We start from the raw sequence: 72089 nt of genomic DNA, 5'->3' as shown, positions 1-72089 counted from the left end.
GTAACAAATATGTCCATTATCATATCTAGCTTTACTTATTTGTGACTATCAAGGCAGCACATCAGCGATGCACCGAACGCTATATTTTGTTACTTTTAAAATGTCTGCTTCATGTGACGTCTGCGTTATGGGAGTGCACAAAATGACCACGCTTCAAAATCGTAAAAATAAACAAGAGCGTGTTTGTCCAAACAACCAAGTCAACGAAAACATGAAATATAGTATCCATAAAATGCTCGAACTGTCAGCTAACATATCACCGACTAACCGCCTATATCACAAATCTCACGTTTTTTGATACAGTAGCCGTAGATAGCACGATTGATATTGCTGGGCGGGTACGCCACCTGACTGCACAGCTACTCATTCGTAGAGTACATGTAGGTCGCAGAAGACCCAACCCTGAACCCGTCAGTCCACTTGGCTGTAATTCAGGCGCTCGGTTACTAGGGTCCTCAATACGCTTATGTGTATTGAGGTATGTTGTGAGTGGATACGTTTCGCTCGGCCAAAATAAAAGCATGTTCAAATGTAGAGCAAGGACACCTATCGAGTGATTGGACTGCTGCGGTAACCAAGGCCCGGAACATTCAGTCGCGAGGTCAACCCTACGAGTTGTGGCCTGTGCGACATCTTGGAAATGTTTGAAAGAGTGCATTGCTGTCTGTCCCTCAAGCGTGACCGGTTTCATCCTACCACAGTAGGCTTATGCATTATCAAGATAGATTTACAATATGTTTAAAGGCGATTATTTAAATTAGTACCATGCGTGTCCGGACTCAACAGCTGTAATATAAACTACCCATAACGACACATTGTGTTTAGAAACAGATAGAACCGGTGTCAGTTTTCAAATGAGCGTATGGGTAATGACAGCTCTGCTGAAGTTACTGCCCGTTTCTAGGGACCATATACCAATTGCACATGACTCCAGAAACGGGCAGTAACTTGAGGTGACGCGCATTGATCTCTGGTCATAATCGACTACACATACCACAGAAATGTTCTAAACTAGAAATAAGCTACATGAACCTAAAGGGGATAGACTAGCGTTAGTGTCTGAAAACGATTAATTTCGATAGAAATAAGCAAATACATTTAATTGAAAAGGAGCCCCAGTGAAACCTGTGGAATATCTAGACTTGCTTAATTGATGGCTGTCGCATTACAGTTAGGGCTGGGCGGAAGGGACAATAACATGGTTCTGGGACAGAGACAGACAACTTTTGGGTACGTCTAGGCCAATACACTGTCTTGGTGTACGGATATCCTCAGTTAATCAATATGCAAAGAGGCAGGAAAAATAAAAAGTGAAAGGTGTTGAGGTAAAAAAAATGGGTACAATGTGTGAAGCCCATTTCTGGTGTCCCCCGCCGTGATATTGCTGGAATATTGCGGAAAAAGCGGCGTAAAACAATACTCACTCACTCAGTCGGTAAGTAACTATACGGCGTCATGACCCAAATAGCCGCGAAGGCAGATAAGTTACATCAACCAGTATAGATTTACATGCAGTTTGTCGACAGAACCTTCACACGTGCAGAATCAACACGGGAGGCAATCGATTGTTAAGTCCGTCATTATCACCTCAACTGGTGGGGCGGGAGTTGGTTCCAACACATGAAAGGGCAAGTTGAATCGCACTAATTAGAAACCACGGTCAATGGAACCGACTTACCCGATGCGCATCTACATCAACGAAGAGGAATCGAGTGACAATACAATTTAACCGCCAGGACAAAATTGGTACGATCGATGTGACATGTTTCTGTGGCGCGTCTGGCCATGAATGCACTTCCAGCACACATCTCAATGGGCAACAGCACAGGTGGATGGATGTAGGCAAGCTGGTCGAACTAAAACGGAGAATTGATGGAGGGTATGTTCGCTTAAAGGTCTTGCCCGCGAGAAAACACCTTGACAGCAGGGTCCATACTTTGAAGACTAACTGTTCATCAATAGGGAAAATTAACTTGCATGCTTTGAGCCAATGTATTACGGTTTTACAACCACAGATGCATTAGCTCCGATAATAGACGAATAGGTTTCTTGCATATATACAAGTTTAAGGGTTGTGGTAACGTGACATCAAAACTGCGAGGGCTATTCAGGTTTAATGGACGCGGACGAGAATATACGTCAAGTAAGGTTTCCAACATGAAATATAATGCCTGGACCGCGAAGATAATTTTAGAAATTACAGATTTACAATTCTCGTGACGACGGTAACGTGTTGAACTTAAAAACCGACCTCTGCAGCTATTTATTAGCTAGATACGGAGCCACACTGTATTGTTTGCCGGGACGCAGTGCCGTGCTTCGAAAATTTTCAAACTAGTGCCGAATCCAGAGGGAAGATGGTACCTCATTCTTTGATCGCGCATCTTGGTAAACGAAAAGCGACGTATACAGATAATTGGAATCCCTTGATTGGTCTTTGAGCGAAAACTGTGTGTCTGGAAACGATGCTTCCGACAAGGATAAATCTTTAATCATTACATAAGCTCAGCCAGCTTGTCACAACCAACAAAGTCACAATACATCCCGAGAGTACCTTGCACACACGACCTTAAGTCAAGACTTAGTCGGTCCGTTTATCAATACAATGTACTTGTCTGCTACAATACCCAAGCATTAAATTGGGGCAAAGATCAAATGAGGTGTCGCTGCTAAGGTGACGCCGACCCACCGAGTGTATGAACTACATAGGGATTACCCTCATTCTGTACTTATCGGTCCACTGGCCCAGTGACACAGTACTGATTAATATCGATGGTATATGGGTTGACGTACTTGCGATAAACGGATGGCCCCAAGTCACGTGGTGACGGGTAGGCGAGTGCCCTTAGTCGGACTGACCTTTGCCTAAGGATACCCCACCAAGATGACTGCAGACTGTTTGTCAGAGGAGATCGAAACGGCGGCAGAACGCGTGGGCGAAGCCAATATTGATTGTCTATCCTATACGGTTTATCCGACCGCACATGCATTTGATTTTAAAGTTAAATAATAAAGTCGGGATCGAAACAAACAGCCTGTGAAGCCTAAATGGATGTGTGGTTGGGGCTACTCCGCTTGTTCGGACAACTATACAGTATAAGCACTCATATATGCCGCCTTACCACGCTAACAGCTGTAACCAGGTGACAGGTCCAGACTATTCCTCATATTCGAACACTCAAGGACACGGGTGGAGTGCACTTAACATAGATGAAGTCAATCAGCTTGACATTTGCGTTTGGTGATCGTGTTGTTCGAGGTGTGTGTGTGTGTGTGTGTGTGTGTGTGTGTGTGTTAAGGGAGGGGGGGGGGGGGGGCACACCCACTAACACCACCCCTCTGGATCCGAGTAAACTTTGTTCCTACTCTCCCAATACATAACAAATTAAAAATAACTGGTAAACTACTTAAAATATAAATCATATATCTTAAAACAAAAACAACACTTCTTCACTTCAAAACATTCATAATTCATAGGTTTAACAACACACACGGGGTTTTTCTACGAGTCAGACAATCGACCTGTACAGTCTTCAGACGAAGCCAGCGCTGTAAAATATTTACCAAGTCTACAAGCGAAGCAATGAATCGTTTGGGGCATGGAGAAGTTGTTGACTAATAAATAAAGAATGATATCGTCAAGTCTGCCTTGTATCTTTAGGAACGTGGACCTAATTCGACTGTTGCTGTAAGCTTGTAGTTAAGTGATCATATTATCATTTTCAGCCGTTGCATGCATTTACATATAAAGCGTTATATCTTATGTAACTATGTTGTACATATCTAACGCAGTTAGAGGTAAGACATTATGCCTATCCCGTCGATGCATACGAATGTACATACAATCGACATGAGGACAGTATAATTACAGTGTTGCTAGGCATACACGACAGGTGCTTGTTACTATAAGGTGTGGATTTCGGAAATACACATAATACAGACGGAAACAATGTACATGGTTGTTGATTTCGTGATACCCAGAAGTCATACATCTACACGAATTGCAACGAACATAAATGCCACCTCAGTACATAGTACTGTTGATTGCAATACGACTTAAGTAAAGCTACCTTTAAAGACGAGTCCAATGGCGACGTTTGTGTTCTGTGAACTTCACTAGTCCAAATGAGATCTTTGTCAACACCCATTGCTATCTATACATGATCAGTATACACATTTGCAACTTACTGTGCACGAAGCCTAGTTTCCATGGAACAAATTGACATAGCAATTAAACGTATGTACACACTGGCATGTTGATTCAGAAAAAGAATGACGGATAAATTCAGACATTGCACATTAGGCCACCGGGTTTAGCTTCCCGGCATGGACGTTCATTACATGCTCGAGGTATATATACTGGCAAAACTCTCTGAGACGAGGCGAAGTCTACGTCAATATCTAATCGATAGCCCTCAGGCTTGCTTCCTTACAGAACATTGCAATAGCACTGCAGGGAATACATGCCATTCAGTGGTGCACTGGCATCAACAATTGTTTTGTTAAGACTAGTGCACTTCTATGGAAATCATTCGACTGGAATTCATGAAATCCGGATAATGGATTCCTAGTGCTTTTCTAAAAGAACAATGGAGCTAAATGGATATATGTACTGGTTGTCATTGATTGGAAATTTCAGAAATCAATATATGGATTGAAAGATTGCGCAAATTATACATGCAGCATTACTTGTATACAGGAATTGAAAGAAAAGATTCAGCTGTGAATGAGATGCAGTTTTCATTCATTGTAACATATTCCATGCTAAGTGTTTAACCATTAGTATATGCCAAAGCAGTGTGATTAGTACCCACACAATACGTTCAATACACTTTCTATCAATTTCTTGAAAAATTATTAACAGTTTATTATCACGAGCATATCGATCTTGTGTATCGATCTCGTATGTAATGATGGAACATTAGGAGACAGTGATTGGACGTGATTGCTGGATCCACCAGTGACAACTGTTATTTACCACGACTTCAAATGACACCTAGTACAAACTGTCAAAACAGACTATATCACGTTGGTGAGTTGTTGAAAAGAAGCCAACACCCTGCTTCCAATCTAACATGTTTGAAACAGGTACAAATGTCACAGACCTATTTCACCTTGTTCTTAGCAAATATGATTTTCTACACAGGGTCGTTATCTTAACTTGCCACTAATGAAGTTTGATACGAAATTATCATGTACTTTGGGTATTAACCAGAGCCTAAATTCTAAAATGAGTTGTTAAGCCCAGTTTAAATACTAAAATGAGTTGATCACCATTAATACATGCTTTTGGCTGAAGGAGACACTGCTGCAAAATGGACTAACAACCTCCTAGGGAACCATCTCTTGTAATACTGTGTATAACATTACTATTCACATCCAATAATAATACAGGAGTTAACATATTAACAAATATATCATGATGTTAACAGATAAATGAAAATCGTGATGCGAGAGATATTGTATGCGTCTTCCATGGATGTACTAAATGTGATACACATGTACTGTTACAACCGAAACATGTTTCTCCCTGTCACTAAAGTCAGAGCTTCAGATGACCACTTACATGGCTGCCTCACACATGAAAACATTTTTGAGAAACACGACCCATATAGTCTATAGGAGACCCATCGTTTTCACAGAAAAGGGTCAGGGATATAGGGTTACCTGACCGGCAAGTATCAACCAACCTGAAACTATAAATATAGGGTGACCCATAAGTGTCACAACCCTTGTGGTGTTACACCCCTACCTCGCACTTGGACTACTCTCTTTAACAGTAAAGTGTTAAACATCGGTCAGTAGCAACATCAGCTTGCACCGGGTATACACAACCACTACTAGGCTAACTTCATTTTTCAATGTTTTCATTTGTACATGTAAATTCCATTAAACATGTGCTATTAAATAACACAGCTTACAAATACCATGGAGTCTTAACAATTAACAGAATGGGATTCACTTAAACAAGGGGATAACAAAAAAAACGTCTAAACAATTCCAACGTATTGATCAAGATATTTCACATTCATTTAATGATCTAACCATTGTCAATATTCCGCTTACGTAATTCCGTTATTTACATAGTATATCTAGGAGATAGATATACAATTGTAATTGCAGAAAGAGGTATCCCAACAAAAACATGCTGATGTAAACACACACAAGACGTGTGTATTTACACTCAGCATACACAAGATGTTGCTAGCCCATGTTAAGATGGAAGGTCACCAGAAAAGACAATCTTATACAGGTTGGTGAATAACACTGACGAAATCTAATAACACATCTCGTATACCGTTTACCCTTGCTACTTTTCACTTAACGCTTTCGTTTGGAGACTTGGTCCTCCTGGTGGAATGTCGCTCAGGGTCGGAGGTCAGGGTCACTTCGGGTCACCCCAGATCGGAAGATTATCAGCAGTTGCGTAGATTTGTATCTTGGCCGAAGGGCTCGTGACTTGCAAACCACGTGGGCAGATGAAGCAATGTAGAATAGAAACTATTGCAGTCCTGAGGATTACGATGCATCACTTGTCAAAAGTTAATTGTTAATATTAAACAGTCCACATAAAACACGTGTCTTTTCATACAGCCTTTTTTCTTAAATTGCGCTTGTCTATATAAGCGTTGTAAAAGAAATTGGCGAATAACACAAAGTAACTAAAATACATCATTGACGAGTACCTCAAATTCTCGAAGGTCTGTTGACAGTACTGGCCGTCCAATTTGATGTAGTAAATCCAAATATTGATGATACACCCTACAATCATCTGCACCAGCTGTAGAGCGGTCACTACCATGCTGATTGATTTGGGTATTGCGAATCTCATAGCTCGAAGAGCGTAGTAAGAATACATCAAGGAATGAACGATATAATTCATCACCATGAACCAGCGTCCTGGGGCAGTGTGGTCGGTGTAACTGTACCAGACGTAGATAAGGACGGTTATATGATGATACCAGTGTAAGAAAATCAACTGCTGCTTTCGTAAAACGATAAATATAGTGTCGCCCAGTTCGTATACCTTCGATACGGTAAACATGAATGACCAAAACGCGGTCACGCCTTTGAAGTATGTCGGTACGCACACGGAATGCTGAAGACCATGGTTTTTCACAGCCGACAATAATTCGGGTAGGGTTCGAACCGCTCCAGCGATACTGAATATAGCGAGGATGCCGCTCCACATTGCTAAGAACGGACGTAGATCAAATCGCTGGCGTTGACTCATATACCACTGGCCGACGAATATAATAAGTACATAAATTGTCGAATAAGTGAAGCTATCGGTCCATCGGTCTATCATGTACTTCCAAAATGTCAGTTCGTTCCATTCTCGTTCGAAGTTGAACACGTAGGAATAATTGTGCTCTCCTGCTTCCAACATGGCTGGGTATTTTCACTTCACTTCCAAATACCGGTACTTTCGCTATACACCCGCCTTTGAACCGCTAGGACTACTCCTCTCAGTGGTAAGACAACATACACGCTACAGCAGCATGCACTACCGGCGAGTTCGTATGGAGATCAGATCAAACGGCTATTCTCATTGGTCAATACAATCAACTGAGAAAAATTAACCAATCAGCGACGAGAATACAACCGCGGAGGATAGAGGTGATATTACCGGTATGGGATATTAACAGCACAACTGCTTTTCTATCGATCAGACAGTTCAGAAACCGCTGTTGTTAAGACGCGTAAATAGAGAATAGTATCGTACGTGTTCACTATGGAACAGCTGTTGACTGTATGCAATTACGGCGTTAAGATAACTTTGAATCCCATTCATGCATCGTTTCACTTGAAAGACAGCTGGCTATAAATGTCAGTGTGAATGTACTTGGAAGCGTAACTATCACAGCCCAACTGGAGATCTAAATGCGGAAGCGTTGTTTTAAGTTTAGTATTTATCTATACAGTTCATGCTGAGCGCATCACGCGAATCTATTCTTTTGCATGTATGAATTTAAATGATTGTTGGCGAAAATAGCTCCCTACTTTTTAACAAAATCTACGCTTGTATTTGATTACCCTATTTTAAGTTATTGAAATATGCATGTGACAAGAACGTGAATTCCATGTTATATTTACATTTAGGTAACAAAATCATACATACTGACATATCTTTAAATTCAAGTCAATATAGGTATAGCAATAGACTAAAACTAAGTCCACGAAGGCATTTATTTTTTTTAAAAGAATCTTTCCTCTTCTGTTTTCAAGTGGAATCAAGGAAACTAGACTTGGTTTAGTTTGATATAAACTTGCCTAGGCTTTTAGAAAACACACACGCACGCACGCACGCACGAACGCACGCACGCACGCGCACGCACAAACGCGGTAAAAATATCGGAGTTGTAGAATAAACCCGTGAAACTCTGCAGATATTAAAAAAGTATATATAATCTTAATATAGTTCAAATATGATGAGGTTGTCTAACCACATTTCTCAATATGTGTAGGTGGCATTATATGAGCTGTAGTATCAAGGTAGACAGATTTGAGTTATTGACTTCAACTTCTTCATTCTTTCAGTGCAAAGTTTCGACACTGATGCTGGTACCGTTATAAAATTCGGGTTAGGATATAGGTCTTCAGCAACCCATGCCTGTTGTAAGAGGCGACTAACGGGATCAGGGCGTCAAACTCGCTGTTTTGGTCGATGCAAATATACAAACTTAGCACAATATGAGTGAATGGGGGAACAAATACCCAGGAATCCACACCAAAGGGATGCACTACTCTTTTATAATGGAAATATTGGGATATGTAAAACTACTTATATATGTAAAATAATCAAAACTACTTATATGTGTAAAATAATCAAAACTACTTATACATGTATATGTAAAATAATCAAAACTATTTATATATGTAAAGTAATCAAAACTACTTATATATGTAAAATAATCAAAACAACTTATATAAGTAAAATAATCAAAACTACTTACATATGTAAAATAAGTAAAACTACTTATATATGTAAAATAATCAAAACTACTTATACATGTATATGTAAAATAATCAAAACTATTTATATATGTAAAGTAATCAAAACTACTTATATATGTAAAATAATCAAAAGAACTTGTATAAGTAAAATAATCACAACTATTTACATATGTAAAATAAGTAAAACTACTTATATATATAAAATAAGCAAAGCTACTTATATATATAAAATAAGCAATCATTTTGGTGTATCATAAAGAAAGTATTCTTATCCAAAGATGATTGACATACGCATGGAGCTTAGTTGTCATGTGTACATACAGTGTCTTACACAACATTATATACTTCGATTATATGAATTATACACACTATTGTTACATTTTCAACGTTTAGCTTGTCCTATTGGGTTACGTCGCCCACTAACGTATGGCAATGAGCTTACATTCTGAATCATATTAACAGCCTTACAGTGGCAGCCAAAGAATTAATTCTAAATTGCTGTACTAATCTCGTATGATATAATATCGGGTGTTGGTTAGTTTACTAAACATCAGATCCTTTACTCAGTGAGGTACATCGTGACGACCTGACAAACGATAGGACGTCCGTTAAAGAGTTCACATGCAGGTCGTTCCCTATGGAAATACGAGAGACGATGTGTATGCATCACAACATAAAATGTTTACATACACAGGCATTAAAACCATATAGAGGGTGTTTCATGTGGCGAGTGAAATATCAAGTTTCTCTCATCTAGTGACGGGGGGAAAGGAGATATGTTCACGAGTGACGTAGCCACGAGTGAAGATAACTCCTTTTCCCCCATCACGAGATATGAGAAACTTGATATTTCACGAGGCACATCGGATATCCTATTTATAATATACTTTTGGTGTAGTCTACAGGAAAATTAAAATAATTTTATTCCAAATGTAAAATCTGGAAACGTAAATTCTCCCTACCTCCCGCACAGTGACGGTTCACCACCCTTGTAATTGCGACTTAAAAAGTAGTTTCGAGTTTGCAAAATTTTACAAAATATAAACAAAAAGTAACAACAAAAATTTAGGATCACGTAAATTCTTTATCATACAATTAGATATGATTATATACAAAATCACCTTCATCAAAAACTATTCTTGAAATCTTCGAGACCGCTGTTTGGAGCGAAAGAATACACGCTGGTCAAGTAACAAAAATGGAGCTAAGCGAAAGTGTGGATTGATGAGTTAGATGAGAAATTTACAGTTTATAACGGAGCATTTTCAAGAGAATAACAAACGGTAAGAAGCGATATTAACTCCATAAATGACCATCTGTCATTATTTTGCCTTGTCAATGTGGAACTAACGTAAAAAGGAAGTCAACAGTTTGTGATAGACACGATAAAGGGAGACAAAGTGAGGGGAGGTAACTCTTGTATGACAATAGTTCCGTCAAAGTGTTATGTCCACTGTAGTTAAATAATATCAAGTTTTCTGTTCACAGCAGTGAACGCTCAAGTGTCATGTTCACAGAAATGAAAATATCACTTTTCTCAACTTTAGAAAACTCAGTCATTCACACTGAAGTATATATAATTTAAAAAATGCTCGCCGTCGAGCTAACAATGATAAATGGTTGGGGCAGTATTTACGGTTATGTCACTATGGAATATTAAAAGATTAAATCGGATAAAAAACGATATTCGTCATTAAAATATTGTGCTAAACAGACTAAGTTAAAACGTAGGGCAGTTGAGTAAAACGTGAAGCACGCTGGCCACAATCCCTCGTCAAGTGGTGGGGCGGTCGGGTAGCCAAGTGGTTAAAGCGTTCGCTCGTCACGTCGAAGACCCGGGTTCGATTCCCGACATGGGTACAATGTGTGAAGCCTATTTCTGGTGTCCCCCGCCGTGACATTGCTGGAATATTGCTAAAAGCGGCGGAAAACAATACTCACTCACTCTCTTCAAGTGGTAGGTCCTCATAGCGCTCAAGTTTCTATGCCTGGGCATATTCTGGGTAGCTTAGTGTTCAACACCACATAATTATTTTAACATTCGGAAGGCGCGTAACTCTTGGATATTATGTACACTATTTTGAGACCAAGTAAATATGTTACAATAATTATATAACACACACAAAACATTAGAATAAGGCCTAAAGTAGATGTCAGCGGTCTTTCAAACGATTTCAATTTAAACCATTCGGAACTGCCCGATCAGATTTTTTAAGAGTCTGAATGACTGGAGAGCGGGGCGCCGGAACTCTCATGGCGAAGACGATAACAGGCCGAATTAGAAGGATATCTCGACATTAATGAGTCAACATGGGAGGCCGATTATCCTGCTAATACTTGAAACTGACATTGTGTTATAAGACAATGAGCATGGAAGGGAAGGCATTTTAATTGAAAGGGCACTGAAACCTAACCTCCGAGTGATTGTCCGTTGACACTGGTCACTTGGGTCCAGGGACCAATGCACTATCCGGGACAGTGATCCCGAGTGAACACATAGGAAGATGACAACGACGATACGGAGGCCCTAATGCTCCCCGGGTTAAGGGAAACACCTTGTGACATAAGGAAATCGCCAGTGCAGTGATATCGAAAAGTTGTTATTTGTATGAGAAATACAAGTAATTTCACACAGGGCGAGCGTGTCAATACTGGTGACAGATCTGTTCATGGAGCCGAAAGAAAATAGGGTTTAGGTCAAAATATAAGACCCCATAAACGACTAATCATGCACGATCATATATATATAATCGCGGGAGCGTCAATAGAGAAAATACGTCACATAAAATATTGTTTGAATATTTCCTTCATCCACGACAGTTGGACTGTCAGGGTGCATGTTTAACTTCTTTGACTGTATGCTGTATTGTTTTGTTGTAATTTGTTTGTTTGTGGTTGCAATTTTTTTTTAATAAATTTATTAATATTATTGGGTTTTTGGTTTTGATTTTGAATGTTGTTTAACCTCGGGCTCAGCAATGTTCCAGCGATATGGCGGTCATCTGCAAATAATCTTGACCAGACAATCCAGTGATTGACATGATAAGCATCTATCTTTGCAATTGGGATACGATGACATGCATCAACCAAGTCAGCGAGCCTGACCACCCGATCCCGTTAGTCGCCTCTTACGACAACTATATAGTTGCATTTTACGACAAACATGAGTTCTTCACGGGTTGTATGTGGTATTGAAAACTCACCTTTTGTATTGTTATGCTTGAAATAAGGGCACATAAACGTTTCATAGATATTTTAAAAAAATGATAAATAAGCATCGCCATGGCGCTTTGACGACCTTGAACTGCAGGATGCAAAATGAGAGTTATTTTCCCGTCTACCGCCTATACTTATATGTTGTGTCTATCGGGTACGCTAATATTTCAGAACATTCAGTAGTTGCGCCAATGAATAGAGTTAGTGCATGAGTGCGTTTTACCCTGCTTTTAGCAAAATTCCAGCAATATCACAGCCCAGAAATAAGAAATGAGACACACAGTACCCTTGCTGTTTAACCACAAATAAAAACAACAACATCCCCAACCCCGTGTAAATACAAACATAACACGGACTTATACTGCCTTCTCCACTCTAATCCTGAATCGTAAAATATAGCCTTGACCTACAATGCCAAGTTCACACTTTATCTACAGTCAGGTTTTTTTTAATCATGCTATTTATCCTCTTTGAATGCATCTGTATCACAGCTGGTTCATCATTGCTATATTTGAATAAATAGGAACAGTAATCGACGTTACACAGACATTTCTTGTACTCTCTGGTCTCTCTGTACAAATCACGCTCCAATCGCTGGGTATGTGTACCAGCCGGCCATGATAGTCCGAAGTCCTCCCGTGGGGACCCGGGTAAGAACAGGTCCCCAGCAACCAATGCCGCTGGAGGCAGCTGAGCTCTGGAAACGTTGCTGGGTGACGCGTTAGACAACACATTTTCAAGCGAGCCCTGTGTCGCTTGTCACATATACACGTAAGGTTAAAAAACATGTCACATACGGTACAATCTCATAAACTCAAGGGGCCGTCGGGTAGCCTAGTGGTTAAAGCGTTAGCTCGTCACGCCGAAGGCCCGGGTTCGATTCCCGACATGGGTACAATGTGTGAAGCCCATTTCTGTGTCCCCCGCCGTGATATTGCTGGAATATTGCTAAAAGCGGCGTAAAACCGAACTCACTTACTCATAAACTCGATGTTCTGGAGATCATTAATTATATCGAGTTATCCATTCTTCGACACAAATGGAGCGTCGATATTACACTATTGTGTCGATTACGAATCTACAGTGACCTTTACGTTACATGGCCCAGTCGTATAAGGCGCCCCAATAACTGGTAACCATGGGTTACAATCACGATTGGACCTGATAATGTTTCTTGGTTTGTCAGCACCATACCTGCCCATTGGGTTTCACCAAAGTTGTAAACGTCCAAGACCTGAATCACTTAAGGTTTTTCTCCCAAATCACACGCTCGATACTTTAAGAGTTCCGTTAAACGCACTCACTCACTCACTCACTCACTTAAAACAACAGCCATTCAAGGTGAGGTGGAATGGGGTCTAACATCATGTTCAAAATTGTTGCACGTATATAGCGACATGCATGTGTGTGTGTGTGTGTGTGTCTGTGTCTGTGTCTGTGTGTTCTAGTCGGGAATAATGTCGATTTATAGTGCTAGCTCACTGAGATACCATGCCGCAGTTTTACATGAATCCCCCGCTCAGACACAGTATACTGACTCCGAGCTGACAAGTCCTTGTTAAAGCCTCTGAATGCCGAGCGTCAGACAGGGTAACAAGAAGTACCATCTTTTACGTCTTTTGGTTTGACGAGGCGGGGGATCGAACCACCAACCTTCCGCTCTCCGGGCGGACGCTCTACAACTAGACCACGGAGGTTATCGCTCCCATCCTTTCAAGCAATATATATCTTGCTAATGAATTTGGAATTAACGTTGGTTGGTTGGTTAGTTGGTTTGTTGTTTAACGCCGCACTCAGCATTATTCCAGCTATATGACGGCGGTCTGTAAATAATCGAGTCTGGACCAGACAATCCAGTGATTGACATCATGCGCATCGATCCACGCAATTGGGACCAAGGACATGCATCAACCAAGTTAGCGAGCCTGACCACCCGATCCCGTTAGTCGCCTTTTACGACAAGCATAGTCGTCTTTTATGGCAAGCACTGGTTGGAATTAACGAGGTTCCAAAAGATGGAATACTTATAATTCGGTATAAATATAGGACAACGATGTTTTTACAACGGAATCTATCAGTAAACTGTAAACAAGTGTGATGTATATGAGTGAGGGGAAAGAACGGAGTAGACAAACGGACGGACGAACACATTAACAAAGATATATGTAACAAATTTTACACACAAGAAAATTAAGTATTTGTAGTTCATCTCGGTGCAACCGTCCACAATCGTTAACATCTGTAATGCCAGATGTTATCAAAGTATATGACGTGTCGAATGTTATATCTTCCAATGTATACAGCCATACTGACTTGCACAAGTCTATATGGAAATGATTATTATTTTAATTCCTTATTCCGAATTCCTAGATTACACAAATAATATGCCAACTGGTCATTATAAAAAAAAAAAAAACAACACTAGTATCCTTATACTGTCGGCTTACATAGACTCGCCGTTTATAAGTATAGAAATACTATCCATCCATGGACTTATCATTCGGTACAGCCTTGGAGCAAGTCTAACAGTCCTGTTATACCATTAAGTTACATATTAAACTGTGACGTACGGTTACTATCGTTTCTGCGCTCACCCGATGTTGCGTCACTTGAACTTTGATATCGCCTGACACTATGATCACATCCTTCGCACAAGTCGTGAGTGAACGGAAGAGGAAACATGGAAATCCCCATCTATAAAAAGCATAAATCGTCACACATACATTACTGGGACACATTGATGAATGTTATGCCCAAATACTCAGAAATTGTATTACCGAAAGTATGTCAATAGAGCAAGTTAAATTCCTTATTATGGGATAGTATTTAAGTGTTTAACTTCATATTTGAAAGCGTTGCGCATAAGGGACGTAACTCTGCATAGCTTATTGCCGCTCCCATAGCATAGAGGTTACATAAGACCAAATGCCTGAACAATTGGACATGTGCGAATAGCCTCACATTACAGCTGCTCTAAAATCACAAAATCACGAAAAGGAAAGGATCAATTGGGGGTGTCATGATAAAATATTACATGATTATGGGGTGAGAAAAGTTACATTAAATGGGAGGATGGGGGTTCAGCTAAATATGATACAAAATCTCCCACCGCCCCACCCCTAACGTAAATGAGAGGTTACATCTATAGCATTTATAAGTACACAAACCAGGATTTTAATGCATCTTCTTATATTTTACCTATCCAAATCAAACTCGACTAACAAAATCCTTAAAATTAGTTTTTCGACCTATCGACCAAATGTTACTCTTTCAAATCCGTAAGCCAAAAACAATGCCCCCCCCCCCCCCCCCCCACCCCCCTTTATTTCGAAAAAAATCTTTATTTCTGTATAAATTACCACCAAAGACAATATATAGATCTTAATTGTGCACCACCCCACCCCCCAACCCCCTTTTAAAAAAAGCTGTATCCGCCCATGCCAGCTCCTAGCGTCTTCAATTGGTATGACGACTATATGTACTTAGTATGTGATACATACCTGACGCAGCACGTGCAGGTATTCACAGGGTATAACAATAGATAATGTTTACCACACCGTTCTTCTTACTCTACATGGTGGCGATAAAACAGAGAGTCGCTTTGACGTCACGCACTGAGATGAGCGCATTCGGATCCACTCGGCCTATTCCGCTACCTTCGCGTAAGAAAATCTTTAGTCAGAAATCGAACAACAGTTATATAAAAGTCACATCTGCCGCCAGATAGTTTTGTGTTATGTGATAGTCATATGAACAGGTGCAGCTTCAGGTCCGTAGGTAAAAAAATAAGATTATAACAATTCCAATTTTTAAATATATATATATATTCAAGCACAAGACAATGTAACGGCATCTCCTACGAGTTTTTTAAAATTTGTTATTATTATTATTCTATTTATTATTATTATTATTTACATGATCCTACGATTCAAGATAAAAACAATTGTTCAAAAATAACGTATTGATAGTGATCTCGCCAATATCTTTTTTTATTATTTTAATTTTGCATACACTGCTTTTCGATTAAAGAAAATCACATTTCAAATTTTTAGAACCGGATTCGTTTAAAAAAAGGTCTAGACTGTGAAAATATCAAACAAAATAGGTATCTCATCATAACTATTTGAATGAATACGTATTCATTCCAAGAAGTCCGAGTTTGCTGAACTATGGGAAATATATGTGAAATCACTAAAACGTCGAGATGTAAATCATGAAATCAAAACAGGGAATTGAAAGTGTAGTTTCATCTAGAGAAGAGCCCTTGAGAATAAGTCGTTTTGAAAGTAGTATGTTACGACAATATATTCAAAATGGCGGCGCCCATGTTGTTGTCTGCTGTCATGTCGAGAAAATACTTCTGTGGAGTTATTTTAGGTTAGATTTCCAAATAGATCATTTCTGACAAAGGCAGTGTGATTGTGAAAGGATGTGATTAATGACACTTAAACACACACACTTGTATTGCTATATTTGATTAGATATGTCACGTAAATGTTCCCCAGTTACCTTATTTCGTGATGTAGATAAACTGGAATACTCCGAATAGTCATTGTCATAAATAAGTGAATCAACAATATTTAATAAGTACGAGGTTCGCCAATAGTTAGTGTAATGTTGGTTAAGGCACCCATCCACCACACTTTTATAATGGGTGCTAACAGTAGCATGTGGCAGTCAATAATTAATTGATAGTAGATACACTGTGCTGGTGATGTTATGTTATTTGTGAGCTAGATCTAAACATGGTAAAGACAAGTCGGTATAACCTACCTAATGCTACGTAATTAAAATCTATGGGTACCCCCTACTCCGCAAACACCTGCCCCAAAAATTGAAAAGAACCATAACCCCTGCCTAGAAGTATTATAAAGTCATGTATGTTCGCTTGGGTTGCCATTATTTTTAAGCCAGGGTTACCAGTGAAAATCTTTCCAATCATGAACGGCAAGCTTCACTAGATCACTATCATGGTCAGGCCGTTTTTATATATTTTTAAGTTTTGTTTTTTATTGTGAAAAAATCCAGGTCGATAGGATCGAAGAATATGAAAGACACAGATTCTAGGTTCCAAAAGTTATTTGAATATGTTTTCATGTAAGCAGTGTAATATAGGCCTACTGTGTTCTATACATGTTTTTTCCTCATATTTTGTGTTAAGGGGCTTACATTTATCTTCCACTATGTTCATTACCCTATCATGTTTAAAAAAATCCGTAAACAATTACAGAAAGCCTTGCCTTTAGTATCGGTGGATTTGGGCTGTAAATATGAGCAGTATAGATGCATCAAGATACTTGTGATGCAACTTGCAATTATTGTGAGGCCATGAAGCATATTTAATGATATGAACATGAACAGCAAAATGCTATTTGCTAACACATCCAAAATTTCACTTCTAGAGTCATTGTTAACACAAGCGTACTGACTACTGTATTGGACCTCATTCTTTTTTTATGAGACTATGGGGACCTAAAGGATCGGCTGGTCACACTCCATACTTGGTTGATTGCGTGTCATCGTACCCTCATGTTCAGTGCACACAATATTAATCACTGGATAGTCTGGTCCAGACTCAATCATTTACAGGCTGTGTGATATAGCTAGAATAATGCAAGTGTAGCATTAAATTAACATAAATAACAAACAACAGTTTGATAATAGAATACAGATTCTCATTTCATACTGTATTACAACCTAAATTAGTAATCATGCGGATAGTGATACTATCAAATATAGCTTATATCATATTGCTACGAAGAGTGTAAGGTTCCTTTAGTGTAATAATAATAAATAAATTACTCAATATAATTATGGACTTATCTATACCTGGAGGCTGATATTCAGCCCTAAATATGCACCAAATGTCAATAAACATTCCCAAATTGGAATTAAGTTTTTCCAAATTCATGCTGTTATGTTTATAATGTTTATAACTATTTGGCTTTGTAAGATGACTTGTATTTCACTGGTAACAGAACCAATATGAAGGAAAAGTCTTTTATGCTTAGTCTAACAATAATGCATTGAATGCAGTGTTAAAATACAATGAATTTAGGAAATTAAGAACTTGAACAAAAAAAACAAAATTCCAAATTATGCCTGCCAAGGGCACTTAGTTTGGAATCCTAGATAAATTCTTGCATTAATGATTGATTCATGTTGAATACTGTTTTTATAACATGCCCAGACATTTCATGCCCTGAGATCAATGGTAACCAATCAGTGTTCAGAAATGCATATAGATGCAGTTATATCACAGGCTACACTAGCTTAATCCTAAGATACATACCTCAACACAAATATTAATTTTTAAACTTATCCTATCTCACACTGTGCATTTCTTCCTTCTTCAATCCTTGTGTGGAAACATCCTATCACCATAGCCACCACCTTAAATGGGTCATGCACCACTGCAATCCCATGTGACCTGATCACCTGACATTCTCTACATCCTCATTCTCTTTTCTAATCACCTGTTGGATAGGACATACTTGAACAGAATATATTTTGTGTTGTTGTTTTTAGTCTCTCTCAATAACAACCACTGAAGAAATAATTACGACTAGAGTAAATGGAATCGGCATGCTCACTTTGTACGGACTGCAAGCCCCTTTTTTTTCACTTGACCCACACAATGTGTGTTGCGATTGTCGGGGCACATGTTCTATTAATAAATGCTGACAAATATGTTGCCAACTTTCCAAGACAGATTTTAAGACCCGCTAGCATTCAGTAGATCAACCCTCCACGGATTCGTTGAAGGATCCTGAGTACGGATCACAGTCAGCCGAGAAACTGAAGCGAATAGTTCTCTCCAACATGTCCAATGTGGTCGTACCTCCCTCCTATTCTCACAAGACCAAGTCATAAACCATCCCCAACAAAGTGGCAACTGCATCCAGAGATCTGTCAATGGATTTGCCAACTTCTTCGAATTCCAGTCCTCGACCTTCGCAACACATTTCATCGCACAGTTGCCAAAGGTCATCTCCCCCATACCGAGCCAACAGGCATGGGATCTCAATGCAAGGGTGATTTCATGGGAAGGTTCCAACACCTATTCATATCCTCCGTTAATGAGTCTTCTACATCAGGTTCTGCAGAAGGTAGTGGACACCAAACACCTTCAAATGATTTTGGGTGCACCCTTTTGGCCAGTGAAAAGTTGGTTCACCATCATCCTAAATGTTGCTGATCGAAAGCACCATCAACTACCCCTGTGCCAAGACTTTCTACTCCAGCCACACTCGAGCCAGCTACATCTATATCACCGGACATGCTTCATGTTCGTTTCTTGCGCATCTCCAGAAATCTCTCATGGTTCAGTGATGTTCCCGGAGAGAGGCTCGGCCTGTCACGACAGCGCATCACAGTTCCACTAAGGCTCTGTACAATCAAGGAAGGTTTTTTTAGGGTTATAGCACAGCTTGGGACATTAAACGCTGACTATTGCATCACTTCAACAAATAGCTGAGTGCCTTTTGCACACTACATGACAACTGAAGGGTTCAACTTGAACTACTTATTTGGCTGATATCAATTCAGTAATTGCCACAACCTCTGGCTCCAAGCTTTCCACAGTTGCTCAGCTATGGGCATTCAGTCTTCTCAGTTTAGGCCACCTGCATGGGATCTCAACATCATCCTCTGTCATCTGTCTTCTGAGGAGTATGAACCTTTGGAGGAAAACACTTTGAACATGTGATGTTCAAAACGATCTTCCTGCTTGCACTGACTACAGCAGCTCACATCAGTGAGATCCATGCCTTAGACAGTTTGAAAGACAACACCATGGAAAGCCTTTTGGAATTATGTTGGAATTTTATTGCAAATAAAAAACAACTCCCTGGGCAACCAGACCGACTGTTTACCATCCTGCCACTTTTCTCGATATTGGGACCTGAGGATATTAAAGGTCTCTCTCTATTTTCAGTGTGAGTCTTGAGTGTCTATCTAAAGGCATCTGAAGCCTTGCGATGCTCACACAAGTGTTAATTCATCCCGTTATCGACGGCTGCAACTTCAGAAGTATCTCAGACCACAGTTTTCTTTTGGTTGCGATCTGTTACGAGCCTACAACTTTGCGGGATTACCACCTCCAGTAGCTTCAAACCCACATGAGACAAGGGCAGTTGCATCAACCATGGTGTTACACTGCCACTGCACTTTATCGGCCATCATCAAGGGATGTTTCTGGAGATCGGACACAGTGTTTGCTCCCAACTACCTTTGAGACATCTTGGTCGCTGATGTCCAGGGACTTCATCAGTCACTCATCATCACCTCGTGTTGTCCTAGCAACTGACAGCAGCCCGTTCTAGTGCTGATGAAGGTGCCAGCATGATACAGTCCCGCCTCTTTTATCCTGTACATACAGCAATAAATACTTCACAGTATTTTATTGTTTATTATTCTTCCATCGAGCTCCCAGGCAAGTTCCCAGAGGGAGGGTATATATACTTGTCAGTAGAGACTTATGTGTATGTAATTGAAAGCCATCCGGTGTGCACATTTGCTTAATTTGTGTCCCGATCTTCTGTCTGATCACCTCTGTCTTTGTGCACATGATGTACCCATATGGTTATTGTCGATCGTTTCCTCATCTTGTTCTTAGCGTACTCATTCACTTCAGGTGTGGTTGATAGTTTTGGCGAAGCATCAAAAGAGATGCCAAGCTGGTCCACCTTACGTTCACTTGATCATATGTTTGAGGTCTTTCTTGTAGAACGTACTGGCCAGGGAAATAGTGTTTGTAAAAGAACACTGACTTTTATATGTGGTGAGGTTAAAGTGGTGGCTGAATAGAGTTTGCCTAGTTCAAAGTACGCGGTCTTTCATAAGATTGACGGTATTGTGACAAACAACAGAACCCATACACCAGTTCCTTATTCATCACTAAGTTTTGTGACAATCATTGGATTTAAGAGTAGTTTAGAACCAGATTCCTTGTGTACGTCTCACAGTTGAGGTCTTAATACAGGCTAGGGTATCTGCACCCACCATCCAACCGTGGGATAAATGCATAGAGAGAGATAGAATAAGTCTTAAAATTAGAAAATTTGACAATATATTGTATATGTTTATGCTTATCATATCCCACACGCTAAACACCCACTCAACCATCCCCACGTCACAGTTACACCAGACTGTATGTTCTTGAAAGAGGGTGAGGGTGCAGGGAATGTCAGGTGATCAGGTCGCACAGGGTCGTATGGCACGGGATTGCAGTGGTGCATGACGCATTGTTTAAGGTGGTGACTGGGAATGTGTGGGATGTGGGAGGTGTTTTTTGAAGCTGGGAACTTTGTTCTATGATGCTTCCACACCAAGAAAAGAAAATGCATTGTGTGAGACAGGATAAATATGTACACATACAATTCATTGTAACATTTTCAGTTTCACACTTGTCTATTTTTCGTTGCAGTCTTATTGTGTTTGAACGCAGTGAAATCACAAACAGAAGAATTAACAGACAGTACAAACACTGACAAAAAAGACAGTGAAGATCTCTCTGGTAAAGGAGAAGTCAAACTGGAAAGTGTATTTGAATCAGTAGTTAAAAAACCCCAAGACATACAGGATAGTACAGGCACTAATGATAATAGCCAATCAGAAACAAAGACACAAACTGATCAACCAATCGATGAAGAGGATTCAAGTGAAGATGGAGAAAGTAAGCTTTTCTCTTTAACTAGTGTAATCAAAACACTTCTTAACCCAGTCATCGGGGAGTTCCAGGTGGGGAGTGAGGAGGAGACAGAGAAGGAACCTCTGCCTGAGGTTGTGGAAACAGTCACTCCGAACGTCACGGTGGAAGCTACCAATGTGACTGCCAGTGATAACAGCTCAGCAAAGAATGAAACGGACGGCAGTAAAAAGTACAAGTTCCAGTGTATTGGGAGGAATGTAACGGAGAACACCACACTGGAAGTGAGACTTGTCAACAGTTCCACGTTACTGGAGGTGCTAAGTTTTGACAAAAATCGGACGACTGGTGACTGTGTTCTTGTCATGTTTTATGCCCCCTGGTGTCAGTTTTGTGCAAAGACAGCACCGCACTACAACGCACTGGCAAGAGCCTATCCTCAACTGGAGGTCCTAGCAGTGGATGCTGTCCACTTCAGCAAGTAGGTCATGGTGTAAAATTTGTTAAAGATGCTAATGTTTGTAATGCTGAAGCTATATGTGGTAAACTTTACTTCAACATGTTTTTTTGAGACTTCAATTAATACTTTACAGTAAGGATGGTAAGTGCAGCTGTGTACGTGATGTTTTAGCACTATTCAGATATTCCCTCATGGGGATTCTGGCTAAGAATAAACCCCAGCAGCCTGGTCAGAAAATGACTTGCTTGATTGGGTGTCATCGAACTTCGCTTATAATATCAATCACTGGTCTGTTCGGTCCAGACTCAAATATTTACCATCCACCGTCATATAGATGGAATATTGTTGAGTAGCATGCTAAACAACAAATAAAATGCTATAGCAGCATGCATCAAGGACCTAATACCCCCTATAATGTAGTACACCACACACAATATTCTTGCTATAGCAGCATGCATCAAGGACCCAATACCCCCTATAATGTAGTACACCACACACAATATTCTTGCTCAATGTTTAAGTTGTGTTTTTTTATTGTTGATATTGTGTGATAATTGCTATAACTTCCTCTGCAGCCTGAACGCCAGGTTTGGTACAGTAGCAGTGCCGAATGTGATGCTGTTCCACCAGTCGCGATCAGCTGTCCGATTCAACCACACAGAGAGAGTGTTCCATTCATTCATCCAGTTCATTAAAAATGTCACAGGTATGTTCTTTTATAAATCATGCTTACCTGTCAAAAGCTTATATATTTTTTTACATAATTAGTATTGAGGTCTAATAGCCATGATAACATGAATATTAAGCTTATAATTTTCAAAACCGCCTCCGTGGTCTAATGGTAGAGCGTCCGCCCGGAGAGAGGAAGGTCTCGGGTTCAATTTCCGGCCGTGTCATACCTAAAGACGTTAATAGATGGTACTTGTTGTTACCCTGTCTGGTGCTCAGCATTAAGGGTCTAAAACAAGGATTGGTCAGCTCGGAGTCAGTATACTGTGTCTGAATGGGGTATTCATGTTAAACTGCGGCAGGGTATCTCAGTGGGTTAGCACTATAAATCGGCATCAGTCCGGACTAGTACAAGCAGCCACACACACACACATGTGCATGCACATCGCTATATAAGTGCAATAATCTTGGACCCGACGTTAAACCCCATCTCACCTCACCTCACCTCACCTATAATTTTCAATGTTTTATCGTCCTAATGTATCTTATCTGAAACACCTAGGCCATGTCCCTCAAAGCGATTATAGCTCTACAGTCATAAGTGTACATTAAGATAGTCTTAACAGTCAAACTCTGTGGATCAAGGCCCTTGTTGCTTAGGGTCAGCGACTCATTATGTGTTGGTGCACAGCAGGAAACACTCTTTATCAAAGCATGGAATACAACGCTTGTTTTAGGAAAATCACAGTGTATTCCAATCCTATTTTGATGTGACACTTCTCACACTGTGCCAAGTTATGTCCCTTAGCTGAACCAGGATTCGATGGTTGTTGGTTCGAATCCCAGATTATTGGTAATGATGTTTGATCTGTCAGAGTCATGGGTTGCACCCTGGAACCAGCCTCAGCCTGCACATGTTTGGGCTTTTCTCCCACTTTTAGCTTACATGCTGTGATATGATTGAAATACTGCTGGAACCACCACTAGTTACATCCCTTGATGTTCTGTCACTACCTTCTCCCTGTCACCACAAGTTAACTGGGAACAAGTATGTGTGATACATTGCACCCGATAGATCTTTTGCCTAAATAAAAGCGATCTTGATCTCTCCGTTCTGTAAGTGAACACCTGCTTCAAGTTCCCGAAACCCGCTTGAAGAATTTGGGCCATAGATCTTTCAAATACTTAGGAGCAATGTTCCAACAGAACTTAACCTCCCACCATCACTCCCCATCATTTCAGGCACATTTAAGAACATTTTCAAACAACACTATCTGGTCTTAGTCGGACACCCTGCTCCAATCCTCTACTTTTTCATTGATGTAGCATAGCCTGCTACAACGTATGTAGTGCCATGAGCATGAACTTGGTTATGGAACCTGGTGCATTTACATGGATTTATTATTATTATTAGGCCTGGAGCCCAACACGACTGTGAATGTGACAGAGGGGGACTTCCAGGGCCCTCTACCAAGTGTCCCCACAGAGGACCCCGACTATCTGCTGTGGATGGCGTGGGTGTTTGTCCTCATCTGCAGCAGCTACATCTTCGTCAACAGTCAGTACGGCCAACAGTCCATCAACAGAGTGCGAGTGCTGTGGCAGGAACATCAGCACATAGAGTGATGGCTGCCGCAGAGCGGGGTACATCAGGGTTGGATGAGAGTGACAGCCTCTAGGGCATGTACATCAGTTGAATGAGTGTCAAAGTAACAAGTCTGTGTACAGGGGTTGAATGAGTGTGACAGCCTCCATGGTTGGTGCACATCGGCTGAATGAGAGTGACGGCCTCTAGGGGCATGTACATCGGTTGAATGAGAGTGACAGCCTCCATGGTTGGTGCACATCGGTTGAATGAGAGTGATAGCCTCCATGGGCATGTACATCGGTTGAATGAGAGTGACAGCCTCCATGGGCATGTACATCGGTTGAATGAGAGTGACGGCCTCTAGGGCGTGTACATCGGTTGAATGAGTGTGACAGCCTCCATGGTTGGTGCACATCGGTTGAATGAGAGTGACAGCCTCCATGGGCATGTACATCGGTTGAATGAGAGTGACGGCCTCTAGGGCGTGTACATCGGTTGAATGAGTGTGACAGCCTCCATGGGCGTGTACATTGGTTGAATGTGTGTGACAGCCTCCATGGGCATGTACATCGGTTGAATGAGAGTGACAGCCTCCATTGGCATGTACATCGGTTGAACGAGAGTGATTACTCACGTGTACATTGGGGTTGAAAGAGAGGGGCTTCATGCTTCAATGTTGAAAGAGTGACGACTTCCATGACTATGGTCAAATGCCGGCCTAGTTGGACGTATGTGAGGATCATCACTCCAGTTTGTATGTGACATCAATGTGGTGAATATGTCAACCTTATTGAAGTGGTTGAACGAGTGTGAGCGTCATCATCAGTCCATACAATACCATTTTACTTCTGACACCCAGATGGAATGTTCTTGGAATCAAAGCCAAATGTTATAGCTCACCTATATAGCTTATAGCATACTTGAGGAATGGCTCATCTATCTGTCAAATCTGTTTTCTTAAGAACCATTTACTAACTGATAAACAGCTTCATGATTTTAAGTCACTAAACATCGGTATCTGGAGTTATTATATTTATATTTTTAAGTTGGCCAGTGGGCAATATTTAATTAAGATTTTATTTAGCTGATTTAACATTGTTTTCTTTTGTTTGTTTTTCTTGTTATGAACATAATGATTAATGATGATGTAAATAATTCCTTGAACACAGGGTACATTGTGAATTGTGTCCTTTGTAAAGTACTTTCACTGCCAGCTGTACCTCCAATGATTGAAAGCCAGACACTGATATGTCCCAGATCCACAATACAATTGGTTGGTGCTACTAGATGGACAGGGGTGAGGAATGGGGCAGGTCCCTGTATGGCTGATCTGATTGGTCAGATAAAGGTAGTGTACATAATGTGTCACCTTTTCCACCCCTGGATCATGTTGAATGGATTCTTCCTATTTGCTTCTAATCAGTACAGTGGTAGGGGTACACATCAGTATAGCATGTTAGGCAGCAATGATAGCTTTTTGTTAGGATGGACCTTAGTTTCGTTTTTTGAGTCTGTGTGCTTGTTGTGATTTTTTTGTCAAGAGCTGTGCCCCTTTCCGCAAAACGATCTCAACGCTACAACAATTGTAAGCCAATGTTAATGTATAGGACTTAACGATCACCTTAGCGTTACTATCACTTTGGGGAACTGGGCCCTCCTTGGTAAATCCTGACAACATATTTTTATTTTCCTTCCTGAATCCCGACCTATCTTGCATATAGCTCATGAAATGGTGTAGAACCATGAAAGAATGGCCTTATGTTATACTGCCTCCATAGTGTAGTAGATAGAGTGTCAGCCTGGGGGCAGAAGGTCCTAAGAAGGGGTTCGTTCTAGTCACCTCATACCAAAAGACATTAAAAGAAGGTGCTTGTTAGTCTGCCTGTGCTTGGCATTAAGAGGCTCAAACAAGGATTGGGCATCTCGGCGTCAGTATACTGTGAATCAGTGGGGTATTCATGTTAAACTGTGGCATGGTATCTCAGTGGGCTAGCACTATAAAGCTGGCATTAAGTATTGGAGCATGCCCTGGGGAGAGGGAAAAACCAAAGGGGCAAAGCCCCCGCGGTTTTTCCCGACCCCCGGGGCATGCTCTGTCTACCAAAACCAAAGGAAAGTGTTTTTCCATGCTTATAAACCGAAAAAAGAACAACATTTATCAACATTTTTATGTTTCGAACATACTTTCCATGAACCTTAGGAAACGCGTGTAAAATAGCTGTTGCTGGCATACAGATCTTGAAAAGGACATTCTAAAAACCAGTGAGGCTTATCAACACCTCTGTAGCCTCGTGGTACACTCACTGGGCTACAGATATGAAGGTTGCGAGTTCGATCCTCGGGAATATAAAGAAAACATTTGTCATTTGATTTTACATTTCATTACATGTTACAATCTGAACTGAAGTTGTATTAATAAAATACCCAGGACATTATATAAAATTCCTGGGATATTATATAAAATCCCTGGGATATTATATTCGATCCTCGGGAATATAAAGAAAACATTTGTCATTTGATTTTACATTTCATTACATGTTACAATCTGAACTGAAGTTGTATTAATAAAATACCCAGGATATTATATAATATCCTAGGGACATTACAACGTCCCTGTTTATTAGATTGAACCCGACTGGAAAGTAAAACCTCACAATAGGTTTTAATGCCTATACTTAATGGCGATCCCAATGAATAGGTTTATAATATGGACTAGTACACGCAGCCACAAACCCATGTGTATGCATGTTGCTATATATGTGCAACAATCTTGAACACAGCATTACACAAATTCCTGTTTTATCTGTGACAATGCTAGAATATTAGATTGTAAGCAACGTTTTTGTTGTTGAACGATTAACTATCCTGGGCCCCGTTCCACAAAGTGATCATAGCGCTAAGTCGATCGTAACTCCCATTCTTTAACACTGACTTACGACAATCTTAGCGCTAAGATCGCTTTGTGGACCGGGCCCCTGCCTCCTCACACTGCAGCCTGTTGGCATTGAGACGCCTATGTTTGGAATCCGATTAATATTTTAGATCAGTCCATAGAGGTTCACCTTGTTCAGGGGACTGGGACATGTGTGGCCAACTCCCTGAACCCATATTCCTGAAATAAGACATCATAAGACTATGTTGAGGTATTGGAGTTACAATCATCTTAGTGCTAAGATCACTTTGTGGTCCTGGGCCCACTTGTACAAAGCGGTCTTTGCACTACTGCTATCACAAGGCTATGTTGAAGTATTGGAGTTACAATCATGTTAGCACTAAGTTTCTTTGTGGTCCTGTGCCCACTTGCACAAAGCGGTCTTTGCACTACTGCTATGTTGATGTATTGGAGTTACAATCATCTTAGCACTAAGATTACTTTGTGGTCCTGGGCCCACTTGCACAAAGCGGTCTTTGCACTACTGCTATCATAAGGCTATGTTTAGGTATTGGAGTTACAATCATCTTAGCACTAAGACTACTTTGTGGTCCTGGGCCCACTTGCACAAAGTGGTCTTTGCACTACAACTACCATAGTGAGTGAGTGAGTAAGTTGTGTTTAACACCGCTTTTAACAGTATTCCAGTTATATCGCGGCATGTCAGCTTAATGTGGGAGGAAAGCCCGAAGCGATACAGGTCTCAGATGTTTACCACTTCAGTGAAACCCACAAGCACGTGTATGGTGATGACAAACCTAGAAACATCTGAACCCGGGATTCCAACCCACAATCATAGGTTGTGACGTGACCAAGGGATGCAACTCTGCACAGCAAATTGCGGCGCCTTTGACGACTGGGCCACCCGTGCCCTCTTACAACTATCATAAGGCTATGTTCAAGTATGGGAGTTACGACCACCTTAGCGCTAAGATCACTTTGTGTCCCTGGACCCACTTGCACAAAACAATCTTTCCACTACAACCATCATAAAGATCTCTTGCAGTATAGGAGTTACGATCATCTTGGCAATAGGATTGCTTTGTGGAACCTGTAACTTAGCATTTATTCGTGGAAGTACGGCAGCCTTCAGTTAAAAAATATTCTTGCTGCAATTTACCACCTCATGTAATATGGGATATTGTCCTGGACCCATTCCACACCTCAATCTTAGAGCTAGAACTGTCATAAGCCAATGTTGAAGTTTGGGAATTACGATCACCTTAGCGCTAAGATCGCTTTGGGGAACGGGACTCTGGACCCATTCCACACAGCAATCTTAGCGCTACAACTGTCATAAGCCAATGTTGAAGTATGGGAATTATGATCACCTTAGCGCTAAGATCGCTTTGGGGAACGGGATCTGGACCCATTCCACACAGCGATCTTAGCTCTACGACTGTCATAAGCCAATGTTGAAGTATGGGAATTATGATCACCTTAGCGCTAAGATCGCTTTGTGGAACGGGGCCATGGATTAGTTGTGGGTGCTGGTCAATTAGCCACATTTTCAAATAAATTGTTTTACTTATTGTGTGCCCCTGTGGGGGTTCTGTGTTTCACTGGGTCCCCAGCAACCTGTCCTTGTCATACAATGTGACTTGATATATCCTGTGGCCAGGCTCCTTGTGTGATGTCTATTGCTGTGACAGCAGTTCAACTCCCACCCCGCGGTCAGATAGCACCTGACCCTGAACCCATCATGCACCTGGCACGTCATGTCAAAGGCAGCGGCGATGAGCACCAGCTGTTGGATGTAATCAGGACGATACTCACGGGGTCATTTTAACCAGTTACAAATTTTGAATGTTGTGCATGATTAATACACGACCGACTGCTGACATCATGGTGCATTTAGACTACTTCATTCAATTCTAAGTTGTGGTAAGGTATTTGTTCTCCAATACTGCTGGAAAATATCAGACCATCCTCAGGTTTTATTCCAAAATAATCCTCACAGGACATGCTTTGCTTGCTGTCCTGAAACAAAATTGGGTCTTCCCCCCCCAAGAAAAAATAAAAATATCTGACTCTTCCTCTCTGAGAAACTGTCGATGCCTTGAACATGTTGACTAAGAACACACAAATCTCAGAAATTGTGTTTTGATGACACCTGGTCTATGAAGTCATTGATATTCATTAATATTCCAGGGTTTTAGATCAGTTCATCTTCTAGGCCAGGGACTGATTGTTATCCAAAATGTTATAAAGATATTTTTAATTTTTGTTGATGGGATAAAAGTGTCCTTATGACATTTGTCTCTAGCACAATCACTGAATATATTTAATATTATAGACATCTGGAATCACTGTTATCATTTTTATGCTTATGATCATTAAGGAACTGCAAGCTCATTGAAGGCTATACACCTAGTGCTGGGCACTTTGGTCATCATCCTGGGTTATTCAGTGTACCATATCTCCATTCTATTACCAGAAATATCATCCTGGAACGGAGATGTAATAATACGCTGGATAATCGCCGTTAAATTGGCTAGAGAAAGTTGGCTTATATAGTGAACAAGAAAAAAAGAATTTAATGGTCATGAATATTTGGGGGAATAATTTGTTGTGAAGACTGAGCACAATTTAGTTAAAATATCCCCGAAATATTCATGATCCCTAACATGTTTTTTTCTGTATACATTAAACATGTCTATTCATATGTTATCCCAGGGGCGGTCGGGTAGCCTAGTGGTTAAAGCGTTCGCTCGTCACGCCGAAGACCCGGGTTCGATTCCAGACATGGGTACAATGTGTGAAGCCCATTTCTGGTGTCCCCCACCGTGATATTGCTGGAATATTGCTAAAAGCGGCGTAAAACTATACTCACTCACTCACTATAAGTTATCCCCTGTACACATCATACCATGGTGTTAGACGTGTTCAAGAAACAGTGCTGGTGAGATTGTAACAGGGAGTTCACGAGAGACAATTCTGTATTATTTTTAAGACTGATCGGTCTTAGGATATGAACCCACTTAAAACGCTTTGTTATGTAACAACCCACACGATCTATGTCATATTGGATACACATAAAGTCTGTTTGAGCAGAGCAAAATTAACCGAATTTCCTTTTGGGTTTTGGGGTATATAATGCCATTTTGTCAAAAAGGTATGCGTTAGGATTTATGATGAAATAATACTTTGCAAGGTGCTGAATGTGTCAAAATTATTATTTTGCAATTAATATTTTTGTGGTGAAACATAAAGGTGTATAAGGTGTTATTTTCCAATATCAGAAACTGGATTATTCTTTTAGATCTAATCAACCTGATCGTGCTGTTTGTCAAATAGCAAGTGTTATTAGGCAGATTGTATATGTTATGTATGATGTGATGTTTAAGTCCGTGGGGGTACAAAGTACACAATATGTTTATCTCATGTCAATGTCTAGCGGTAAGTGTTTTCTATGTGATTTTCCACAAGTATGAGTTTGATATGGATTTGGACATACAGTTATGTTATCCTCACCAGGTATTCATCATTCATGAGCAGTTACATTGTACACTTTTATACAACATCCAATCTTGTTATAATTAGAGGGATGGTGGGGTAGCTTATTGGTTAATAGTGGAATATTGCTAAAAGTGGCATCGAACCATACTCACTCACTTACTCACTATAATTTGATATTACTCCAATTTCATACCTCTCTGTTTGAATCAGAAAGGAATTGTATTTCATCACACATCAAACGCCAGTGTACTATTTAACATCACACATTATACATCACATGGTAGTCATGGTAGTGAGTGGGTGTGTTGGGTTTAAAGCTGCTTTAATCAGTATTCCAGTTATATCACGGCATGTCAGTTTGATGTGGGAGGAAAGCCCAAAGTGATGCAGGTCTCAGACATCACATGTTAAACATCATACAGTGTTATTGATGAACCCTAGTTGATGTGTTTACATAACAAGTCATGCACTCTATCATTCCCATGTGAAAGTGTTAATCTGGTAATCATTTGAAACATTTCTGTAAATATTCAAGAAGATATTTATCATGTGTAAGACCTTGAGAGGCGTTTGAATCAGTGCATGTAAGTATGTATGCGAATCATGGTTATGTGAATCAAGCATGCTGATATAAGAGTTCATGATCAAGACTGCCACAACAGGTCAAATTGTGATGGCATGTTTGATTGTATAAGTCATTGCTTATATTTATTTCATTAATTTTGAAAATAGTTTCATCGTGTTCTTCTTTGAATCATGTCCCCGGATGTTTGCCTTCATTTAAGAAATGTACCAGAATGTGATATTGTAAATAAAGACACATTGATATCAAGACATGTCATGTTTTTGGTTATTGATCACTCCTAAAAGATCGGTAAATAGGTTAACCAAAGACTATGTATGGACTTCATCATCAATAAAGCGTATACACTGCCTTGTCATGTTGACCATGTATGGACTTCATCATCAATAAAGCGTATACACTGCCTTGTCATGTTGACCATGTATGGACTTCATCATCAATAAAGCGTATACACTGCCTTGTCATGTTGACCATGTATGGACTTCATCATCAATAAAGTGAATACACTGCCTTGTCATGTTGACCATGTATGGACTTCATCATCAATAAAGTGTATATACTGCCTTGTCATGTTGACCATGTATGGACTTCATCATCAATAAAGCGTATACACTGCCTTGTCATGTTGACCATGTATGGACTTCATCGTCAATAAAGCGTATACACTGCCTTGTCATGTTGACCATGTATGGACTTCATCATCAATAAAGTGTATACACTGCCTTGTCATGTTGACCATTCATGGATTTCATTGTCAATAAAGTGTATACACTGCCTTGTCATGTTGACCATGTATGGATTTCATCATCAATAAAGCGTATACACTGCCTTGTCATGTTGACCATGTATGGACTTCATCGTCAATAAAGCGTATACACTGCCTTGTCATGTTGACCATGTATGGACTTCATCGTCAATAAAGTGTATACACTGCCTTGTCACGTTGACCATGTATGGACTTCATCGTCAGTAAAGCATATACACTGCCTTGTCATGTTGACCATGCAAGGATTTCATTGTCAATAAAGTGTATACATTGCCTTGTCATGTTGACCATGTATGGATTTCATCGTCAATAAAGTGTATACACTGCCTTGTCATGTTGACCATGTATGGATTTCATCATCAATAAAGCGTATACACTGCCTTGTCATGTTGACCATGTATGGACTTCATCATCAATAAAGCGTATACACTGCCTTGTCATGTTGACCATGTATGGACTTCATCGTCAATAAAGCGTATACACTGCCTTGTCATGTTGACCATGCATGGACTTCATCATCAATAAAGTGTATACACTGCCTTGTCATGTTGACCATGTATGGACTTCATCGTCAATAAAGCGTATACACTGCCTTGTCATGTTGACCATGTATGGACTTCATTGTCAATAAAGCGTATACACTGCCTTGTCATGTTGACCATGCATGGACTTCATCGTCAATAAAGCGTATACACTGCCTTGTCATGTTGACCATGTATGGACTTCATTGTCAATAAAGCGTATACACTGCCTTGTCATGTTGACCATGTATGGACTTCATCATCATTAAAGCGTATACACTGCCTTGTCATGTTGACCATGTATGGATTTCATCATCAATAAAGCGTATACACTGCCTTGTCATGTTGACCATGTATGGATTTCATCGTCAATAAAGCGTATACACTGCCTTGTCACGTTGACCATGCAAGGATTTCATCATCAATAAAGTGTATACACTGCCTTGTCACGTTGACCATGTATGGACTTCATCATCAATAAAGTGTATACACTGCCTTGTCACGTTGACCATGCATGGATTTCATCGTCAGTAAAGCGTATACATTGCCTTGTCATGTTGACCGTGCAAGGATTTCATCATCAATAAAGTGTATACACTGCCTTGTCACGTTGACCATGCATGGATTTCATCGTCAGTAAAGCGTATACACTGCCTTGTCATGTTGACATTCATGGACTTCGTCGTCAATAAAGTGTATACACTACCTTGTCATGTTGACCATGTATGGATTTCATCGTCAATAAAGTGTATACACTGCCTTGTCATGTTGACCATTCATGGACTTCATTGTCAATAAAGTGTATATACTGCCTTGTCATGTTGACCATGCAAGGATTTCATCGTCAATAAAGTGTATACACTGCCTTGTCATGTTGACCATGCAAGGATTTCATCATCAATAAAGTGTATACACTGCCTTGTCATGTTGACCATGTATGGACTTCATTGTCAATAAAGTGTATATACTGCCTTGTCATGTTGACCATGCAAGGATTTCATCATCAATAAAGTGTATACACTGCCTTGTCATGTTGACCATGGATGGATTTCATCGTCAATAAAGTGTATACACTGCCTTGTCATGTTGACCATGCAAGGATTTCATTGTCAGTAAAGCGTATACACTGCCTTGTCATGTTGACCATTCATGGACTTCATCGTCAGTAAAGCGTATACACTGCCTTGTCATGTTGACCATGCAAGGATTCCATTGTCAATAAAGTGTATACACTGCCTTGTGATGTTGACCATGTATGGATTTCATTGTCAATAAAGTGTATACACTGCCTTGTCATGTTGACCATGGATGGACTTCATCATCAATAAAGTGTATACACTGCCTTGTCACGTTGACCATGCAAGGATTTCATCGTCAATAAAGTGTATACACTGCCTTGTCATGTTGACCATGTATGGATTTCATTGTCAATGAAGCGCATGGATTTCATCGTCAATAAAGTGTATACACTGCCTTGTCATGTTGACCATTCATGGACTTCATTGTCAATAAAGTGTATACACTGCCTTGTCATGTTGACCATTCATGGACTTCATCATCAATAAAGCGTATACACTGCCTTGTCATGTTGACCATGTATGGATTTCATCATCAATAAAGCGTATACACTGCCTTGTCATGTTGACCATGTATGGATTTCATCATCAATAAAGCGTATACACTGCCTTGGCATGTTGACCATGTATGGATTTCATTGTCTATGAAGCGCATGGAGTTCATTGTCAATAAAGCGTATACACTGCCTTGTCATGTTGACCATCTATCTATCTGTGTGTAGTTGTCAGAGATCCAGATAACCAAGAATCAGAATAAAAGGGATGACATGATTAAATCAGCCTTGTCAGTGAAACGCGGTGAATCCCGATAGCATGGTCTCTATCCATTCTAATATCATCAAGATAAACAATACACAACAGAGTAAAGTATATACCTAAAAGCCACATTATGCACCCTGCTGCAATAAAAGCTGGTTAAAGCGTTCGCTAGTCACGGCGAAGACCAGGATTCGATTCCCGACATGGGTACAATAGGTGAAGCCCATTTCTGGTGTCCTTCGCCGTGATATTGCTGGAAAACCATACTAACTCACTATTATCGAAAACATTTCATCAACGTTTCTTTGAAACTTTAATAAGTGATCGCCTTTGTCAATTGTATAAGATCCCAGACGCTCATTACAATAAATACGGTATATAAAAACATTGCATTTATACAGAACCAAAAATGTTAAGGATCTTGAATATTTTGGGAGATATTTTTTGGCAACGTAGACTTAGCACACAATTTCATAGTAATATCCTGATCCCTATCTTTTTGTGCGGTATATATATCTTGGCGTTCCCTGGGATAATCATCCCGGAACGATGTATTGGGGATTACCGTGATTAAGGAAGTTTCACTGAAATGAAAAAGAAAACAATTTGTGAAGAAAAGTAATATGTCAATGACCTCGTTGCTACAGACTATAGAAAGTGTCCTAACTTGGCATCAGGTTATCTGCTGCTGTTATCGTTATACAATATGTATCTAGGTGCTAAAACCTACCAAATCAACTAAACCCGGTTGGTCCACATCTGCCTGGCATGATTGGGCGTACAGATCACGCCGCTTCAGCTCAAAGTGCATCGGCAGTGACAATCTCCTTCACAACTCTGCGTGTTCCGAATGACATACCCAAGGTCGCTGTTTATAGGCAACGATACGACATATTACTGTGAAACTACGTCACGACAATTGATAACTGACTTCTGTGTTTTTAGGACATATTAAGATGGCCGCGCAGGGTGGAAGGACCATACACCCAAGGGCATTCAAGGGTATCTTCCGATGAAGGCTTAATATATGCACACATGGCCTGGCACAGTTAATAAATATACCCATGTTATGAATATATTTTCAATACATCCATATGCTAGGTGTCACAGTATACTATTTTGTATAAACGTTTCTATAAATAAAACGTTTCTTTCAAAATGAACAGCATTTCAAAGGGGAATGTTTGAGACCGACAAGGAGATTCCGGAGTGTCGACTAAATGAGGATCGGGTGGTTGTAGTGTGTCACGTGGTTGCATGTGTATGAATGACGTGACAAACTCACTCGCTCACTTAGAGCTAACCTGACCTACTTGATAGGTCCCTAGTCATCTTCAGAGCCACCTGCATAAAGCTTGTTTGTTTGTCCGTTTGTTTGTTTGTTTGTTGTTTAACGCAGCACTCAGCAATATCCCAGCTAAATGACGGCGGTCTGTAAATAAACGAGTCTGGACCAGACAATCCATTGATTGATATCATGAGCATCGATCCACGCAATTATAAGATGATATGCATCAGCCAAGTCAGCGAGCCACCCAATCCCGTTAGTCGCCTCTTACGACAAGCATAGTCGCCCTTTACGGCAAGCATGGGTCGCTGAAGACCTATTCTACCCCGGATTTTCCGGGTCGACACACAAATATTCGAAATGTCAGTAATTAGGTAATTAGACACAATTTTATAGATAACGACTTCTTCAATACTGTAAAATACCTACTATATATATTCTGTACTTAGTCCCTCATTCAGTCTTGATTGACAACGGTATAAGGATCTATACCGAAACATTGCTTTTTACAGTATTAAAGAAGTTGTTGTCACCCGTCAACTTCTAAGAAATGCCTATCAAACAAGTAATGTCAGTTATTGTGTTTTCCCCCATATTACTGGAATAATGAAATGTGTGGCTTAAGGGGAGTAACTCTAAACATTTGGCAATTAGAAGTAAAATCCTTAGATGATTTTATTTCTTTATTTCAAGTGTTGCTACGTGCACTGTATTCCCATACTAACGTTTACAGGTAGATTGAATACTGATATTCATTGTCATTACACGAAAATATAGATAATGCCAATGGTTTTTGTTTCAATATTCGCATATTCTTTTTTCGAATACATGTATTCACGTATATTCAAGTGCTCACTCATGTGCCTTCACATTCTACTATTGAACGATCACTATTTTATAATGTCACGAGCGCATGCATTCAATCCATCAATTCGTCTTAATAGAACATCAAAACAGTATTTCAATATCCCGGAAGGGAAGTCCAAAATGAAAGAGACACAAGTCTTATGAACGTTTTCCAGTATGTTGGAGACCCGTGAAGATTCCGGGGTAGAATAGGTCTTCAGCAACCCATGCTTGCCGTAAAAGGCGACTATGCTTGTCGTAAAAGGCGACTAACGGGATCGGGTGGTCAGGCTCGCTGACTTGGTTGATACATGTCATCGGTCCCAATTGCGAGGATCGATGCTCATGATATTAATCACTGGATTGTCTGGTCCAGACTGGATTATTTACAGACCGCCGTCATATAGCTGGAATATTGCTGAGTGCGGCGTTAAACAACAAACCAACCAACCAACCAGTATGTTGGAGTGAGTTAGTATGGGTTTACGCCGCTTTTAGCAATATTCCAGCAATATCACGTCGGGGGACACCATAAATGGGCTTCACCCATTGATCCCATGTCGGGAATCGAACCCGGGCCTTCGGCGTAACGAGCGAACGCTTTAACCACTAGGCTACCCCACCCAAGTTTGATGGAACCCACGAGTATGACCATACTGCTGACGGGTTGGAGGTCACAACCAGGTTGTTGTTGTTTGTTGTTTAACGCCGCACTAAGCAATATTCAAGCTTTATAACGGCGGTCAGTAAATAATCGAGTCTGGACCAGACAATCCAGTGATTGACATCATGAGCATCGATCCACGCAATTAGGATACGATGACATGCAACAACCAAGTCAGCGAGCCTCATCACCCGATCCTGTTAGTCGCCTGTTACGGCAAGCATGGTTTGCTGAAGACCTATTTCAACCCCGATCTTAACGGGTCTCACAACCAAGTCGATCAGCGCTCACATGGGACGCAACTCCTCACAGCAAGATGCAGTGCATCTTCCAGAGGCAAGGACGTTAACTGACTATAAAAGTACAGTTTCTACCCTTGCTGGGTCAATGCCGAGTGAGTGAGTGAGTTGGGTTTAACGCTGCTTTTAACAGTATTCCTGCTATATCAAACCTAGCAACATAATCAGATGCAGACCGGGATTCGAACCCACGATCTTTGGTTTCTGGCAACCCGTGAATATCAGGATTAGTATAGGTCTTCAACAACCTATGCTTATCGTAAGAAGGAACTATCGGAATAGGTTGGTCAGGCTCGCAGACTTAATAGATAGATTTTATCGTATCCCATTTGCTTGGATCGAGGCTCATGTTATCAATCACTGTATTGTCTGGTCCAGATTCGATTATTTACAGAGCGCTGTCATATAGCTGGAATAGTGCTGAGTGAAGCGTTAAACAACCAACAAAACAAACAAAGGGTTCTGGCGTGCCCAAGGGACACAAACTTAGGACACACCTTAGATGACTTTGCCACCTGTGTCATTCCAAGTTTTATCCCATTACCGCCGATCGCCAGACAGGGAAACAACAAGTACTATGTATTTAGCGTCTTTCGGCATGACGCGAACGGGGATCGAACAGCCTACCTTCCGCTCTCTACTAAGTCATCTCTGTCAACTGAACCATGAAGGCGGTCAGCGCCAAAGGCCACTTCTCCACAAAACCTTCTCTAAATAAAACCCCAACCCCAACCCCCAACCACTGACACACACTAATCTTCGACACTCTTCCCGGCACTGATAGGTTTAATTTTCTAATTCTTATGCTTATTTTCTCTTTTTATTTGTTTTCAATAAATACCGATACCCGCACCAAGTGATGCGAGATTATAAATGTCCGACATTTGGCCTAAATACCAATACGTTTTGGGGCGCTGCGTATCACGTGACGTTATTGTCGAGGTCAAGAAAGGTCAACCGTGTCGATGACGTCGTCTGTGGCAACGTTATGCGCTTGAGCATTCGGGCGGTTGAAATAGGCTCTCGATGACTGCTGATGCTGGCGTGCATGAGGCTTGAGTCTGCCGGACGGCAAACAGAAGAGGAGATACAAGAATTTCCAAAGTCAGTCCGCAAGGATAGTCGCTTAAGGAAGTTCGCCAGGCGGGTTGTTCGCTTTTTCGGTCAGCCGCTGTCCCATCGGCTCATCTGGACAGTCAGGCAGCTTGATCGACCCGAAGAATCGTTTGATTTTCTGAAATACGAGTGGAATAATTTCACCGAGATGCCGAGGGCGGAGTCGCCCACGTCGAAACAATTCCTTCACATGTCGGAGGTTATAATGGAGAATGGTTACATGCTCGGGCCGAAGATTGGTTCGGGTAGTTACGCGAAGGTTCGACTGGTCGAGAGGATTACGGATGGGAAGATCCTGGCAGCGAAGGTAATTGATCGGGAGAAGGCCCCCGCGGATTATATTCAGGCCTTTATGCCAAGGGAACTGGAGATTGTCCAGAGCGTCAAACACGAGCACGTGGCTCACGTCCAGGAGATCATCCAGACTGACAAATCAGTGTTCATCATCATGGACTACGCTCAGAAGGGAGACTTGCTTGAGCACATCATGAACAATGGTGCGCCCAAAGAGAACACGACAAAGAAAATGTTTAAGCAGATTGTCAGCGCAGTAAACTACCTTCATGAAATAGGGGTCGTGCACAGGGACTTGAAATGCGAGAATATACTCATAAAGAAAAATATGGATATAATTATCAGCGATTTCGGCTTCTCTCGTAGGTTTGATCAGAACAATAAGCCCAGCAAGACCTTTTGTGGGAGCGCGGCCTATGCTTCTCCTCAGCTGATAAAAGGAACTCCTTATGATCCTCGTCAGAACGATGTATGGAGTTTAGGGTGCATCTTGTTCATATTGACCTGTGGATCTATGCCGTTTGATGACAGCAACATCAAGAAAATGGTACAGCGACAGAAGGATGGGGTTTGCTTTCCATCCAAGCTCAAGGATAAGATCAACCCGGATATCAAGGCTTTGATAAGGAGAATACTGGAGCCAGACCCTTCCAAGCGGTATACCACAACAGACATTTTGAACAATGTCTGGCTTCGCTCCCAAACTGAAAGTAACGAAGACGAAGAGCAGGCCTAACCATTTTCTTTGCGCTAGTGTGTTTTTTTCTGAGTTAATCTTCACCCTTATGCATATACACATCCTTGCATGATCTCAGTTTGCTTCGATTCACTACTAAATCAGACAAACATTTTATATCTATTAAATATTCTTTGGTATTGTTTTCAGGTTAACATTTCATGCAATGCCAGGATGAGCATTTAGCTACGTCACACAAGGTGTATATGTAAAATAGAAACGATTTCTTAAAAGATAATGTTATGTTCTGTTTGGACGCAGTACTTATTTTTTTAATTCATCAATGGATGTTTTGTTTGAACCTTTTTTCAAATTTCCTGGTTGATTGATTATTTGTATATATTCAAATGGGTTGTGACGTTTTTAAAATTTGTGTTTCATTCGGGACGCCTCAATTTCTTTATATATTATTTTTGTGGGATAACGAATTTTCTAAACAGGGTTTTATGTGTCAAGTTGAATTATTAATATGATAATTGTACATTCAATCCAGGACGCCTTTATTTCTGTACATTTTATTTCTGCGCAGACGACAGGACAATCACGAACACACAATGCCATTTAGAAAGTGGTCAAATGTAACAAATGTTATATTTTGGAAATCACTTTCTTGGTAAAGTACAGATTCTTGTACTTTGATAGGTTGAGTCCCGTCCGGAATTCGAACCAACACTGCCAGAATAATCCCCAGCACTCAGTCAGCGATCTAACCCACTCAGCCACCGAGACTTCCACAATAAATGGAAGTTCGACAACTGGTAGTCTAGATCACGTACTTTGTGTACCCCTGAGGGAGTGAGATCGCTGACTTTGTGTGCTGGTTTCATTTCAACGCCTGGTTGATTGAACATTGTTTCAACATGATCACACGTACTCACAAAATTTAACTGTATTTTGTTTTATCATGTTTCCTCCTATTCTCGATTCTCAATTCATGTTGATTTCTCAATATAACTTATCTTTTTATTTTGCATGCACTGTTTTTCCTTTTAGTGTTCTAATCTCAAGATGAAGGGGAATACAATATACACGTTCTTCCTTTTTGTATAATGTTTCCGTACATATGTTTGAATTAATTTAAGATAATATATATCCTGTATATTTTTAGAACACTTCTTTGTTTTATTTTTATCGTTTTTTACATACCTCGATGATCACGCATCGTATTAAATACAAATATGAATATTTTAAACATTCATGCCGTTCGAATAAACTGTTTTATATGTATTTGAATTATAAACGATCAAAATATAGAACCATACTTTAGTTGTCTTTTTTATGTGAGTGTGAGAGTTTTGAGAAGTATTTCAGTCGTATCATGACTCGTCGGTTAATTGGGTAGGGAGTGATTTAGGGTTTACGTCGATGTTAGCAATATTCCTGCTATATCACGGCGGAGGATACCAGACATGAACTTCACACACTTTGTACCCACGCGGGGAATCGAACCGGGTCTTCGGCGTGAGGAGCGAACGCTTTAACCAATTGGTACCACGTACAACTATACACTGGTCGTTTGTGAAACCTGCAAACACGGTTGCGGTACCGATAGACCAGCCATTATATATTCCTAATCACAGCAGGCTCTGGGAATCGTATCTGGCACAAGCTCCTTACAGCGATAGCCCTTTCGGAGCACTCTATACTTCCTAGTGAGAAACGAAGGTGTCATGCGCTGGGAAGGAGCTTGTGCCTGACACGTCCAGGGGACGTAACTCTGCAACAGCGAGTTTGGCGCCTTTGACACCCCAACCCCCTCTGCCCCAGTTTTGCCTAAAATATATATGTATTTGAAACCGAAAACAAAGACATGTGACAAATAAGTTTCTTTTCCATTTTGACTGAGGTTCCAAATAACGGCTGATTACCACAAGTTGATAACACGAGCAGTAATAAGCGCGTAAGAAAATATGTCATACAAGAAAAAATTAATAATCTTCACTGACTGTTTACAAATCCTGCTCTGAGACTAGTGATAAAAAGGGACCAACATTTAGATCTAGTCCCAGAAATAATCTTTAAAATAAATTTCTACAAAATTTAAATAAAATCCAAAGAGAGCCCAGAATAATGATTTATTCCACGCAATCAAGTCTTGCCGAAATATTCTGGACTTGAGTTGGATTCCTTTCTTAATGTATTCCCTGGCCTGGGCCTCGTTCCTCAAAGCGATCTTAACGCTACAATGATCTTAAGCCTATGTTTAAGTATGGGACTTACGATCACCTTAGCGCTAAAATTGCCTTGAGGAACGGGGCCCTGGAATCCGGAAGACAGACAATGGCGCAGCTTGTGGCTGAGGGGAGAGACTCTCCGTGGAAGGGAGGCAACTCTAAACAGTATTCTGCCAGATGTAACAGTGTACTGGCAAGACGCCCGTCCACTAACTCAAAACTCATTGCTTTTACATACAGGGTCGGGGCCCAGTCACCCACAGCTGAACATATAATTCGCATATTTAATTGGTATACCGAAGAGTGATATACAAAAGATACACAGCAGTGGGGCAGGTGTTTTTTTCTGTTTCTTGGTTTACGGAGCTCCAGGCCAACATTTCACAATTTTAGGATAATAAACTGCCGGGGAAAAGAAAATATACACATGAAAATTGAATTGAAAAATGAATTATGCAAATATTTCTCACTTCAAAAATAGCATTATCTAACACTGTCGGGATGAAAACCGGCACGTCTATTTACAACACCTTGGCGTTCCCTTTGGATAATCCGGGTCCTTTGATTTGAACCTGATTATTGATACGTGATCTGGATTCAGACGCCATGAAAGGGCGGTATATCGACTTACGGACCTTGCCGCTTCACTTGACTATTTTTTTGTTACTTAACTTTTCTATAGGGAGAGGTTTAAAAAGAAGCAGAAACAGAAATGGGTATTTCAATTTCCCTATCGATCCATCCATCAATCTCGAATGAGTCGAACACAGTGAACATAGGAACTCGTGCTATCCCTGATACCTAGGTTACCAGAATTCCTTGCTTCACACAGAAGGCGGGAAGCGAATCGTGTGTATCTATATGTCCAGGATGGTGTTGGGTTAAATACAAATTAGTGTTTGGAAGTATCTTATTGTAAAATGAGATTGATACCATTCGTGTTTTTATACACTGTGACTGAGTTTGGTTCAACAGCGCTTTGGAAGATGTTCCCGTTATGTCACGGCGTGTCGGTTCGATGTGTGAGGAAAACCCGAAGTGATGCCGGTCTATTTTAATAGTGAGTGAGTGAGTGAGTTGGGTTTAACGCCGCTTTTAACAGTATTCCAGTTATATCGCGGCGTGTCAGCTTGATGTGGGAGGAAAGCCCGAAGTGATGCAGGTCGCAGACGTTTACCCACGAAGCACGGGTATGGTGCTGACAAACCTAGAAACATAATCGGGGCGAACCGGGACTCGAACCCACAATCATTGGTTTCTGGCGCGCCAAAGGGACGCAACTCTGCACAGCGAATCGCGGCGCCTTGGACGACTGGGCCACCCGTGCCCCCTATTTTAATAGAGTTACCATGCACCTGACAACACTTCGCATATATTTACCTTATTTTGTAATGCACTTTACTGAGCATGCGCACAGTAATAAACTGCCTGACAAAAGAAAGTATACACTGCAAAATTAAATATGACCAAAATACAGTAAACTACGGTTATAACGAACTCGAGGGGACCACTCTTAGTTCGTAATAACCGTAGTTCGTTATAAGCATACATACATCATATAGACAACAAATGGTCGGGACTCAAAAATAAGTTCGCTATATCCGTCAGTTCGTTATAAACGTGTTCGTTATAAACGTAGTTTACTGTACTACAAACGTTATCAAAACGTCACTAGACTGACTTTGACACCCCAACCCCCTCTGCCCCAGTTTTGCCTAAAATATATATTTATTTGAGCTCGTGCCATCCCTGATACCTAGGTTACCAGAATTCCTTGCTTCACACAGAAGGCGGGAAGCGAATCGTGTGTATCTATATGTCCAGGATGGTGTTGGGTTAAATACAAATTAGTGTTTGGAAGTATCTTATTGTAAAATGAGATTGATACCATTCGTGTTTTTATACACTGTGACTGAGTTTGGTTCAACAACGCTTTGGAAGATGTTCCCGTTATGTCACGGCGTGTCGGCTGGATGTGTGAGGAAAACCCGAAGTGATGCCGGTCTATTTTAATAGTGAGTGAGTGAGTTGGGTTTAACGCCGCTTTTAACAGTATTCCAGTTATATCGCGGCGTGTCAGCTTGATGTGGGAGGAAAGCCCGAAGTGATGCAGGTCGCAGACGTTTATCACTTCGGTGAAACCCACGAGCACGGGTATGGTGCTGACAAACCTAGAAACATAATCGGGGCGAACCGGGATTCGAACCCACAATCATTGGTTTCTGGCGCGCCAAAGGGACGCAACTCTGCACAGCGAATCGCGGCGCCTTGGACGACTGGGCCACCCGTGCCCCCTATTTTAATAGAGTTACCATGCACCTGACAACACTTCGCATATATTTACCTTATTTTGTAATGCACTTTACTGAGCATGTGCACAGTAATAAACTGCCTGACAAAAGAAAGTATACACTGCAAAATTAAATATGACCAAAATACAGTAAACTACGGTTATAACGAATTCGAGGGGACCACTCTTAGTTCGTAATAACCGTAGTTCGTTATAAGCATACATACATCATATAGACAACAATTGGTCGGGACTCAAAAATAAGTTCGCTATATCCGTCAGTTCGTTATAAACGTGTTCGTTATAAACGTAGTTTACTGTACTACAAACGTTATCAAAACGTCACTAGACTGACTAAAGTCGCGGAAACTCTGCAAAGTAAAGGTCCAAAACACAACAGCTATGCCTGTATCAAATACACCGCCACCGAATAACCAATTCTTGTTTGTTTCACTTTTAGTCACCATCGAACATAGGTGTATAATTTCTTTTGCCCAGCAGTATATGTGATATGTATTATATTAACAGTATATTTGATTCTCATTAGAACATGCCATTATTGTTTAACACAAGTCCACATGCTGAGGGCATGTCCTCAAACACAGAAGTCATAAAAAGGATTAAGTGATACCACACAATAAGCCTCTTAAACAAACTCGGCTACTGAAAACAGCACAAGGAGTTAAGTTTACTGAACATACAATCAGGGTTTATGCTTGCGACAATAAAACGCCTTTCAAACATTCCTCACCCCGCCTGACCCCAAGCCTACAAGACAAAAGAAAAGAAAACAAACATCATCCACGCTAATCCATGATCGGCTCTGCGATTCCCCCATTCCTGATCTCTACTTCTCCCGCGCTTCTATACCTTGTTTGTTTTCAATCAATTATTTCAAACGATCGAGCGTTCCAACTGTTAAATGTAGAGGGCGATAAGCTAACATGACATGACTTTGCTTTAGCTCGGGAATCTGAAGGGATTACAATCATTTGGTATTCAAGAGCATGCTAAAAATTCGAGACGGATTTGCCTACAGGGACTGTTACCCACACAGACGGGGGCCGTGGGGTTAGTAAACGATTGACGTTTAAGAAAAAAAAAGCTTTGAAAATTTATGGAGCGACCATTTGGGAGATATTCAATAGCGCTATCGAGTGATCGATCGTTCGAACACGGGTCGCCAGGCGCGATTGTTAGAACGCAGCAAGTATTTGAGAGCCGTCGGGTCGGTATCGCGGTAAACGACGACATTAGGTTTGGAGACGTTGGTAGGAGTAGACGTGAGAGTGGATTTAACATGGCTTTAAAGGTAAGCGAAAGTGTTGACCGGTTGTATAACCATAATGTCTTTACGATAATATGTTTTTATATTGACTTGTGCACCTGTGATATTAAGCATGACTTCGGTCTTCGTTAATCCTGTCCTTGTCGCGTGCACGGCAGTTAAAGAGGCACAACGAGTTAGGGTTAAATGCCTATAGTTTGTATTGGAGTATGTAGAGCTTAAATGTCGCCTTGTTGCAAAGACCGTGATTAATATCTGACCGAATTACATTGCATGGACGTTTATATAATTATGGGCGTTTTTTCATCGCTGATTATTTCTGTTTCATATAACCGACATATACCGGGGGGGCAAAAGATAGTATACACCCATGACGGTGATAAATTAAACAAACAAGAAATGGTTATTCGATGGTGATGTATTTGATACAGGTATCATAGTTGCGTTTGGACCTGTTTTCTGTGTTTCGACGACTGTTTTCAGCTTTGTGACGTTTTGCTAACATTTGTTATGTTCGGTCACATCTAGTGTTCAAGGGTATACTTTATTTTGCCCGACAGTTAAGTGCAATAAGCCATAATTAACCACATATTCTCAGGGAGATTCGCACGTGTGTGTCATCTCTCTGTGCCTTGACAGACATACATGCCCCGGGTAGGCAGTTAAACAAAGTTCGCTGATTTGACAGTACTATATCGCCTAGAGTTATAATAGTAATTGTATATATTTCTTAAAAAGGAAGCTGTTACATGTACGTTGCCCCCAATAAGAGATGGATGTGTACGATAGGCTACAAGTCTGTCATACAGACCCTGAAACAAATAACATGTGTAAAATCAATGTCCGAATATATTTCATAAAATAGTGGGCAGTACTGTAGTATCTGAAAATGAAGAGAGTCTCTGGGCTCATTTCTATTATATCTTATTGAGATAATTAAACAACTGTTTTTCTGGAAGATATGCTCATTTCAAAGGCTAGATGTTAGCCGCTACGAACTATTATATTTAGAACGACAGCAATGCATTTCCACAAGTGTAACCATGTTGCATTAACTATCATAGTGTTCATTTCACGTGCGAATTCCCGTCTCAATATAGTGAATGCCATACCAGACGGGACCCCCCCCCCCCCCCCCCCCCCCGGATCCGCCCATGAGGCCCTAAACAGTGAAACTCGAGCTTCGTTATCTCGAAGATGCTGCAAATAATACGACACTACTTTTGTCTCGAACAGAGACAACTTGACTACGATTTTATTCCGTTTGTGTAATGAAAATTCACGTCATCTGTTTTTGGCAAGGGTGTTCCAGTCGTCTAAGGCGCCGCAAGTGTTGTGCAACTAATACGACACTACTTTTGTCTCGAACAGAGCACAACTTCACTACTATTTTATTCTGTTTGTTTAATGAAAAATCGCCCCAACTGTGTTTGGGACGGGGTGTCCCAGTCGTCTAAGGTGCCGCAAGTGTTATGCAGAGTTGCGTCCCTTTGGCACGCCAGGAACCAATGATTTGTTGTTTTGAATCCTTGTTCGCTCCGATAATGTTTCTAGGTTTCACCATACCATGTTCGTGGTTTTCCCGCCACGTAGCTGACACGCCGTGAAATATTGTTGAAAGCGGCGTAAAACCCAACTCAATCACTCACTCCATCTGTAACATTACCATAATATTTGAAGCGCAAAATGTGAGCTATTCAGCCAAATTGAAACTAACCTCATAACACAAGGTAGTTATACCAAAACATTAGGATATTTACCGAAGCTTTTTTTTCGATCTATGAAATAAATTTACATCATACGGATGTTAACGGCAGCTGCTCGTTCAGCTTTGAGGGTCTGGTTTATCACTGTATGTGTCGTGACTAGTAACGGCGCCATAAACCTCTGATGTATCAAGTGGCGCTGTGTTTTGTGCTGAAGTGTTTGTCTCCCGATCGAAAACCGATCAATTGCTTTGTGATGGAAACGGGCACCAACAAATCACGTGATCTTTGCTACGCAAGCCATCATTTTCACGCCGCCTGTCAAAACTGACAATGCCCGCTGTCAATGGATGGTTTGTTTATATCAGTGTATACCATCAACGTGAAATGGACACCACCTTAATGAAGAGATTCGTAAAAGCTTTTATGTAGGTAGCTGAAAACTGAATTAACGAAACGACTTTTGTTGTAGAGTAAGATTTAATGAGATTTTAAGGGGCAAAAGGTTTTAAATTGAAAGGTTAGTTGAATCAATTGAGACTGTTGAGTCGGTAGCGATAGGATTTAAGATTGTGTCTGCATGACATGCGCCCGCCTCCGTGGTCTAGTGGTAGAGCGTCCGCCCGTAGAGCTGAATGTCCGGGGTTCGATTCCCGGCCGCGTCATACCAAAATACGTTAAAAGATGGTACTTGTTGTTACCCTGCCTGGCGCTCATTTGCCGGGACAGGAAATAGTCACTGGGGGCTAAGTCAGGGCTGTGGGGTGGGTGATTTAATCTGCGGATTTCTATAAAAGTGGTATTGAAAGCTTGAAGGACAAATGGAAAAAGTGCATTGAGGTGAATGGAGATTAAATTGAAAAATAATAGTGCAAAAGATATACTTGGTCTACACACACACACACACACTCACATACACACTCACACACACACACACACACACACACACACACACACACACACACACACACACACACATGCGATGTATACAGGTACATATAAATATACATTCTACCATGAATTTGGAAATTACTCGATTCTGATTGGTCAATCAGAGATTGTCAAATCACAATAACCTCACTCTGATTGAAACTGATGGTAGGTCTATCGGCGGCCATTTTTAAATAATTATGTCTGCAACTATAGGTTACAAAATGCAAAGATGCAGTTACTACAATATTCAAAGGGTGTGTGGCAATACATTTCGTGCAGAAAACACTATAGAAATCTACAAAGAGAATGTATTTTAGTTTGGGGACAACAGAGAGCTTGGGTTTTGGCCCGTTTCTATATACGACTGTGACCTCATGACTATTATGACGTCATAATAGTGACACGCGGTGACGAACGAAAGCTTTGCAAATTTTGCTTATTTTTCTTAAGGGGTGCCCACCTCATGTTCGCTTACAAAGTTTCCGTGCTTATTTGCTTTCAATGCCTTTCATATGTTCGAGTGAAGTATTACGGTGTAAACAAACTGCTTGAAAATATACAGGGCCATATTTTGTTAAAGGCTTTTGTCGGTGAATCTGTAATTCAGATCGATAACCCACTCGAAACACTGGACTCAACCCATGCCGCTTTACTGATTATATTTGCTTACACCACAAAGTAGGCGTTTTATTTAGTTATGGTAGATTGGAGATAAACATACTGAGTTTTCAATGTAGAGCTAGTTTAACAGCTCTAAATTTAACATTTGAAACCTCATGCTGCGCTTTCGGTTCTAAATTTAATTTAGCGTGGTTAAATCTACAGGTAACCTAGCTCTATATTGAAAACACACTATGTTTATATCTCCGAAATAAATAAATTGCCGTCACACACACGTACGCACGCACGCACGCACGCACAGAAGCACGCACACACACTTAAATACTATAAAATGCAAATTCAGATTCAGACATGACATATCAGGCCCATTGTTCACCGGACTCAGTTCAGTCTGGTCTCAAGTCCAGGCCCCATGTAAACAGTTTGCCTGATTTGTTCATAATCATAAAGTTTGTTATTTTGTTTTTTTGCTGTCCAACGCCGCACTCAGCAATAATCCAGCTATATGACGGCGGTCTGTAAATAATCGAGTCTGGACCAGACAATCCAGTCATTGACATCATGAGCATCGATCTACGCAATAGGGATATGTTGACATGCATCAACCTGACCACCCGATCCCGTAAGTCGTCTCGTACGGCAAGCATAGTCGGCTTTCATTGCAAGTATGGGTTACTGAAGACCTTTTCTTCCCCGGATCTTCACGGATCAATAATCATAATGAATACTCAAGTATGTTTATGCGTTGTTTACCAATTCTAAGCTGCATTGTGAGAACACATATAAGACTCTTCTCACAGTGTTATTATATTTTATTAAACCAATCGTATGACCCTTACTTTAGGTAGTTCATTATCACCAGTGTCCAGTGTCGGGGAAACGGTCCGCCGTCAACGCGTTTGTATGCCTGCCCTATTGTTTGCAATTAATCAACATTAATGCACATTGAGAGGTGTATTTACCGAAGATAAGGCCCCCACCAACGTACCTACTACAATCAGTGTAAATAGTCTACAGCAGTGAAAGGCATAGCGAAAGCTACGTGCTCTCTGAATCTTGAGTTACTGTAGCAGTCGCGATTTACGACTTGCTTGTATAGATAAAGGGAGGTAACCGGAATCGGTTGTTATGACACGTGACGTCGGCTCGCAAGTAAATCTCATCGTCTCTTTCAAACATCTACAACAAGACATACGCACCCTGAAACCAGCAATGATATCGATAGCTATAAATCCCTTATATAAAGAACCGCAATGACCTCTCTTGGGTGCTGACAAAACGCCCCGACTAGCAGTGATTTGAGATCACAGGGACATATTACTTACATTGGTAGTGAAATGAATGTAAATATTAGAAGCAATGTACACATATTCAATAGTTTTGTGGGATTTAAATTAAAATAAGGACTTGCGTGATAACTTAGTTCATAGCAATTGAGGTAATAGTATACGGTGAGATTGAGGAATTTAATAACAAACACCACGGGACAGAATTTGTACCCGATCTTATCTGGTGGAATAGGTTTAGCTTTCGTGTTTAAGGGGCAATCCATATCAAGTTGGTGATAGGTGAATTTACTAACAGAATTGCTGTTTAACAACTTAGTTATTTCTATAATGGCTGTTCACGCAGAGTAGGTACTTGAGGCACTTATCTCAAGTATTCACATTAAAATGCTTGACCCTACGAATAACACTGGCGTGTGGAAGTGTCAAATTGTTATTTGAAAACTATTGGAGTGCTAACGTATAAAATGATGACGCTTTAACATCACTATACACTGGTGGACTTGTATGCAAACAATAGTCCCCGAAATTATGTTATGTATAAGATACATGGATACCTCATTCAGACAGTATACTAATTCCGAGCCCACCAGTCCTTGTTTTATCCCCTTAATGCCGAGCGCCAGGCAGGGAATTAACAAGTACCATCCTTTAACGTCATTTTGTGTAACGCGGCAAGAGATCGAACAACCGAACCACAAGACTACGGAGGCGGTCTACGGGCCTAAAAGAGAGACTGATGGATTTTGTTTCTAGTCCGTTTTGGGGTATTACGTTCCATTTATTGACACAATTACGGTAATTGGAAAGAAATTACCTGCATTGCGGACCCGTAAAGATCCGGGTTAGAATAGGTTTTCAGCAACCCATGTTTGCCACAATAGGCTACTATGCTTGTTGTATGAGGCGACTAACGGGATCGGGTGGTCAGGATCGCTGACTTGGTTGATGCATGTCATCGTATCCCAATTGCTTGGATCGATGCTCATGATGTCAATCACTGGATTGTCTGGTCCAGACTCGATTATTTACGGACCACCGTCATATAGCTGGAACATTGCTGAGTGCGGCGTTAAGCAAACAAACAAACAAGCAAACATTATTGTTTGTTTCAGTTTTTAGCCACCATCAAACATGGCAGAGTACTTTCATTTTCCCGCAGTTTATATCGCGACAGTCTTTTAATAATCCTGTCTCGCTCAGACAAACCAGTTGTCGACAGCATGAGCATCGGTTCACACTGCCACAGATCGAGGACGAGGCCTGGTTTCACATTCCAAGCCACCCAATCCTCTCTTAATCTACTCTCACCGACAAACATGGGTCACTAAGGGTCCCGAAATATTTCTAACAAGAACTCAATCAGAAGCACATCTAACCCACGAACCGCCATGTTGGATGCTTTCACTAACATCTTGTCTCTATGGAGAGTTCAGATAAGTTAACACCGTTCATCCAGCGTACCGTGATATAACGGCATTCGTCTCTAGGCCCTATTCAACCGGAACAAACAAGCAATTCAACCTTGTGTCCCGACAGAGCCACATTCAAGTCATGGTAGTTTATTCTCAGGGACAGACAACACCAGGACGTGTGTCTCACACAACTTGTCCCTAAAGACGACCTCGCCTGTCATTACGTTTCCCGGGTAGCGGGCGGCGACGGGCAGGCATGACAAGGAGAGACTTATCCCATAGTACGGAAGACACTCTGGGACGTCTGTCGCGCATGTTTAATACATTAGTAGTTGTGTACTGAATTAGGTTACCTTGATTTAGCATGACTATAGGAGAGTTGTTATATGCATGTTTACAGTATCCATTCTTGGTGGTGGGGGTGTGTGCACTCTATCGGAGGGACTTACACGGGTTAACAGTAAAGTGTCTTAAAATGGTATGTCTGTGTGCCCCACCCACCCCATAACACACAAACAAAAGAAACCATTATAATTTTTTTTTATAAAATACCTAAACAAAAAATTCAGCCCACGAGAAGATATGTTTCAAACAGCAGTTAAATTTTGTCATTGGAGAATATATTTGTTATTGGAAAATTGAATCATATGATTAAATATTAGTTCGCTGTCTTATAAGGCAACCTTCATGTGGCAAACTAGTGAACGAGTGAATGTTGTTTTGCGCCGCATTTAGCTATGTGTTACTGACCCGTAAATTATCGAGTCTGGTCAAGTCAAACCAGTTGGTTATGTAACGTAACGACCCACGCCGCCAATAATTCACACGTTGTACGACCCGTGAAGGTCCGGGTTAGAATAGGTCTTCAGCAACCCATGCTTGTCTCCCCCTGTGAAGGTCCGGGTTAGAATAGGTCTTCAGCAACCCATGCTTGTCTCCACCTGTGAAGGTCCGGGTTAGAATAGGTCTTCAGCAACCCATGCTTGTCTCCACCTGTGAAGGTCCGGGTTAGAATAGGTCTTCAGCAACCCATGCTTGTCTCCCCCTGCGAAGGTCCGGGTTAGAATAGGTCTTCAGCAACCCATGCTTGTCTCCCCCTGTGAAGGTCCGGGTTAGAATAGGTCTTCAGCAACCCATGCTTGTCTCCACCTGTGAAGGTCTGGGTTAGAATAGGTCTTCAGCAACCCATGCTTGTCTCCACCTGTGAAGGTCCGGGTTAGAATAGGTCTTCAGCAACCCATGCTTGTCTCCACCTGTGAAGGTCCGGTTAAGAATAGGTCTTCAGCAACCCATGCTTGTCACCACCTGTGAAGATCCGGGTTAGAATAGGTCTTCAGCAATTTTAAGCCATGTTTGTCTCCCCTTGTGAAGGTCTGGGATAGAATCATTCCTCGGCAACCCGTGCTTGTGAAGATCCGGGTTTGAATAGGTCTTCAGCAAGCCATGCTTGTCTCCCCTTGTGAAGATCCGGGTTAAAAAGGTCTTCAGCAACCCATGCTTGCTGTTAGAGGCGACTATGCTTGTCGTAACAGGCGACTCACAGGATCGGGTGATGAATATCGCTGACTTGGTTGATGCATGTCATCGTATCCCAATTGCGTGAGTCGATGCTCATTATATCAATCACTGGACTGTCTGAGCCAGACTCGATTATTTACAGACCGCCGTCATATAGCTGGAATATTGCTGAGTGCGACGTTAAACACAAACACAAACAAACAAACACACGTTGTACCCCCTAGGGGTGGCTCTTGTCTACCCAGGAATGCCAGGGGTGTTGCGCAACAACAGGTGAAAACCACATGATATCCGAGCTGTTGAATTTTCGCGGGTGGCCCAGTCGTCTAAGGCGCCGCGATTCGCTGTGCAGAGTTGCGTCCCTTGGGCACGCCAGAAACCTATGATTGTGTGTTCGAATCCCGGTTCGCCCCGATTATGTTTCTAGGTTTGTAAGTACCATACCCGTGCTCGTGGGTTTCACCGAAGTGGTAAACGGTTGAGACCTGCATCTCTTCGGGCTTTCCTCCCACATCAAGCTGACACACCGTGATATAACTGGAATACTGTTAAAAGCGGCGTTAAACACAACTCACTCACTCACTCACTCACTGGTCAAGGAATACCAATCCAACTCTACAAATACCCCTCCCTTCCAACTTTCCTGTGCTTGAGAGCATTTTCTGTCAGGTTTTGTAATCCTGTGGTCACTGCGTTCCCTTGCCAGATGTCAATGTCACAACTCACGCGGTAATTAATCAAACATGTGAAGTGCGTGCTGGAGTCACACATGTGGTGACGTGAAATCCATGCCATCGACCCCAAATCTGCATCCACACAATTAATGAGCGCAGTTAGTAGTCACGTGGTCTACTTCCTTACGTTTAACGACATGGTGAAATGTAATAGGTTTAATGTCGAGCTTCAAGATTGTACCACTGACATAGCAACGTGCATGCAAGTGTCTCTCTCTCCGCCAGACAGGGTAACACGTCTTCGACCGACCCGCCTTCCACTCTCTCGGGATCTCCACCCTTCGGGCACATGAAACAGAACAAAAAAGTCGTAAAATAGGCCTTTGCGTTCGACCGAATGTAACTTGTATTGTTAGCAGTTTCATGCATAATATTACTGCAGTAGAGTGAGTGAGTTGGGTTTAACGCCGCTTTTAACAGTATTCCAGTTATATCGCAGCGTGTCAGCTTAATGTGAGAGGAAAGCTCGAAGTGATGCAGGTCTCAGACGTTGAAATATTTTTACATGTGTGGGGACATTCTGCGAAGGATTTTATATCATGATGTAGCCTAGTGGTTAAAGCGTTCGCTCGTCACCTCGAAGCCACAGGTTCGATCCCTTACATATGTTCTAGTATATGATTTGTGAATTCCAATCTTGGTGTCGCCTGTGATATGACTGGAGTACTACTAAAACCAGCGAACCATATTCACTCTTTCAGGGGACCGCCTCCGTGGTCTAGTGGTAGAGCGTCCGCCCCGGTTCGATCCCCGGCCACGTCATACCAAAAGACGTTAAAAGATGGTACTTGTTGTTAACCTATCTGGCACTCGGCATTAAGGGGCTAAAACAAGGACTGGTCGATCAGTCAGTATACTGTGTCTGAGTGGGGTATTCATGTTAAACTGCGGCATGGTATCTCAGTGAGCTAGCACTATAAATCGGCATCAGTCCGGACTAGTACAAGCAGCCACACACACACACACATGTGCATGCACGTCGCTATATAAGTGCAATAATCTTGGACGCGACGTTAAACCCCATTTCACCTCACCCCCCACTCTTCCAGGTCGGCTATGCTTGTCGTAAGAGGCGACTAACAGGATCGGATGGTCAGACTCGGTGACTTGGTTGATTCATGTCATCTATCACTGGATTGTCTGGTCCATACTCGATTATTTACAGACTACCGTCATATCGCTGGAATATTGCTGAGTTCGGCGTTAAACAACAAACAAACGTAAATGTCACAATGGCGTCTTCCGTTAAAAGGAGTAGGGTCAGCAAAACCCGCAACAAGTTTGAATTATAGGTGTTTCAAACAAAACTTTCCGAGTATATCAATAAAAGATTTGTGAGTAGTCTGATTGTAGAAAACCATGGCTACCCTAAATGAAAAGACACAATGACACTCGTGTGCCCTGATAGCAATGACGAGATCCTGACTAAATAAGCATTAGGTCGAGGAAGTTCATTATATTGCAATTAGATTACTGGACTCAGTCGTTGTCAACAAATAAAAACGTTTGTTGTATTTTTATGGAGGTATGTTTTTGTTATAACTGTCACCGGAGGGTAACAACCTTAGCTAAAGTGGTTGTTTACAGCAAACCAATAAACAATATCGAATAGCGGTGGGTATGTTGATATCGAGTGTTGTCAATATCAGGTCATTAATCACGCTCCTGGGTGTCAGTCTGTCAATAACCGCGCTGAAATTAACACCAATCTTCCACGTATTGACAGCAACCTGTCAAAGCGGTATTGTGTTGGTTAGCATATTTCTGACGTCTTGTAAACGCAATGTATTTGGTGGACCTGAAGATGTATATATTTTGGCTTCAAGTAATAAGACGACAAGCTTTGTACACATTATTTAGATGTTGTAAATGTAAGAAACTTTACCACTTTAAAAATGAAAATGCAAAAAGTAAAAACACGAGTTCAAACTCAATCAACACAAAACACATCGTCCAAACACAAGAATGCTCCATGCAGAAAGTGATACACGTCCACAACACGTTCTGTTTTGTAAAACATTCTAAACAGTGAAAAACACGTGCGCTTGGGCAGCCGAAACTACACGTGTAAGGGTATATCAATGATACGGACTGCACGTCAGACACTCACGACGATAAAAAACAAAAACAACCACAGAAATGCCACGATTGACATCCGAACAACGCAGATGCTGTTTTTTAAATGTTGATTTCGTTGAGATTTTGAACTTTTCAATACATTTTACTTCATGCATCTATCTTTTTTCTGTTTATAAACTAGAGTGATTTAAAACTATAGTAAAGTCGGTATGAGTGTTTAGTTTTATTCCGCAGTTGGTAATATTCCGACCATACCAAGACGGTGGGACACCAGAAATTGGGTTAACATGTTACATGCACCAAGCTTGCAATAAAGTCAACTACAGTAAAGTACGGTTATAACGAACTCAAAGGGACTACTAATTTTAGTTCGTTATAACCGTAGTTCGTTGTAAGCATATATACAGCATAACTACAGCAAATAGGCGGGACCAAAAAGGTAAGTTCGTTTTATCCGTCAGTTCGTTATAAGCGTGTTCGTTATAACCGTAGTTTACTGTATTTATTTATTCACTGTACGAATGGCCAAATACCTTTTACTAAAATTCCACATGAAGACATAACATGATACAATCCTAAGACTAATTCTTGAACAGACGTGAACAGAAATCGGTCATATGCAATATGTTCCAATGTACCCGGATGTAGCCAGCTGTTACTGACGAGTGTGTGTGATGTACACTCATGAACACGGAAGTACTGGTCGTGATAGTTATAATGGGCGAAACGGGCCTCGGTCCACACACGGTCCTTAGACTGTTGAATCTTCATCAAAGCATCAGTTACATCCGGTCTCATTAGAGTCAGATCTAGGTTCTCGCTGCCGCTAAACGAAGATCTGAGGACATCCTACTATGGGTCACGTCAGAACGACCTTTCGCGAACTTTGACCGACCACTGATACACAACTGTTATACATTTCTCAATAAAATTTATATTAAATCCTGTTTACAGTAAATATGAAATCGTGTCCTACCTCCATTGACCATATATATTTTGTTGTATCTGTTAGACGAGGAGCATGAATAAATATCTGTTCTGTTCTGATGTTCTGTTATGACTAACAAGAAGTCGACATCAGCCAATTAGAAAGCAGCTTTCTCGAGCTTTTCGGCACTCGTTTCAACCTGGCGACTTCCTTTTCAGACTAGGCTGGAAAAATATGTTGACACAGTTCTCGATTAACATTTTGAAAAATGAACAAAGGAACACTCCGGAATGTCTAATATATTGTTGAGATCGTATGGCAGTGCTTCCCATGTACTGTGCAACGCCTCCTCCGTTCAAATGTTTATCCCACCGAAGGGAGAGAGAGAGACGATAATTTTGACGGAATCAGTCGTACGGGCCGTAACTGTCGTTCGGAATACCCCGTATTAACGTTTTCGAGGTTGCATGATAAGAAAACACATTCGCTTTGATTGGTCGGATGAAACGTCGTTCTGACGTGACCCATAATGGGATGTCCTCAGATATTTGCTTAGCGATAGCGAGAACTAAGATCCGATTTGAATGAGATTGTTAGACTGACGTATGTCCGTGTCACAACAATCAGGGGTTAAAGATGGCTGTGTGTACGTACATGTTGTAGGCCCTGGTTCCGTCTGATCTGCGTACCTTAGAGGAACAAATGTAGCCAGTTACAGTCAAGTCATGCACAGGTTAAGAACACACCTTTCATTATGTATATCAACCAAGCAGTTCACGATTTCCCTGTTTACACAGAGATAATGCTGAGTTTCATGTGCTCAGTGTAAATCCTGGAGCAAAGTGACCCTTTTCAACTGACCTGCAATATGGCACGAACTGGGATTTGACTAAAAGGAAAATTACGTACCCCAAAAACAGCTGATGATTGTTTATTAAGTCCTTTTGTAACATTATTACAACACAGTGGTTCTAATATCGATGAACAAGCAGATAAACTAAGTTTTAATTCTCATAGGAATTCTTTTCAGAATACATCACGAAATGTCATCGATTTAATATTGTAACTTGTATTTTCGTATTTACAATCTTTATCCATTAACGTGGATACATGGATACCCGTCTAAAAGCACGCCAGGTTTCAGATTAACAATAAAAGCGTATCGATCTGATCAGCGTCTGAAATCCCAAGATAACTTAAATAAACCGATATCCAAATGAAGCCATGCTATTGTTTGTTGCCTTGTAGATTCTGCCCCCTGTGGTCTCTACAGCCAGGGAGACGTGGCACGGGCGGGTAGCGTCTAGAATCCCAGTAACCAGTCCAGGAATCTCACGCTGGTTAGGCTGTAGTGAAAGGGATATTCGTTTGTGTAAATATCACCTAATTAAAACAGCAGATGTGTAGCACACCGAAATGACATGCTGCTTCTCAGGGTTTTGTTTTGTTTTGGGAATTGATCGAAAACTGGAACGAAATAAAATAAATCAAGTGACTTGTAAATAATTAAACTTTGTTTTATCAATCCCGAGGGAGCGTTTGTGACGGCTGTCGCTTTTGTCTGGGGAATGTGTTGAAGTGGTAGCTTGCCTCACCTGCCTCAAGAGTCTGGTACAATCAATGAGAAAACATTAACGTTGGATTATTAGCCAGCAAGTTCCTTCATACAGCCTTGTATCATTTTATTAAGGCTAAGTAATAGATAAAGGACCACTGACAGTGCATAAATGTTCTTCATCCGAAAACATTGAAGGATGAAGTCATGCATTACTTTCGTGATGCAGGACCTTTATATATGATAATACTTCCTCAATCTACTTAACGCGGCTAATTGTCCCAGTGCGCAGGGATCACACACTCAACACGCCGTCTGTAAAAACTACTGTAGACAATAGGTTATCAAACTACAAAGGTATGTATACCACATGATCAAATAGCGATCGTGTCACACAAAAGTGTAGTGCTAATGACATATACCTGTGTACACACACAGTGACTTCGTATTAGCGTCGAACCGTGAAGATCCGGGGTAGAATGGGTCTTCGGCAACTCATGCTTACGTAAGAGGCGACTAACGGGATCGGTTGGTCAGGCTCGCTGACTTGGTTGATGCATGTCGTATCAAAATTGTGTAGATCGATGCTCATGATGTCAAGCAGTGGATTGTCTGGTCCAAACTCGATTATTGACAGACCGCCGTCATAAAGCTGGACTATTGCTGAGTGCTGCGTTAAACAAATGAACAAACAAACAAACAAATCGTATTAGTGGCAAGCGTCAATGAACGAAGTTGTGATGCGAATCGAGAGTTCAGCTTAACAGATGTTAGAAATAAGGTTGATAAGTACCAAATTTAAATCGTTGTTGAAAAAAAGAGTATTCATTCAGTGTGAAGTATTTAGTTGTTATGTATACAAGCGATGTTGTGGTCATCTTAGTAGCATCTCATCATTTGTAATTCTGTTGTAGTTGCGGCCGGTGCTTGACCACCGAATGCCGACGTTGGCGACCAAAGCAGCGTTCATGATGCCCGTGGGGGACGTGTCAGCTCAACAGAAGAAGAGGAACGCGCTGCACCAACTCGAAACCTGTCCACCCAGGTGTCTTAAAGAGGTTCGGCAACTCCTCACAATGGAGATCAAACACATCCACAGATGCCTGTCCAGATTAGAGAGGTCATACTATGGCGGGAGACGGACAGTCCACCAGGAGGTTGAGAAGATTATATATCCCATCAAGACAGTCATGAAATCTGCCCTCATCTTCGAGTGCAATTCCTCCTCCAACGTGGAAGATGTCATCCGTCAGTCCAGTGTTCCCGAGTTCAAGGGCACGGCTGAAAACGTCCAGCTCTTCCGGGACGTGTACGCCAAGGTGAAGAGTTATCTTCCAGACAAGATCAGCGAAGTGACCAACTCGTGCCATAAGTTGTGTGAGTTGCTAAATAAGTACTGTGTGACCTTTTATGAGCCTAACTCCGAGAAGGATGGCTACCTGGAAACTGCAGCTCACTACCAGGAACAGATTGAATCCTGGACTACAAACATTGAATCAAGTTTGACAAGCGCCAAAGAGGTTTTCAGACGGTTCAAAGGGAGAGGGGTCACAACCTCCCATCTCACTCCACCCGTGGAAAATTTCGTTGCTAAGCATAATCTCCATAAAGTCCTTTTCCTTGTGATCTTCGCTGATGCCTGTACGAACATAAGAAACGCTTTGAGTCTCATGACATCATGGCTGAAAACTGATGAAACCTATTCAGGATTTCTCAAAATTGACTTAATTGATTTAGAGACTGTAAAGGAAGAAAAGATCAAAGCTTTGAGGGACTCAAGGTCCAGGTACCATTCACTCACCTTCAAACTCAGCCAGTCAGAACTAGAATATTCAAAAGCGGAAACGGAAGTGATCAACCTGCGCGAGCGGAGAGACAACTTGTTCCGAGACGAGGAGCATCTTGAGAAGCAAGTCAATGACACCGAGCTGGAGATTGAGTTTAAGCAGTACCGGAGGGAAAGTTTTAAGATTGTGTTAGATGACCATCACCCCGAGTTGTCGGCGGAGACCTGTGAGGCCCTGACAGAGGACCTGAAGAACCTGAAAGAGCGACTGCCAGGGCTACAACGACAACTGGCTACTGTCAGGTAGGAATAACTGATTTCTGACCATGAGCATAAACATGGCGGTTGGAGTTTTGAAAACAATTTGTGTTAGTCCACACATTCACTTACGTGTATCTGCGCATGTCGATGTCACTTGAGATAAAAGAAATGTCCAAAGCCTCGTTCCACTAAGCGATCGTAGCGCTGAAGTAACTCCCATACTTTAAAACAGACTAACGACTGTCGTAGCGCTATGGTGATCGTAACTGCCATACTTTAACATAGGCTTACGACTGTCGTAGCGCTCAGTTGATCGTAACTCCAATACTTTAACATAGACTTACGATTGTCTTAGCGCTACGACCGCTTGTGGAACAGTGCCCAGGGTGCCGTTGTACAAAGCGATCTTAGCTCTATGGTAATAGTAACTACCATACCTTAATATAGGCTTACGGCAGTCGTAGCGCTGAGGTTGTTCAGTACAACGGGCCCCAGGGGTTTAAGATCACGACATCGACATCTGTGTACAGTAATGTTTATAGGCCGGACAGGTTCAGTTTTATGTTTTTAGCTGGTCAGTACTATGGCTACTGGTTCTTCGGCTCGACCCTTTTAATTCTCCTGCACTCGGACATGGCTTATCTTTCCAGTTAGCCAAGGCCGACAACACTAATTAGTAATACCATACATTTCTCGAAATATAACGCCAAACGGACGGCTTTTAGGTCCAGTATCAAAAGACAGACTAATGCAACGAAACCCATTTTGAGAGGCAACTAATTCATATAGGTAGAAAACCGGCCAACACTCGAGTCTAGAGTGTTGGTGAATGAGTCTGGTTTAACGCCTCTTTGAACAGTTTCAGTTCTAGCAAGAATTAACCACTTTCATTAAACCCACGAGGACGTAAATAGGGCTGACAGAATAGGATCAGAAACGGGTCGAATCTGGGTTTTGTAGTACGACAAAGGGACATACGTTTACACCTTGAACAGCAACGTCGTAGACCACTGTACCATCATGTCCCTGCTGAACAACTGTTGACACAAAGAATTGATAAGCACCTTCCCAAAGCAAGGGAGTTAACTGACTATAACAATCCAATTTCCATCCTTGGCTGGAATTATGGAGTTATATTTTAGCTGGACTAACGAGGCTATGCATAGTCCAATCAAAATCGCGTAGCGAAATCGACATCCTGTTCGTAAACTGTCGTGCAGATTTCGGTCCATTGCAGGATTTGCGAAGCATGCGTCAACAGATCCTTTCATGTTTTAATCATGTTGCTCACAAGATTTGATGCACTTCGCGAAGTAAGACCCTTTTTATCAATATAGATTTCGACTATCGATCAGATCGTCTTGACTGTGCGCCGCCATTTTGTTTAAGTCAAAAGCTACGATCGAGCCCAGAAATTCCAGCCACGTTCGGAAAGGGTGGAAACTGAACTTTTACAGGTAACTCCCTTGCTTCGGGAAGATGGTAATAAGAGATTTACCCTCCACTTGCAGGTACAAGTTGACATGGGTGGAGGAGAAGACCCACCAACAGGAGAAGATAGGAGAAGAGATACAGCTGGTGCAGAAGGAGCTGCAGCAGGCGGGGGAAGAGAGGGGAAGAAAGGAGAAGGAGTACCTGGAGGTGGAGAAGAGTCTGAAGCTGGCCAGGCGGATCCTGCTGTGTAAGACGAGCAATGACGCCGTGGAGAAGATCTACTACAGTATTCCCGTACACGCCAGGAACAGCCGGCCCGTGGGGGTCCCAGCCAAGGCGGCCAGTGGGTGGCGTTACATCTGTTTGTTATTTTACGCCGCAGGCAGCAATATAACGGCCGTATCAGTGTGACCTGTAAATAACCGTGTCTGGATCCGACAAATTAGTAATCGATATTATGAGCAATTGGCAATGTCATGACAAGCATTCAACCAAGTCACTGATCCTGACCACATGATGTTCTTTGGTCGGCTCAGACAAACAGCATGTTACACTTTCGACCTCTGAAACATGTACTGTTATTGCAGGAGTGTCAGGCGGCTGGGTAACATGCAAGTCAGCATATAACAAAATTGTATACTGTATTTAAAACCCCGTTTAAATCTCCCGGATTAAAAAATCAGACTTGTATGTAATAATATACCTGAAGGCGGGGGTTAAACGGTTTAATGTGATCAAGGTCAATGTCTCATAAAAAATATTCCAAACTAGTTCGTCATATACTGAAGTCGCTATTTCGGGGGATGAGATATGGAGCCCGGTACTATTACTGCATAATCACCACAGGACACAAAAGTTTTCAGATGTTAGTCCTATTTTGGGAATCGAACCCGGGTCTTTAAGAACCCCAATGGAAGCTTTAGAAGGATTGACCAAATGTCATTATGATAAAAAACAAATATAATATTTTGTAAAAAATGTTCAGTTTGAGTAATGAGTGTTGACTTATCCTTCCAGCACCTCTCGACAAAGCCTGCAAGGTGATTTCAAGGACAATAGAGCGAGACTGGGTACACGTCTACAGGAATTTACCCTTCTTTCCCAAACGCGGCGCGGAGACAATAGAACGCGACATCGGCGAACTGAGCACGACAGGTGCAAGAGGTACTCTGATTGTTGTCGCCCGGCGAGCGCTGGACCGATGGCGGCGTTATCATACACGGGCCATGGTGGACGACCTCAAGATGGCGCTGAGGAAGGTCAGGAGGTTAGATGTCGTCAAGGCGATCGAGGACGAACTGAATCCGCCTGTGAAGGAGGAGGAGGAGGATGACATGGATGAAAAGGTGCCCCCTGTTCCTCCGGAACTGTTGCCGTTCTATGAACTTGGGGAGCGGTATGATCAACTCAGGGCTATGAACCGGATGTGAGGAGATAGACCTGTTGCCATACTATGAACTTGGCAGAGGTATGACCAACTCAGGACTATGGACATGTTGTAAACAGAGGGAAAGGTTACATAGTGGAGTGAGAAAGGAAATGAATTCCGTTGGTGCGTTAAGTATTATTCCAATAACATCAGGACATGTTTGTTTGTTTGTTTGTTTGTGATGTAAGGCCAAAATCAGCAAAAGTCCATCTATATGACGGCGGTCTGAAAATAATCGAATCTGGACAAGACAATCCAGTGATTAACATCATGAGCACCGATCCACGCAATTGTGATACGATGACATGCATCAACCAAGTCAGCGAGCCTGACCATCCTCTAACAGGCGACTGTACTACTCAAAAGAAGTTAAAGAACACCTTCTTTCATATCACCATAGTTAATCAGTCATGTCATGTCATGCTATAGTAAAAGGAAATAATCGGTTGTTCTTAAAATTCCTTTGAGTAGTACATATGCCCTCAAATGTCCGGGCGGTCGTGTATCCTAGTGGTAAAAGCGTTCGCTCGTCACGCCGAAGACCCGGGTTCGAATCCCGACATGTGTACAATGTGTGAAGCCCATTTCTGGTGTCCCCCGTCGTGATATTGCTGGAATATTGCTAAAAGCGGCGTAAAACCATAACTCACTCACTCACTCAAATGTTCAGTTTCGTCATGGTTGTCTCCTCCATGGAGTTCCCATATCCCCATTGTCCACAGTTCCATGCCATTCATGCAACGCAATGGAATTCCATGTTGGTACAAGTTCTGAGTTACAAAGGGGGAATATATAAATACGGTATTTCCTAGCGATACTTGGTCTATATACTCACACAGAGGCGTATTGTGTGGCGACAGCGAGTGAAAAGCTCGAGAACAAGGATCTAGCCACGACAAATACAACATCGGATAAAATTTCAAAGATATCAAAGATTCCTTCTGAGGTATATTTACCATCTTATTAAAAGAAAAGGTTCTTGTTCAGATATACTTTCCTGACTATTTTAGTCGGCCAAGTCGGCGAGCCTGACCACCCGATCCCGTTAATCGCCCCTTACGACACGCATAGTCGCCTTCTCCGGCAAGCAAGGGTTGCTGAAGACCTATTCTAAGCCGGATCTTCACGGGTGAAATGTTCACGTACCACCAAGTGCTGTGCTGCTTAGAAATAGATCAGTTGGTTCGTTATTGAGTGAGTGACTCCTTTAGCAGAATGCGGCTTCTCTCATTGTCCCCATGTGAAAATCGAACCTGAATTTTCGGCGTGATAAGCAAACAATTAAATCACTTGGCTACCGATACTGTAGAATCCTGCCTAGGTGATAAGCAAACAATTAAATCACTTGGCTACCGATACTGTAGAATCCTGCCTAGGTGATAAGCAAACAATTAAATCACTTGGCTACCGATACTGTAGAATCCTGCCTAGGTGATAAGCAAACAATTAAATCACTTGGCTACCGATGCTGTAGAATCCTGCCTAGGTGATAAGCAAACAATTAAATCACTTGGCTACCGATGCTGTAGAATCCTGCCTAGGTGATAAGCAAACAATTAAATCACTTGGCTACCGATGCTGTAGAATCCTGCCTAGGTGATAAGCAAACAATTAAATCACTTGGCTACCGATACTGTAGAATCCTGCCTAGGTGATAAGCAAACAATTAAATCACTTGGCTACCGATACTGAAGAATCCTGCCTAGGTGGTAAGCAAACAATTAAATCACTTGGCTACCGATACTGAAGAATCCTGCCTAGGTGGGTGCATATTGATATTTTTAATGAGAATATGTGAAGATCCGGGTTCAGCAACCCATTTTTACCGCAAAAGAACTAACAGATCGGGTGGTCTGGCGCGCTGACTTGGTGGAAGCATGTCATCGAACCTCATTTGCGTAGATGGATGTTCATGACATCAGTCTGGGTTGTCTGGTACAGACTGTGTCATATAACTGTAATATTGCTGGGTGTGACGTTAAACAACAAACAAACAAATCAAACCAATGTAAGGTTGTTTCTTGAAGGAGGATGTCAATCGGGTTAAATAACGATCAAAGGTTTGTGCTTTGTGCTGACGGCCCCAAGCCATTGACTTGAAGTATCGCAGTAAGGTGAATGAGAAGTTTTGACCTTAGAATATGCAAACTACCATGCAAGGGTCGTTATAGCAGAATTCACAGTTGTTGTTGTTGACGACAAAGGAGATAACAAAACATAGTCGAGATCATCCTCGAGTATTGAGTATTTTATATATCCATTCTGTTACCGTATTCGACGTAATAAGCGCCCCGCTCTATTAAGCGCCCACGGCGATATTTGCTAATATATTGGCTAATGAACAATCCCAATTAGCACCCTTTCCGATTGATCAATGTACAAATGACTTACTTATTCGCATACAATACGCACTCGTGTGTTATATGCACCCATAATTATGGGCAATTAAATTCTGGAAAAATATATCTGTCTATATACACATTTCAGGGTATCCTAATAAGGGCCCCCTATTTCTAATTTTGAGAGCGCCCTGGGCGCTTATTACGTCGAATACGGTAACATAAATACCCCGAACCGATTCGCAAGCCCAGCTTCGTGCGAATGACACGACGTTAAATATGATTATCACGTGCAGTTATAGAAATGACATTTCGATCGCTTCGGAACGAAAATATATTTTGTACCAATTTTTATCGAAAGTTAGCATGCATTTTCTTGGCATTCACAGTGAGCTTTTTTACGGTTGGTCTGCTTATAGAGTCTGTCCGTAATAACGAGGTGATACTTCACCGAACACGTTGCCAGTGATGTTGTTTACCTGTACCGGACGAAGCATCCAGCTGATTTTCTGCCCTTTCGTGTCTGAGCTGGTAGTACAAGGCGATCCCCATGATAATGCACAGTGGTAGACTCTGCTGCAGACTTGTGTCTTAGTCTTATTGACATCGATATTAATAATTGCAGTGTTTCGGGATAATTTAACATTGGTACCTTTTGGTTTAGATCGCCATATTTTTGACTTTGATATTCCCTTTTTCGTAGTTTTATTTGCCAAGCTTTGTCACAATCTCTGCGTTACAATCATTATAAGTACCTATCCATGTTCCGTATAGATTTTTACATTGTCTTTTGTAATACCATAAAAAATTGATCGATTTTAGATCATGATTGTTTCAAGTGTGTTTTCGGGAGGCACTCTATGAGCGGGTGAGATTTGTTTTATGCCGCTGTAACAATATTCACGTTATAACACGGCGTGATTGCTGAAAGGGGAAATCACGAAATTATACAGATCTAAGACACGTCTTAAAGTTTCTTTATGTGGTTCTTATTACGCTCGTCGTCGAATCCAAATTGCGTAGATGGATGCTCATGATGTTAATCACTGGATTGTCTGGTCCAGACTCCATTGTTTACAGACCGCCGTCATATAGCTGGAATATTGCTGAGTGCGGCGTTAAAAACAAACAAACAAACAAAACGTGTAGGCATCAATGGAATACTGTAAGAGATTTTGCATTAAACAGCTACAAAATACACTTTTTGTATGTTGACGTGTCTTTCAGTATTCAATACATATTAGCAGTTGTCTCTCTTTGAGATTAGTAGACGCAGCAGTGGATCTCCAGTATTGTTTGTTTACCTTGAAAATCAGCCTCCAGCGTGTAGCTGGAAGGCATTGTGATGAATGTTAAATTTTGTACATAAGATATTTATTTATTGATATGTATAAAAGTACTCTAACGCAGAAGGTATACTCTGCTTATATATATTGTTAACACCGTGTAATATCGTTGCATGAATAAATTGAACTGCTGAGATATTTCATTCACGACTGTGTAATGATTTTATTACCGCTTCTCTTGTTATGTGTTGGGGGTTGGTGTGATTTTACGGCGCTTATGTCGATATGTCATGAATGTCGCGGAAATCCCACACGGTCACATACATCAGTAATACATATGTTGGGGTTCGAATCCCAATGTTTTATGTGACGGACGAACACACCAACTACTGGACTACCGGTGGGGTCACAGAGAACCGACTTCATACACTGTACCGTGTGACGTATTCCGCGTGACGTGGAAACACAAGACTATCAAACCACACACAGGTTTGGTGGCCTTATCCTCATAGTGTCAAATGCTGAAATATTGCAGACTCGGCGTTACCAAAACGACCTACTCGCCCACTGGAGCTGTTGTCCTTCGTTCTTTTCTCTTATATTAACAGGTGGAAAACATAACCGCTCTCGCACAGGGCCCGTTCTACAATAAACACTACGTACCTTGGTGCTTAGACTAAGATCGCAATCTGGAACGGGTTCTTGAACCACGGGAAATTTATGCAATGATTACTTCTGTTTGCTGTTAACTTGGATACCCACGATAGAAGTTATTGGTGCCACAAACCCGTTTCTAGGGCCAAGAAAGGACATCGATTTCTCGCCTTCAATTGAGGCCGCGAGAATGCCATAAGACAAAACAAGACAACGATAAGACGAGACGAGGAAGCGATACCACGAGACATATCGCTTTCGCGCAAGTTGTTATCGCTTTCTCGTTTCTCGTGGTCGTAACTGAAGGCGAGAAAGCGAGGTCCCCTCGTGGCCACCATGCTGAATTTGGGAAACGGCAAGTCTGCCGCACTCAGCAATATTCCAGCTATATGACGGCGGTCTGTAAATAATCGAGTCTGGACCAGATAATCCAGTGATTGACATCATGAGCATCCATCTACGCGATTGGGATACGATGACATGCATCAACCATATCAGCGAGCCTGACCATTCTCTAGCAGGCGACTGTACTACTCAAAAGAAGTTAAAGATCACCCGATTCTTTCATATCACTATAGTTAATCAGTCATGTCATGTCATGCTATAGTAAAAGGAAAGAATGCATCAACCAAGTCAGTTAGCCTGACCACCCGATCCCGTTAGCCGCCTTTTATCACAAGCATGGGTCTACGCCGGATCTTCACGGGTCTGGGCACATCCGGTGACTACATCCTCTGAAGCGCTTCAATTATTCCGTGCCAAAACCAAAGAACTGGTTGGAGATTAAAAATAGATTGCTAACTATCATTAGATCACATTTAAACGAATGCTTACATAAGTATATAATAATGGAAAATTACAAACCAACAAAGGAAGAACTCGAAAAAGCTATCGGAGCATTTATGCTCAGGGACAAAATTATCAAATGGAGAGAATCACCCCAAGGTATATATTATATCAGTGATATCAAACCAACCAAATACGGTCATCAATTGTTTCTTTCCAATTACCAAGAAGAGTACATAGTCTGGTCTCCTAGTAAAATGAACGAAGAACTTAGTAAAAATGTTGAATATCACTTCGTTAGAAATAATGGTATACGTATTAGTAAAAATAATAGAGAATATTTTCATTACAATTTAGTTTAGTCTCATCATTGTTTTTGTACTAAAAAATCCCTCTATGGTCTTTGATTGGCTCCAGGTTGCGGTGAGCTAGAGCCAATTCTCATGACTATCGTTGAATCGCATAGTCATTTACGCATAAAAAAATTCCCTCTGTTGTGGTGGAGTAGGTATATAAATCTGGCTCCAATGGAAGTGGTCCAGAATCACCTTTACCTATACTACTACCATACATTCAATACAGATTAGTTGCCTTTTAGTCACAGCATAACATTTCACAATAACATTTGTGCTAAAACACCAGCTTGGCAATCAGTATGTAGAGAGATAGTTATTTTAGTTACGTGTTACAAAAGATAGATATATATATATATATAGATGTTTCTTGGCATTTTAGAAAGTAACACCCAGCCATTGGGCTTTTGATACGCAATAAAATATAATATACTATAAAATACATTGACAATAAAATTTACATACACTGAATGCTAAATACCCGGGTCTCTGTGGTAATCCTATGTACTCCAGCTAGGACTGGTCCATTACTCAGTAGGTGTTGTTAGGACTGGTCCATTACTCAGTAGGTGTTGTCTTAATTAATCCCCTCCTGGCCTCGTGTGACAACTGGGAATATGGAGGTGTGTGACAACTGGGAATATGGAGGTGTGTGACAACTGGGAATATGGAGGTGTGTGACAACTGGGAATATGGAGGTGTGTGACAACTGGGAATATGGAGGTGTGTGACAACTGGGATTATAGAGGTGTGTGACAACTGGGAATATGGAGGTGTGTGACAACTGGGAATATGGAGGTGTGTGACAACTGGGAATATGGAGGTGTGTGACAACTGGGAATATAGAAGTGTGTGACAACTGGGAATATGGAGGTGTGTGACAACTGGGAATATAGAGGTGTGTGACAACTGGGAATATGGAGGTGTGTGACAACTGGGAATATTGAGGTGTGTGACAACTGGGAATATGGAGGTGTGTGACAACTGGGAGTATTGAGGTGTGTGACAACTGGGAATATTGAGGTGTGTGACAACTGGGAATATGGAGGTGTGTGACAACTGGGAATATGGAGGTGTGTGACAATTGGGAATATGGAGGTGTGTGACAACTGGGAATGTGGAGGTGTGTGACAACTGGGAATATGGAGGTGTGTGACAACTGGGAATATAGAAGTGTGTGACAACTGGGAATATGGAGGTGTGTGACAACTGGGAATATTGAGGTGTGTGACAACTTGGAATATAGAAGTGTGTGACAACTGGGAATATGGAGGTGTGTGACAACTGGGAATATGGAGCTGTGTGACAAATGGGACGTGTAACTAAAGGGAGATAACCCTACAAGTGTATACTCACACACATATATAAATATTTGACAGACAGCGCCAAATTGTTTTCCTTATGATGTACAATAATGGACAGTATTACTGCGAAGGATACTTAACGACATCTTTAAGATATCTATTGCGTTTCTTAAGTTCTAAGAAAATATATTTACCTAGACTGTTAATTAACGACGGATTTGAGCTGGAGAATAGCATTTTAAGATTTTGCTGGTTTGGATGGGAACAATAATACTCTGGTAACATGCTGTCTCTTAAATCTGCATAGAATGGACATTGGAGGCAGAAATTGTATTATGATTATCTGCTGTTAATACTATACAAAATAGACAGAATCTAAAAATTCTGATATATTATTCTGTCGATCTATTTCTATCATATAATAGTGGAAATGTTGAAGTTGTAGTTGAAACAGAGTAAAAAACAACAGCTGAATGATGAATAAAGAAACAAGTAAACAAATGTTGGACGAATTCATTCGTATTCAATCGATTATAGTTATCGATCTGTATATGAGCTTGTTAGCTTCAAACCCTCCATTGTCAGGCGCCCCCTAGGCTATACACACGCCAGTCAATCACCGCTCACCAATTAAGCACCTATTGTTAATTACAACATGAAACAGATGGTGGCAGCACACCCCCTTGTCTAAGACCAGCATTGATGAAATCTACATCGGAAACGGACCCAGACTTAGTGATAGGTTCGTTGTGCGATATATCAACAACATAAATAATCTCGCGTAACAGCAACGTGTCACAGATTTGCAGCGGAATTTGAACTCAGTGTGACATATAACTATTTCTCTTCAGATGTATATGGAGCCGCATTTCAGAAATTTGAGTGCAAATTTACAAACGGCCCTACACGGAATGGGGACAAACACATGCTTCGAGTCAACAAACACTTAGGAAGGAAAAAGTGTATGTCTGGAAGCATCATATAGAAACCAGGCCAACCAGCTTACGCTCATACCACATCACAAACACGTGGGTTCACTTTTGCAATTAGCTCGGATTTAGCTGGGTGGCACTCTGCTGGTAAACAGGTTTACAGTGCCTGTGCTTTGGAGTAAGGTGGAGATTAGGGTACTATTACATGTGGAGAAGTAATATTTGGGGTGACATTTTTCTCCCAAATTCTGTTTCCCACTGTGTGTCTATACGGACTGAGCAGATGAATTACAGCAGTTCAGTAAACTACGGCTATAGCGAACTCAAAGGGACCACTGATTTTAGTTCGTAGTAACAGTAGTTCGTTATAAGCATATACAGCAAATGACGGGACCGGAAAGAAACTGTTCATTATATCCGTCAGTTCGTTAAAAGCGTGTTCGTTATAAACGTAGTTTACTGTATTTGGTACCTCTGTTGTAATACCACAGTGATAATATGATGAGCACACTTTATTTCCCACATCACACATTAGTTGGCTTTAGCCGAAATGATGTCAAAGTATACACGTCCGCGGATACCCGGCTTCGGTTGAAATTGTTTTGTTGGATAGGAAGTAGCTCTGGTGTTTTGATGAAATAAAGTTCTAAACGTGCCCTGAATAGATGTTGGGGCACAGGTGGCCAGATAGCTTTAACCACTCGGCTAACCCAGCGCCCCCATATTGCTTGTAAATAATCGCATCTTGACCAGACAATCCAGTGATCGATATTGTGAGCAATAATCCACGCCGTCGGGGTACGATCACACGCAATCTGCCAAGTCACCGATCCCGACCACGCGATCCATTTGGTCGCCTTTGTCGACCGGTATAGGTTGCTGAGGATCAATTCTAACCCGGAATCCCCTTCGGATCTGCTAAAATGAATGTGGTGAGCTGAAATCGGGTTTAAGATTATTATACTAACATAGCGACGTGCATGCACGTGCGTGTGGCTGCTTGTACTAGTCCGGACTAATGCCGATTTATAGTGCTAGCTCACTGAGATACCATGCCGCAGTTTAACATGAACAGCCCGCTCAGACACAGTAGCTGACTCCAGTCCTTTTTTAGCCCCT

General features: G+C 41.3%; 4 protein-coding genes across 4 annotated transcripts in view; 3 read left to right on the top strand and 1 right to left on the bottom strand.

Moving 5' to 3' along the window:
- The window catches only part of LOC139468432 (very long chain fatty acid elongase 6-like), a 10070-nt gene extending 2590 nt beyond the window's left edge, over window positions 1-7480 (bottom strand). The window contains exon 1 of the mRNA XM_071250392.1: window positions 1-7480. This exon is cut by the window's left edge and continues 2590 nt beyond it. Within this exon, the coding sequence (XP_071106493.1) occupies window positions 6587-7390 (804 nt within the window). The 5' untranslated portion in view covers window positions 7391-7480 and the 3' untranslated portion in view covers window positions 1-6586.
- A 9007-nt stretch (window positions 7481-16487) lies between these two features.
- On the top strand, window positions 16488-26561 carry LOC139468431 (thioredoxin domain-containing protein 15-like). The gene is made up of 4 exons (XM_071250391.1): window positions 16488-16551; window positions 21602-22304; window positions 22859-22989; window positions 24367-26561. The coding sequence occupies exons 1-4, from the start codon at window positions 16488-16490 to the stop codon at window positions 24576-24578; spliced, it is 1110 nt and encodes a 369-aa protein (XP_071106492.1). The 3' UTR covers window positions 24579-26561.
- A 12208-nt stretch (window positions 26562-38769) lies between these two features.
- On the top strand, window positions 38770-39879 carry LOC139469538 (testis-specific serine/threonine-protein kinase 3-like). Its single transcript, XM_071251729.1, has one exon. The coding sequence runs from the start codon at window positions 38770-38772 to the stop codon at window positions 39877-39879; it is 1110 nt and encodes a 369-aa protein (XP_071107830.1).
- Window positions 39880-45610: 5731 nt separating this feature from the next.
- LOC139469536 (uncharacterized) lies at window positions 45611-63596 on the top strand. The gene is made up of 4 exons (XM_071251728.1): window positions 45611-45655; window positions 59321-60495; window positions 61965-62230; window positions 62905-63596. Exons 1-4 carry the CDS (start codon window positions 45644-45646, stop codon window positions 63315-63317), a joined length of 1866 nt encoding a protein of 621 aa, XP_071107829.1. The 5' UTR covers window positions 45611-45643; the 3' UTR covers window positions 63318-63596.
- Window positions 63597-72089: the final 8493 nt, after the last annotated feature.

Source organism: Haliotis cracherodii, unplaced genomic scaffold (genome assembly GCF_022045235.1).
Source record: "Haliotis cracherodii isolate W230 unplaced genomic scaffold, xgHalCrac1.p SCAF_2, whole genome shotgun sequence".
Lineage (NCBI taxonomy): Eukaryota > Metazoa > Mollusca > Gastropoda > Lepetellida > Haliotidae > Haliotis > Haliotis cracherodii.
Note: the sequence above shows the minus strand (reverse complement) of the source record. Positions and strands in the feature narration are given on the sequence as shown.

Bases quoted from the DNA above. Each gene is read 5' to 3' on its own strand.
- LOC139468431 (XM_071250391.1), top strand. From the start codon at position 16,488: ATGGCGGCGCCCATGTTGTTGTCTGCTGTCATGTCGAGAAAATACTTC. The intron at 16,552-21,601 runs GTTAGATTTCCA...TTTTCGTTGCAG, and splicing joins CTTCTGTGGAGTTATTTTAG to TCTTATTGTGTTTGAACGCA. The intron at 22,990-24,366 runs GTATGTTCTTTT...TATTATTATTAG, and splicing joins GTTCATTAAAAATGTCACAG to GCCTGGAGCCCAACACGACT.
- LOC139469538 (XM_071251729.1), top strand. From the start codon at position 38,770: ATGCTGGCGTGCATGAGGCTTGAGTCTGCCGGACGGCAAACAGAAGAG.
- LOC139469536 (XM_071251728.1), top strand. The intron at 60,496-61,964 runs GTAGGAATAACT...CTCCACTTGCAG, and splicing joins CGACAACTGGCTACTGTCAG to GTACAAGTTGACATGGGTGG. The intron at 62,231-62,904 runs GTGGGTGGCGTT...TTATCCTTCCAG, and splicing joins GGTCCCAGCCAAGGCGGCCA to CACCTCTCGACAAAGCCTGC.